The sequence below is a fragment of the Mobula birostris genome, chromosome 20 (assembly GCF_030028105.1).
Source record: "Mobula birostris isolate sMobBir1 chromosome 20, sMobBir1.hap1, whole genome shotgun sequence".
Lineage (NCBI taxonomy): Eukaryota > Metazoa > Chordata > Chondrichthyes > Myliobatiformes > Myliobatidae > Mobula > Mobula birostris.
The window spans coordinates 46,791,904-46,863,992 of record NC_092389.1 but is presented as its reverse complement, the minus strand read 5'-3'; the positions used below and the strand labels follow the sequence as shown (position 1 = coordinate 46,863,992).

The window sequence follows — 72,089 nt, the reverse complement described above, 5'->3', positions numbered from 1 at the left end:
CTGCAAATTTTTAAGCTCCCTAGCTGTGTGTGTGTGTGTGTGTGTGTGTGTGTGTGTGTGTGTGTGTGCGCGCGCACTTGCGTCTATATATATATATATATATATACACGCACAGTCAGACACACACACACACACACACACACACACACACACACACACACACACACACACACACACACACAGATCCTGGCTTTAATGCTGCGGTAATGAAGCAGCAGAAACAGTTTATGGTTGGGAGGGGTGACTGGTGTCCCCAATGATCTTCCTTTCTGCACCTGCTGCTGTAAATGTCCTCAATGGAGGGAAGTTCACATGCACAGATGTGCTGGGCTGTCCGTACCACTCTCTGCAGTGACCAGCGATCAAGGTTGGTTCAGTTCCCGTATGGCCAGTCAGGATGCTCTCAATGGTGCCCCTGCAGAAGGTCTTGAGGATTTGAGGACTCGTGCTGAACCTCTTCAGTCGCCTGAGGTGGAAGAGACGCTGTTGTGCTTTTTTTTGCCACACAGCCGGTGTGTACAATCCAGGTGAGATCTTCGGTGATGTGTATACCGAGGAACGTGAAAGTACTCACCCTCCCAACTGCAGTCCCAAATGGCCTGATGCTGTTCCTATGTCTGTGGTCTTGCATCATAAAGGTGTTTTTTCCCCCTATGAAGGAGATCTCAGACACTGTGGTTAAGTACATTTTGTTTCTCTCTTTGTTGCTCAGTCCGGACACCATGAACGAAGAGTCATTGACTGGCACCTCTTCACTGTACTCCAGCACTTTCGCCGAAGTAATCTCTGTCAACGTAGAGAAGCTGTACATGAGAGACGTTGCTGTAAAATGCAATTCCACCTTGACCCCAGGATCACACCCCATAAGAACGACTGGATTGGAATTTTCAAGGTAAGAATCCCCCCCTCACCCGGCAAATACAGAATAGTAATCGATTTAGAGATACAGCACGGGATAGGCCCTTCAAGCAGCCCCCACCGATTTTACACCCGACCTCTCAACACACACAAACTGCTGGAGGAACTGCAGCACATCAGGCAGCACCCATGGAAAGGTGTAAAACTGGTGATGCTTTGGGCGGAGAGTCGTCTTCAGGACTGAGAAGGAAGGGGGACGACGCCTGAATTAAATGGTGGGGGTGGGGTGGGAGGGAGGGGGGAGAGGCTAACTGGAAGGTGCTAGGTGAAGCCAGGTGGGTGGGAAAGGTCAAGGGGGCTGCAGAAGGAAGAGTCTGACTGGAGATGGAGAGTGGACCATTGGAGAAAGGGAAGGCGGGTGAGAAGAATTGGAAGGTCAGAGCTGGGAACGGGGGGCGTGGGGGGGGGGTAGAATTCGTTCACTGGAAGGAGAAATCGATGTTCATACCATCAGGTTGGAGGCTACCCAGACGGAATATGAGTGTTGGGGCTCCCCCACCCTGAGGGTGGCCTCATCTTGGCACGAGAGGAGGCCATGGATCGACATGTGGGAATGGGAATTAACTTATTAACCGACCCGTCTTTGTTCTGTGTGAGAGATCCGGCACACCAAGGGGAAACCCACGAGCACACAGGAAGACCACACAAACTTGCTGACTGAGGATACCGGATTTTAACACCAATCCCAATGCCCTGAGCTGTAATAGCCTCACACGAACCACTACACTACTGTGGAGTCCCACCCCTTACTACTGTCACATGTACTGAGGGACATGTGGGTGGCGGGGTGGAGATGAATCTCTACCAAAGGAGGTGTGAGACGCTGCTTCCCTCTGCTGGCCTGCTGGTCACCCTTGGGCAAGGTGCAGCACCTGCGTAGCCCCCACCCCCCGATCAGGGTCACGTGAACCCATGGGAGCAGGTGGTGGATGGTCGTATGAGCAGCCAGTGCAGATCACAAGTTCTGGTCATGTGACTACTGACGCCAGGCGGACAATCTCTGAATTCAGAGTATTGATAATGTGGCTGGGGTGAGGTCACCCGTCTTGTAAAGACACTGGCCAGAAGAAGGCAATGCCAAACCACTTCTGTAGAAAAATTTGCCAAGAACAATCATGGTCATGGAAAGAACAAAAACAACAGGAATTCTGCAGATGCTGGAAATTCAAGCAACACACATCAAAGTTAAAAACTGACCTGGAACCGGGTGGCACTTTATCCATCTGTCTGATGGGAGGGGAGAGGATGAAATAATCTAGATTGACTAGTTTTTCTTTTTTTTACAAATGCTGCTTAACTACAGTACAGTGCAAAAGTCTTAGGTGTGTGTGTATATATATATGTACACACACACACACACACACACATACATATGTATGTATACTGTATATAGGTAGGGTGCCTAAGACTTTTACACAGCACTGTATTTGTCAATGTGGTACGAAGAGTGAGTTTGTAAATCCGATGGGAGTAAAGGACGTTGGGAACGGTGAGGATGGAGCACTGCGGGAGGGGTGTGGGACAGGTGGCAGAGAAGGAGTGCCAGAGGCAGGTGCAAACACACCCAGCCCTGAGAGACCAGGCAGGGTCATCTGATTCCAAACAATCGGTTTATTGATCATTGCAGAATGTCCCTCTGGTGCTTCCTGCTCCCTCCCCTCTCCCTTTCCCTTTTCCCCACCATGATTCCCCTCTCCCTACCCCCTTCTTACTCTCAGTCCACAATAGACACCCACATCAGAATCAGGTTTATTGTCACACACATATGTGGTGAAATTTAATTCTTCATGGCAGCAGTACAGAATTGAGAGCTACAGAGCAGGAGTATGAAGGGATTTGGTATGTCAACAAATACACTCAAAAACTTCCCATGGAGAGCATTCTGACACTGTCAGGTATGGGGTGGGGGGAGGTGGGGACTACTGCTCAGGACTGAAAGAAGCTGCAGAGGGTGGTAAACCTAGTTGGCTCCATCTTGGGTACCAGTCTACAAAGTACCCAGGGCATCTTGAAGGAGCGGTGTCTCAGAAAGGCAGCGTCCATTATTAAGGACCTCCAGCACCCAGGGCATGCCCTTTTCTCACTGTTACCATCAGGTAGGAGGGACAGAAGCTTGAAGGCACACACTCAGCGATTCAGGAACAGCATCTTCCCCTCTGCCATCCGATTCCCAAATGGACATTGAACCCTTGGACACTACCTCGCTTTTTTAATATATACTATTCCTGCTTCTGCACAATTTTTAATATTCAACATGCGTATATTGTAATTGATTTACTTATTTATTTATTTTTACTTTTTTTCTTCTACATTACGTGTTGCATTGAACGGTGGCTGCTAATTTGACAAATTACACGACACATGCCGGTGATAATAAACCTGAGTCTGAGTGATACATAAATTTACTACAGTACTGTGTAAAAGTCTTGGGCACCCCATTATGTACCTGAGACTTTTGCACAGTGCTTTATGTCTTGTAGTTTTGTGAGCTGCCTGCACAGCTCTTTGGCTTTTAGCTATCTTTCCGTTTTGCCGCAGGTTGGACGGAGTACAGCTTGAGATTACCACACGTTTCTTTGGGCTCCTCTCCCGAAGGAGGCCAGTCAGGTGGAACGCCAGCAGTAACTAACGTTCGAAGGTAAGGGGAGTTTGAAAGCTTCCAAAGGACCCAGCTTGCTCGTAGAGTGTTGCCCAAAAGAGGGACCTTAGATGCTGCAAGTCGATTCAGTTCCTCAGTCAGGTTCCTGATTGATTCTTGGAACACAGGAGAAGTCCACGATTGATTAATGTCAAGTGTGAAGGAGAACAAAATAAATGTTTCTCCAGATCTGATACAGGACAAAAAAAAAAACAAGGTAATGAACACAATAGGATAAAGAACACTATAATTTAAAAAAGAGCAGAATAAATATAAAAACATAAGAAAGCTTATATACACAGATTGTTTGTATGTCCATAAGGTGACGCTGGGCACAGGAGTGTCTGTACAGAAGTTGACTCTGACCGGAAATGATTAAGTAGTGGTGGTGGGGGTGGATTAGTGGGTGGAGGTGCTGATCAGCCTTATTCCTTGGAAAAGTAGCTTCTTTTGAGTCTGGTGGTCCTGGCGTAGATGCTACGCAGTCTTCTCCCTGATGGGAGTGGAACAAACAGTCCATGAGCAGGACAGGTGGGGTCCTTCATGATAGTACTGGCCTTCCTCCAGCACCTTTCTGTGTATATGTCCTTGCTGGCGGTCGGCTGGTGCCAGTGACGCGTTGGTCAGTTTTGACCGCCCTTTGTCCGCCTCAGTGCAGTTTCGCTACCGGGCAGCGATACAGCTTGTTAGGATGCCCCCTACTGGGCATCTGTAGAATAACGTGAATATGGATGTGCATACTCCAGCTCTCTTCAGCCTCTTCAGAAAGTAGAGTCGTTGGTCGGCTTTCTCAACTGTGTAGGATGTGTTCTAGGTCCATTTGAGGTTGTGTAGGATGTGTTCTAGGTCCATGAGAGGTTGTGTAGGATGTGTTCTGGGTCCATGAGAGGTTGTGTAGGATGTGTTCTGGGTGCATGAGAGGTTGTGTAGGATGTGTTCTGGGTCCATGAGAGGTTGTGTAGGATCTGTTCTAGGTCCATGAGATCTTGTGTAGGATGTGTTCTAGGTCCATGAGAGGTTGTGTAGGATGTGTTCTAGGTCCATCTGAGGTTGTGTAGGATGTGTTCTAGGTCCATGAGAGGTTGTTTAGGATGTGTTCTAGGTCCATGAGAGGTTGTGTAGGATGTGTTCTAGGTGCACGAGAGCTTGTGTAGGATGTGTTCGAGTTGCACAAGAGGTTATGTTCTAGGTGCACGAGAGGTTGTGTAGGATGTGTTCTAGGTCTATGAGAGGTTGTGTAGAATGTGTTCTGGGTCCATGAGAGGTTGTGTAGGATGTGTTCTAGGTCCATGAGAGGTTGCATAGGATGTGTTCTGGGTCCATGAGAAGGTTGTGTAGGATGTGTTCTAGGTGCACGAGAGGTTGTGTAGGATGTGTTCTACGTCTATGAGAGGTTGTGTAGGATGTGTTTTGGGTCCATGAGAGGTTGTGTAGGATGTGTTCTGGGGTCCATGTGAGGTTGTGCAGGATGTGTTCTCGGTCCATCAGTGGTTGTGTAGGATGTGTTCTAGGTCCATGAGAGGTTGTTTAGGATGTGTTCTAGGTCCATAAGAGGTTGTGTAGGATGTGTTCTAGGACTATGAGAGGTAGCGTAGGATGTGTTCTGGGTCTATGAGAGGTTGCGTAGGATGTGTTCTAGGACCATGAGAGGTTGTGTAGGTTGTGTAGGATGTGTTCTGGATCCATGAGAGATTGTGTAGGTTGTGTTCTAGGTCCATGAGAGGTTGTGTAGGATGTGTTCTGGGTCCATGAGAGGTTGTGTAGGATGTGTTCTAGGTGCACGAGAGGTCGTGTAGGATGTGTTCTGGGTCCATGAGAGGTTGTGTAGGATGTGTTCTAGGTCCATGAGAGGTTGTGTAGGATGTGTTCTAGGTGCACGAGAGGTTGTGTAGGATGTGTTCTAGGTCTATGAGAGGTTGTGTAGGATGTGTTCTACGTGCACGAGAGGTTGTGTAGGATGTGTTCTAGGTGAACGAGAGGTTGTGTTCTAGGTGCACGAGAGATTGTGTAGGATGTGTTCTAGGTCTATGAGAGGTTGTGTAGAATGTGTTCTAGGTCCATGAAAGGTTGTGTAGGATGTGTTTTGGGTCCATGAGAGGTTGTGTAGGATGTGTTTTGGGGTCCATGTGAGGTTGTGTAAGATGTGTTCTAGGTCCATGACTACCAACTTTTAACCTACTTTAAGATCAATCTAACCCTTCTCTCCTACTCAACCCTCTATTTTTCCATCAGCATGTGTTCGTCTCAACATTTCTTGAATGCCCCTAATGTATCTGCCTTTAGCACCACCCATGACAGGGCGTTCCATGCACCGACTACTCTCTGCCTCTACCATTCCCTCTATACTTCCCTCCAATGGCCTTGAAATTATGCCTCTTGGAATTTGCCATTTCTGCCTGGGAAGAAAACTCTGGCTATCCAGTTGATCTGTGCTTCTTATAGTCTTATACACTTCCATCAAGTCACCCCTCATCCTCCTTCGCTCCAAAGAGAAAAGCCTCAGCTGGCAAAACCTACCTTCACCAGACATGTCCTCTAGTTCAGGCAGCATCCTGGTAAATCTCCTCTGCACCTCACCTAAAGCTTCCACATCCTTCCTGTAATGAGGTGACTGGAACTGAACACAATACTCCCCAAGTGTAGTCTAACTAGGGTTTTGTTAGAGCTGCAACATTACCTCGCGCCTCTTGAACTCAATCCCCTACCTAATGAAGGTGAGCACAACATATGCCTTCTTAACGACCTTAACAACTTACGTGGTAACTTCAAAAGATCTATGGACCTGGATCCCAAGAACCCTCTGTTTCTCCAAATTGCTCAGAATACTACCATTAACTTTGTAATCTGCCTTCAAATTCTCGGTTTTGGGCTTGCTGTTGATCAAGCTCTTGGGCTTCAACTTCACCCGTCCAAAATCAACCACTGTAGAAAGACTGTTTCTACTTACACTGGTTATATTTTCTTTGGATGAAATGGACACAGGCTGGGCTCGACTCTGAGGCTTTACTTTGATCTGCGTTGGTAGCTTGTTACTTGGCTGAAGTTGCCCTTCTTCCAGGTCCTGGTTTTGCAGCTGGGCCACATGCTGAGCCTGGGACACTGGTTGAAATTGGTCGTCCTGTTGGGCTTGGAGCTCTAGCTTGACCTGAGCCTCAGGGTTCAATTGATTATCGACCAGCACCTGAGATCCAAAGTTAGCCCCCTTCTGATTCTTTTGCTGGGTGTCCAGTAGAGATGGGTATTGTGATTCCTGCCCATTTTCATCCCGTGCTTCCTGCTGCTCCAGGTCTTTGGCCTCTTTCAGAGCTTGGGGCTCCAGTGGGACCAGATCTTGAACCTGCTGTTGATCCCCATCTTTGGCCTCTTGTTGATCCAGGATTTATGCCTGCTGTTGATCAAGGCCTTGGGCTTCTTGTTGATCAAGGCCTTGAACCTGCTGTTGATTAAGGCCTTGGGCCTGCTGTTGGAACTTTTGCACATTGGCCTCACTCACAGCATTTCCCTCTTGTGCTTCAGCAGGGATCTCCAATGGAACCTCTGTCTGCTCCTGCTTCTGGCCTGGTTCTTTCTGCTCTGCTTGGGATTGTTTCCGGAGCAGCGAGCAGTGTTCTGTGCCATCAGCCTTCTGTTCAGAAACCTGCTCTACGGCAACCAGCTCTGGCTCAACATCTGCTCTGCCTGGAGACAATTCACAGCTGTGGCCCCATTCTTCTCCACCCAGCCGCCTGCTCGCTGGCTTGGGCTGGAGACAATTTCTACCACTTGGCTGGTCTGAAGGAGACAGAAAGAAAAAAATTTGAAAACAGCTGGCATTTTAAAACACTCAGTAAAAAACAATCTTGGCAGTCAGTGTCAGATGAACTTCCTGACCTTGTGATGCTCAGAATACCATTCAGTTTCGCCTCAAAGACTCAGAGAGGCGTGCAGAAGAATCCATGGCAATGGCACCAGTGACAAGAACACTATGTAGTCAAAGGTTTATTTCCATGATATTATAGAATAACATGGCTCTAATAATGCCATTCCTGATACCGTAACAGGTCAGGGAGCAGCCCAGGGAGAGGGGACCATTTAATGCAGTGAGATGTGAGAAGCCCCAGTGCTACTCCCCTTTCAGACAGGTGATAAAGGCAGATTTATTACAGGCAATCAAATAATGGAGGGTGGGTCAAGAGAAACTGCTTTCAGCGGCAGGAGGGTCCATAACTGGAGGAAAGAGATTGAGGATAATTCTTAAGTTGCCATAAATCTCTTCACTTTGGTTCCAAAGATTCCAGTTCCTGGGTTTGGGCTCAGGCCTCTTGTTCAGTCTGGACTCAGCCTAGGCCTGGGTCAGAGGGGCAGTGAAGTAATTTCTTTTTAACATAGACAGTTGTGATTTAGAATTCACTGTAGCCTGGCCTGCTGAGTTCCTCCAGCATTTTGTGTGCGTTATTTTAGATATTTCCCTGAAGGGTAAACGCCACACGGGAGCTGGACTATAATGTGTGGTTAAAGGTGTAGTTGGGGGGTGGGGTGGAGATACATCTCTACCAAGGGAGGTGTAAGGTGCTCCTTCCCTCCACTAGTCTGCAGGTCACCCTTGGGCAAGGAATAGCACCTGCTTAGCACTCCCGATCAGGGTCACATCAAACCACGGAAGCAGGTGTTGGTTGGTTCTATGAACAGCCGGTGCATATCACAAGTCCTGGTTATACGACCACGGACGCCAGGCAGACAGTGTCTGAAGAGAATTCATAATGTCTAGGGTCACCCGTCTTGTAAAGACACTGCCCCAGAAGAGGTTTGCCATTGCCCACAGTGCCAAAGACCATGATTGCCCACATCATATGGCATGACACATAATGATGATGGTGAAAGGTGTAAGAAAGTAAAATATCCTTTAAACAGAGAGAGAGAGAGCGACATCACAGAATGTTACTGTACAGGGAGAGCTGGGGGGGTGGTCACAGAAAGTTAGCTGTGAGTAATGTAGATAACAACAAAGACAAATGAGATTCTACACACAAAATACTGGAGGAAATCAGCAAGTCAGTCAGCATCTATGGAAATGAATAAACAGTTGACATTTACGGGCCAAGACCCTACATCAGGACTGGAAAGGGAAGGGGGAAGAAACCAGAATAAAAAAGGTGGGGAGAAGGGAAGGAGGACACGCTGGAAGATTATGTGTGGAGCCAGGTGGGTGGGGGAGCGGGATGAAGTAAGAAGCTGGAAGGTGATAGGTGGAAAAGGTAAAAGGGCTGGAGAAGGAGGAATCTGATAGGAGAGGAGAGTGGACCACAGGAGAAAGGGAAGGAAGAAGGGTACCAGAGGAGGTGATAGGGAGATGTGGAGAAGAGGCCAGAATGGGGAATTGAAGAAGAGGGAAGCAGGAGGGACGAGGTTGTGTAGGATGTGTTCTGGGTCTATGAGAGGTTGTGTAGGATGTGTTCTAGGACCATGAGAGGTTGTGTAGGATGTGTTCTTGGTCCATGAGAGGTTGTGTAGGATGTGTTCTAGGTCCATGAGAGGTTGTGTAGGATGTGTTCTAGGACCATGAGAGGTTGTGCAGGATGTGTTCTGGGGTCCATGAGAGGTTGTGTAGGATGTGTTCTAGGACCATGAGAGGTTGTGTAGGATGTGTTCTAGGACCATGAGAAGGTTGTGTAGGATGTGTTCTAGGACCATGAGAGGTTGTGTAGGATGTGTTCTAGGACCATGAGAGGTTGTGTAGGATGTGTTCTAGGTCCATGAGAGGTTGTGTAGGATGTGTTTTGGGTCCATGAGAGGTTGTGTAGGATGTGTTCTGGGGTCCATGTGAGGTTGTGTAGAATGTGTTCTAGGTCCATGACTACCAACTTTTAACCTACTTTAAGATCAATCTAACCCTTCTCTCCTACTTAACCCTCTACTTTTCCTTCATCATGTGTTCGTCTCAACATTTCTTGAATGCCCCTAATGTATCTGCCTTTAGTACCACCCATGACAGGGTGTTCCATGCACCCACTACTCTCTGCCTCTACCATCCCCTCTATACTTCCCTCCAATGGCTTTGAAATTATGCCTCCTGGCATTTGCCACTTCTGCCTGGGAAGAAAACTCTGGCTATCCAGTTGATCTGTGCTTCTTATAGTCTTATACACTTCCATCAAGTCACCCCTCATCCTCCTTCGCTCCAAAGAGAAAAGCCTCAGCTGGCAAAACCTACCTTCACCAGACATGTCCTCTAGTTCAGGCAGCATCCTGGTAAATCTCCTCTGCACCTCACCTAAAGCTTCCACATCCTTCCTGTAATGAGGTGACTGGAACTGAACACAATGCTCCCCAAGTGTAGTCCAACTAGGGTTTTGTTAGAGCTGCAACATTACCTCGCGCGTCTTGAACTCAATCCCCTACCTAATGAAGGTGAGCACAACATATGCCTTCTTAACCACCTTAACAACTTACTTGGTAACTTCAAGAGATCTATGGACCTGGATCCCAAGAACCCTCTGTTTCTCCAAATTGCTCAGAATACTACCATTAACTTTGTAATCTGCTTTCAAATTCTCGGCTTTGGACTTGCTGTTGATCAAGCTCTTGGGCTTCAACTTCGCCCGTCCAAAATCAACCACTGTAGAAAGACTGTTTCTACTTACACTGGTTATATTTTCTTTGGATGAAATGGATACAGGCTGGGCTCGACTCTGAGGCTTTACTTTGATCTCCGTTGGTAGCTTGTTAATTGGCTGAAGTTGCCCTTCTTCCAGGTCCTGGTTTTGCAGCTGGGCCACATGCTGAGCCTGGGACACTGGTTGAAATTGGTCGTCCTGTTGGGCTTGGAGCTCTGGCTTGGCCTGAGCCTCAGGGTTCAATTGATTATCGACCAGCACCTGAGATCCAAAGTTAGCCCCCTTCTGATTCTTTTGCTGGGTCTCCAGTAGAGATGGGTATTGTGATTCCTGCCCATTTTCATCCCGTGCTTCCTGCTGCTCCAGGTCTTTGGCCTCTTTCAGAGCTTGGGGCTCCAGTGGGATCAGATCTTGAACCTGCTGCTGATCCCCATCTTTGGCCTCTTGTTGATCCAGGCTTTGGGCCTGCTGTTGATCAAGGCCTTGGGCTTCTTGTTGATCAAGGCCTTGAACCTGCTGTTGATTAAGGCCTTGGGCCTGCTGATGGAACTTTTGCACATTGGCCTCACTCACAGCATTTCCCTCTTGTGCTTCAGCAGGGATCTCCAATGGAACCTGTGCTCCTGCTTCTGGCCTGGTTCTTTCTGCTCTGCTTGGGATTGTGTCTGGAGCAGCGAGCAGTGTTCTGTGCCATCAGCCTTCTGTTCAGAAACCCGCTCTACGGCAACCAGCTCTGGCTCAACATCTGCTCTGCCTGGAGACAATTCACAGCTGTGGCCCCATTCTTCTCCACCCAGCCGCCTGCTCGCTGGCTTGGGCTGGAGACAATTTCTACCACTTGGCTGGTCTGAAGGAGACAGAAAGAAAAAAATTTGAAAACAGCTGGCATTTTAAAACACTCAGTAAAAAACAATCTTGGCAGCCAGTGTCAGGTGAACTTCCTGACCTTGTGACGCTCAGAATACCATTCAGTTTCGCCTCAAAGACTCAGAGAGGCGTGCAGAAGAATCCATGGCAATGGCACCAGTGACAAGAACACTATGTAGTCAAAGGTTTATTTCCATGATATTATAGAATAATATGGCTCTAATAATGCCATTCCTGATACCGGAACAGGTCAGTGAGCAGCTGGCCCAGGGAGAAGGGACCATTTAATGCGGTGAGATGTGAGAAGCCCCAGTGCTACTCCCCTTTCAGAGAGGTGATAAAGGCAGATTTATTACAGGCAATCAAATAATGGAGGGTGGGTCAAGAGAAACTGCTTTCAGCGGCAGGAGGGTCAATAACTGGAGGAAAGAGATTGAGGATAATTCTTAATTTGCCATAAATCTCTTCACTTTGGTTCCTGAGATTCCAGTTCCTGGGTTTCTGCTCAGGCCTCTTGTTCAGTCTGGACTCAGCCTAGGCCTGGGTCAGAGGGGCAGTGAAGTAATTTCTTTTTAACATAGACAGTTGTGATTTAGAATTCACTGTCGCCTGACCTGCTGGGTTCCTCCAGCACTTGGTGTGTGTGTTGTGGGTTGGAAGCTAAATATGCTTGACCCTGATGGACTGAGAGAGACACAACCTCCACCTACTGGCTGTTTATTAACACGTAAACCAGTAAGGGAAAAAAAAGAATTGAATCTGCCTGATGGGTCCATTTCTTGCCAGATGTCTTGCTATTTCTTCTTTAATGATAGCTTTCAAGCATCACGCTCAACCTGTGAAGTAACATTCTGGGAGTATTGCACAAGGACTCCCAAGTCCCTTGGCATCTCTGATTTTTTTTTTTTGGAAGTTCAAAAATTTGTTTTATTTAGCAAGGAGCCAAACCAATAACTAGAGATCAATACGCTTCACCTAGGTACATGTTCTTCAACTACGATTTCCTCTATTTATGCCTCTTCTTCCTCCCTTTGAAAGGTTCATACCTCTTCGGCTAATGAATTGTCGTCCTCGAGCTGCAATTCTCCCCATTTGTGGCTAAAGTCGTACTCTCCTCAAAGGTTTACAGACCTTTGCGAAGTGGCCCTTCTTTCCACAGCTGGAATAGGTAGCTTCTCGGGCCGGGCAGCGTTTCCGGGGGTGCTTCTCGAGTCTGCCGAAGTAGCACTTTGCGGACTCGCGACTGGTAGCAGCCGAGGTCGATTCGCCGGTGGGTTGCAGGGTCTGTGGCGCCCACGAGGCTGTCGGGGGATCGCACGTCTGGAGAACCTCAGAGTTGTGCAGTGCGGCCTCCAGCGTGTCGGCCAGTTTGATCGCCGAACTTAAGGTAAGATCGGCTTTTTCCAACAGCCGCTGGCGCACATACACTGACCTGGTCCCCATGGTGAAGGCGTCTCTCACTAGGAGCTCTGCATGCTGCGCCGCCGTCAGCTCCTGGCAATTGCAGGCTCGCATGAGTGTCAGTAGGGCCCAGACAAACTCAGCACTTGATTCCCCGGGCCGTTGTTGCCGTGTCGCTAAGCGATGTTGCACGTAGACGCTGTTTATCGGCCGCAAGTATTGTCCTTTGAGGGCGCTCATCGCGCCGTCGTAGCTCGGCTGGTCTCTGATCAGCGAATAGACCCGTGGACTGACCCTGGAGAGTAGAACTCTGCGCTTCGCTACGAGATCAGTCACTTTAATCTCCTCTAGATACGCTTCGAAGCGGGGCAGCCAGAGTTCGAAAGCGTTTCCAGCTTCAGGCGTTTGCGGATCGAGGTCTAACCTGTCGGGTCTCAGAGCGTGTTCCATGCTTTAAAATGTGCAGCGAATGAAATTGAAGCACCTTCAATAACTCCAAAAGGTTGAGGTTGGGTAAAATACTGCAAGGCTGTTATTCGCTGTACAACAATACGACCTCCATGGTGAGTGCCTGCCCCTGGACTGAGGGGGAGGGGCAAGACGAAATCACCTTTATTCAGGACCTGTGGGAGGAGCCACAGGGGTAGTCAGCAGAGGGCCGTGTCCACACAGTTAACCCAGTTACAACATGCATATGGTTTACCACAGGATCCAGCTGTCTCTGTGGCTCAGAAGTCTTAATCGGCACCTCTGATTTTTGAACCTTCTCCCCATTTAGATAATAGCCTGCACTGTTGCTCCTTTTACAAAAATGCATTATTATACATTTCCCAACACTGTACTCAATCTTCCACTTTTTTGCCCAGTCTTCCAATTTTTCTAAGTTCTGTTGCAATGGCATTGCTTCCTCAGCACTGCCTATCCCTCGACCTATCTTCGTATCATCCTGCAAACTTTGTCACAAAGCCATGAATTCCATTATCCAAGTCATTGGCAAACAGTGTGAAAAGTAGCGATCCTAACACTGACCCCTTTGGAATACCACTAGTCACTGGCAGCCAACCAGAAAAGGTCCTTTTTATTCCTGCTTGCTACCTTCTACCTGCCAGCAATTCCTCTATCCATGCCAGTATCTCTCCTATAACACCATAGGATTTTATCTTGTTAAGCAGCCTCGTGTGAGGCACGTTACAAAATGCCTTCTGAAAATCCACGTAAATGACATCCATTGCCTCTCCTTTGTCCACCCTGCTTGTTACTTCTTTGAAGAATTCCAACAGATTTGTCAGGCGAGATTTCCCTTTACAGAAATCATGCTTACTTTGAATTCTTTTATCATTAGTCTCCAAATAGTATCCCCAAACCTCAACCACTGAGGTTAAGCTAACTGGCCTATAATTTCCTTTCTTTTGACTTCCTCCGTTCTTAAAGAGTAGAGTGACATTAGCCATTTTCCAGGCTTCCTGGACCATGCCAGAATCAGGTAGTTCTTGAAAGATCATGACCAATGTATCCATTATCTCTTCAGCAACCTCTTCCAGGACTCTGGAATGTAGTCCACCTGATCCAGGTGACTTATCCATCTTAAGACCTTTCAGTTTGCGTAGCACTTTTTCCTGTTTAATAGCAATGACAGTCTCTCCTGCTCCCTGATACTCATGGACTTCTGGCACACTGCTAGTGTCTTCCACAGTAAAGACTGAAGCAAAGTACTTATTAAGTTCATCTGCCATTTCTTTGTCCCCCATTACTACCTGACCAGCATCACTTTCCAGTGGTGGCAATCAACTCTTGCCTCCTGTATAGGTAAGTGTGTGGGTCTGAAAATTGGTATGGCAAGGAAATGGTTAACAAGTAGGAATTTGTGGGTCTGTCCTGTTCTGAAAGTCTACCCGCGTGTTGTGCAAATTGACCCTTGATACGAAATAAGGGGAGAACAATGTGACTCTGGTTTGCCGGATAACATGGTCTGAAAGCAAGCTAAAAGTGCTGATTGTGTAAAAGTAATTAATCACCTTGTCTCTAAAGAATGTTTTTTTTTCCTTGTTTAGTTGTAAGCTTAATAGGCTGCAATATCCCTGGAGAGGCAAAGGCTGATTGTTGAAGGTCACCCGACCGAGAGGTTAGGGTCGTGTAAATGTCAGATTGGATGCTTGGCCCCTTCCAGCTGGATTGGGAGGTGGCGATAGTGCTATAAATGTGGGCAAGTTCTTTCTTGGGCAGACCACTCGCCTGGGTCCCAGCTTCGGGCCGAGCAGCTGAACCGGTGCCAAGGACCTCCACCCTAGCTAGTCCACGGTCAGTCACCTGCTTCAGGGACCACGCAGACGTTGCTAAGTATACTCGGCGGTGTCGACCACTAGGGGTTGTTTAAGTTAGCCCTTCCTATTAGTGGTGTAATTTCTCACAACTCTCTATTGTCGTCTCTGTATTAACAATAAAGTGAGTCTTGGAGGAACTACCGAGTCTGGGTCCATTTGTTCAAGCGAAACCAAATAGTTGCAGCATCCACCTGTCACAGTTATTCTTATTGGGTATCAGTTTTGTGAAACAATTGGTGTAGTTGGCAGGATTTGTGGATTGCTGCCAATGTTTCGCTGGAACAAGGAGGTTGCCCCGGAACAATATCGCATACCTGGGTGGACAGGCAATACTGATGGGTTTGCTGCACTTGCTAACACCCTTGCTAAATTGGGACTTCCCATAAATTGGGATGATCGCCTAGATAATCCTGGCAAGAAATTGGGAAGTAAGATGGCTAGATTGTTGTGAGAAATAAATTTTCCATCGAAATGAGGTTCTCATACTGATGGCTGTTGGCTGTTGGCTGCTGGCCACAGGCCACAGCCTTGCACCAACAGTTAGAAAGGACCCGTGAAGTGGAACAAGAAAAGGATAAATTGAGGGATTTAGATTAGATTAGATTCGATTATGAGGACGTGCGGTCCTCTTTTATTGTCATTTAGTAATGCATGCATTAAGAAATGATACAATTTTCCTCCAGAATGATATCACAGAAACACAAGACAAACTAAGACTGAAAAACTGACAAAAACCACATAATTATAACATATAGTTACATCAGTGCAAAGCAATACCATAATTTGATCGAGAACAGACCATGGACACGGTATAAAAAAGCCTCAAAGTCTCTCGAAAGTCCCATCATCTCACGCAGATGGTAGAAGGAAGAAAAACTCTCCCTGCCATGAGCTTCCAGCGCCGCAAACTTGCCGATGCAGCACCCTGGAAGCACCCGGCCGCAGCCGACTCTTGAGTCCGTCCGAAAACTTTGAGCCTCCGACACCGAGCACCGAGCACCATCTCTGCCGAGCGCTTCGACCCCAGCCCCAGCAATAGGCAAAGCCGAGGATTTGGGACCTTCCCCTCCGGAGATTCTCGATTGCACAGTAGCAGTGGCAGCGAAGTGGGCATTTCAGAAGCTTCTCTGGATGTTCCTCTGAGCTTCTCACGTCTGTCTCCATCAAATCAGGATTGTGCATGGTATGAAGTGAATGCTTGGAAGGAGAGGTGCTCAGTAATGACTGAGGTGGTGAGGACCAGTCAGAATAGGGCACAGGAAGCTGAGGAGAAGGGAATTAAGATGGCATGTAGGCTAGTGCAAATCAAACATCAGGAGGCGGCCCACTGCCAGAATTATACCCCCTGATCCCATGAAGATAAGATCGAAGTGGCAATCCAGGGGAGACCCAGACATCTGGGATGGGGATATATGGTATGATGATAATGATAATGGGTCCTTTGGTGAGGGGGAAACTGCTTTTGCCCCAGAACCATTGCAGGCTCGGCCTGCTGTGGTGACTTCTCAGAAAAATGTCCATGGGCAGCCAGGAGTACAGACTCTTGAGTACAAGAAGTATAATGATAAGGAGCTATCTGAGATGGCTGCTCGTTTTAAACGAAGGTCTGGTGAATCACTGACTGAATGGTTCCTCTGCTTGTGGGGTGATGGAGGTGCTAGTATAACCTTTTATCCTGAAGAACTAGCAAGGCTAGGGTCTTTAACCTCGAATTCTCGTATTAATATTGATATTCTTGTATTTGGAGTATTATGTGCAGTTTTGGTCACCAAATTACAGGAAGGATATTAATAAGGTTGAAAGAGTGCAGAGAAGTTTTACAAGGATGTTGCTGGGACTTGAGAAACTCAGTTACAGAGAAAGGTTGAATAGGTTAGGACTTTATTCCCAGGAGCTTAGAAGAATGAGGGGAGATTTGATAGAGGTTTATAAAATTATGACAGGTATAGATAGAGTGAATGCAAGCAGGCTTTTTCCACTGAGGCTGAGGGAGGAAAAAACCAGAGGACATGGGTTAAGGGTGAATGGGGAAAAGTTTAAAGGGAACATTAGAGGGGGCTTCTTCACACAGAGAGTGGTGGGAGTGTGGAATGAGCTGCCAGACGAGGTGATAAATGCGGGCTCACTTTTAACATTTAAAAACTTGGACAGATACATGGATGAGAGGTGTGTGGAAGGATATGGTCCGTGTGCAGGTCAGTGGGACGAGGCAGAAAAATGGTTCGGCACAGCCAAGAAGGGCCAAAAGGCCTGTTTCTGTGCAGTAATGTTCTATGGTTCTATGGTAATACTGAGTTACGCCAATTTCCCCACGCACATAGGTTCTTTTTTCAAGTGTTGGAGGCTGTTAAGAAGATATTCCTGCACCCTCTTGATTGGGATTCACTGGTTCAGGGGAACTGGGAGACTGCCGCTGAAGGCATTTACCGTTTAAGACAACAGGCCCTGGTCAACAGGATGTATGGGGACTGGGACGCATGGTGGTGACTGGGTCGGGGTCCCGACCAAGGTGTGGTCAGTCGCCTCTTTTATTCGGGGTGTGGTTCTCGCTATATTGGGGCCCTTAGTTCAGGAGGATGTGGAGGGCGTGACTAATGCCCTGGCGAACCTTTCAGACTTGCAGGTGGTTGAAACCTGAGTCCGTTCGACATGGCTAACGAATGCTGGAGGGGAAGGTACTAATGGTACCAATGGGACTAGGAAACCTGCCCTGAGGCGCAGGGAGATGTTCACTACCCTTTTGAAAGCAGGCGTCAGTAAGGAGAAGATTGACGGTGTCCCGACTAGTGTATTGTATGTTATGTATCATGAGCACATGGACCCTTGCATGGGAAGACGCCGGCTGCCCTTTCTGCTCCTCCTGCCTCCTCACTCTACCCATCGTAAACTGAATTGCAGGATGTAGTGAAAAAGGCCACACGGGAGGAGACAGGGAAATGGCGGCCTCCCAACCCCTCCCGGACCTAGGGGGGTGACCGGGTTCCCTCGACATATAAGATCACTTCGATGTGGACCCAGGGGTGGGGGGGACCTTATGTACCTATAGTGGTCCACTGGGCTAAGGGAAATGATCAACGGTTTGCTGTTCTGGTGGATACGGGAGCAGAACACACTGTGGTCCCGGCGATCCCGACAAGTGGAGGGGCCCCGAGTATAACATTGAAGGGATGTGGGCTGCCCTTACCAGGGCCCGGGAAGTAACAGTGCCTGTAACGATCGACAAAAACGTCCCGCGTTCTGTATCTGTCCTGATTGCTGTGACCACCGAGTGTATTTTAGGAATGAATGTGTTACGGGGAATGCAAGTGAAGACCTCGAAAGGGACCTTCAGGTTTGGGATTCGGAGCATGCGGGTGGTAGTCGGAAGGGCTAAGTGGGAGCCCCTGTTTATCCCTCCACCGATGCAGAAAGTGTCGGTTCCACAATACCGGATCCCGGGAGGTCACAAGGAAATAACTGATACTATTGCCTCCTTGGAGCAAGCTGGGGTTATTCAACTCGCCACGTCCCCGCACAACAGCCCGGTCTGGCCGGTAAAGAAACCAGACGGGTCCTGGCGAATGACTGCTGACTATCGACGATTGAATCGATACTCTTCCCCGTTGAGTTCTGCTGTACCTGACATAGTGACGCTGGTAGGTGATATTTCGGATGATGCAGATGGTCGATGGTACGCTGTTATTTATCTGGCCAGCACCTTCCTTTCGATCCCCTTGGAGGAGGAATCACAAGAGCAGTTCGCTTTCACCTGGAACAGTCGGCAATATACCTTTACCCGTTTGCCACAGGAAAATGTTCATAATCCTACCCTTATGCCACGGGATAGTGGCACGTGATTTGGAGACCTGCGCACTGCCCCCTGACGTCAGAATACACCACTATATCGAAGATGTTAAGTTACGGGGACCTGACGAGGAGAGTGTGGCAGAGGCGCCGGGGTCCCTGTTACAGTGTGTGTGAGAGAGGGGATGGGCTGTGAATGAAGATAAGGTTCAAGGCCCCAGTCAATCCGTGACGTTTCTGGGGAGCCACTGGCATGCTGGGGAGAGGATTATACCGGAGAAGGTACAAAATAAAATACAAGCCACAGCTACCCCCACTAATCAGCAAGAAGCCCTGCGCTTTGTGGGGGTATTGGGATATTGGAGAAGACACATTCCTCATTTGACGCTCCTACTGAAACCATTGTACGCAGTCACTCATAAGAAGAGCGAATTCACATGTGGAGATGAGGAACAGTACACCCCGTTTGAACGACAGCTCTTGGCTTGCTACTGGGCCCTGGTGGAAACGGAGTCCATCACGGGATCGGACCCCACGGTGTTGCGACCCGATTTGCCTGTTACGTCCTGGGTGCTCGCCCCAGATACGAAGGTGAGACAGGGGCGCGCATGGCAGACATCCATAGCGAGGTGGAAATGGTATAAACAGGACCGGGCCGTTAAATGATCCGAAGGACTCAACCGTCTTCATGAACAAGTAGCTAGGTTACCTATGACAGCGGGAACCGAGGAAGAGAAGGCGGCTCCCCCTCTCGAACCCTCCCCCATTCGATGGGGCCGGCCGTACGAGGAACTGACATCGGATGAAAAGGCTAGTGCCTGGTTTACGGATGGCTGGAGCCGTTGGGTGTCAGGGCGCCAACAGTGGAAGGCCGCTGCTCTGCGACCCTCGGACAGGACTCAGTTAACACAAGAAGGAGAGGGCGGATCAAGTCAGCTGGCAGAACTTGTAGCGGTTACCCTGTCCTTTTCACTCCCCACCAAGGAAATTCGACCAACGCGTGGGCAGTGGCCAATGGAATGGCTATCTGGATGGTGAGTTGGCAGATGCACCAGTGGACAGTTCATAATAAACCTATCTGGGGCAAGGAATATTGGCAACAGATTTGGCAGGAGGCGCAAAGGGGCGACATTTATGTGTATCATGTGAATGCTCACCAAAAGGACATTAGCCCTACGACGCTCCACAATAATCAAGTAGACGGATTGGTTGCGGTATCTGCTATTACAGTGCCTGTAGTTAGATGGGCCCACGAACAGTCCGGCCATCTCGGGGAGAAGGGGACGTGAGAGTGGGGATGATACCATGGGATATCTTTGACAGTGGATGACTGTCGGACTATTGTGTCAGAGTCCTATTTGCCAGCAAGTTTAGCCTCACTCTGCCCCACGTGAGCCTTTCACACACACTAAGAGAGGCTCTGTACCGGACAAAGTATGGCAGATTGATTACATTGGGTTCTTGCCCCACATAAGAATGATAAATCTGTGTTGACAATGGTGGACACCTATTCCGCATTCCTGCTGGCCAGACCCTTCCCCAGAGCCGGTCAGGAACCCACCATCTGAGGGGTAGAGAACCTGACGTCACCTTATGGCACAGCCGAGGAAATACAGTCAGATACTGTAATGGATCCCATTTTACAGGGCAACAGATCCAGGATCAGGTGAAAGATTAAGGTATTTATTGGGTCAACCATATTCCTTATTACCCCAGGCAGCTGGTTTGACTGACCGATTGAATGGACTTTTGAAGTAGCAGATTCGACTGATGACCCCCACCCACACTATGAAAGGATGGCATTCAGTACTGCAACAAGCAGTGAACGTTCTGCACAATCAACCACAAACGGGGGGTTCCCCTATTTCCCGTTTGATTCAGACTTACCCTGTGGCTTTAGAGGGGCTCCCACGAGTGAGATAAGTGAGGTAGCTAGTAAAGTATGGGTGACAGGGCCAAGAGGGGAACGACAGAAGGGGGAAGTAGTAGCCCCCGCACAGGGAAACACTCGGTGGGTCGCTATAGAAGGACAGGAAGAATTGCAAGGTTTAAATTCCGAACGCCTGACAGCTCGGAACTAGAACTAATGTTTTCTTGTGTATTACAGACCGATGGCTGGAGTGCTGCTCTGGTACATTGGTCTACTAGGGGCACTTCAGGGGAAGACCCTAGGGTCTGAGATTGGAACCCCTCCCCAGCCAATTGTAACAGAAAGCGGAACCTTACACGATCAATATAGGCCATCTCCCAGATCAATGAGTGATACAGATGCTCTTTCTGAGGCGCGGAGAAAACACCCTCGGTCCATGGGTCACAGTCCGGAGTCGCGGATTCCCTCTGCTGTTCCCCTCCGTCGAATAGTTTGGGAGGAGGAGGTCTGGACGGTGCGACCACATCGAAGGATGGAGGACTTTGATGATCGTACCGAGCATCGAAATATGTTTTTGAGACTGAGTTATGAATGTGCTGTACGATTGAAGATATCAAAGTGTTGGGTGTGTTCAATGGGTAATATGGATTAGTCGTTATAATAGTTACTGTGCATGTGGTTAAGTCAATGTGTGCTGCTGTAATTGCTTTCAGGCGTCTGTGATCCGCCATACCAGAGTCGGAGTGGAGTGTGCAGGTAAGTGTGTGGGTCTGAAAATTGGTACGGCAAGCAAATGGTTAACAAGTAGGAATTCGTGGGTCTGTCCTGTTTTGAAGGTCTACCGTGTGTTGGGCAAATAGACCATTGATACCAGATAAGGGGAGAACAATGTGACTCTGGTTTGCCGGATAACATGGCCTGAAAGCAAGCTAAAAGTGCTGATTGTGTAAAAGTAATTAATCACCTTGTCTCTACAGAATGTTTTTTTTTACCTTGTTTAGTTGTAAGCTTAATAGGCTGCAATGTCCCTGGGGAGGCGAAGGCTGATTGTTGAGGGTCACCCGACCGAGAGGTTAGGGTCGTGTAAATGTCAGATTGGATGCTTGGCCCCTTCCAGCTGGATTGGGAGGTGGAGATAGTGCTATAAATGTGGGCAAGTTCTTTCTTGGGCAGACCACTCGCCTGGGTCCCAGCTTCGGGCCGAGCAGCTGAACCGGTGGGAAGGACCTCCACCCTAGCCAGTCCACGGTCGATTGCCTGATTCAGGGACCACGCAGACGTTGCTAAGTATACTCGGCGGTGTCGACCACTAGGGGTTGTTTAAGTTAGCCCTTCCTATTAGTGGTGTAGGTGCTGTACAATATAAAGCATTTCTCGCAACTCTCTATTTTAAGTGTTTGTGCACGAAGAGATTGAACTTTGATAAGTGTGGCGCCTTTTATATGTTATTCTCTATTAATTATATAGTTGCGGTAATATCTATAAACTGTAAAACTTTTAATCATTTCTGGTGTATTGTCTGTTATTTGGGCGGGGTGGGGTACATCACACAGCATCCACACAAACTAATTACCCAGTTTGGCCGGGGCTGAGGTCTGTATCCCCTAGACGACAGCGAGCTGAGCGACCCTGAGGCTGGCCAGGGTGGCTACGTAACAATAAAGTGAGTCTTGGAGGAACTACTGTACCAAGTCTGGCTCCATTTGTTCAAGCGAAACCAAATAGTTACAGCACCTAGCATCTGCAGAATTCCTCGTGTTTACGTAGATGCAGCACCCACCCGTCATGGTTATTCTTATCCCCTGCTCTCACTGAGAAGACTTAAGTGTCTGAGATCTTCCTGCCCGGTACAACACAGGTTTGGTCCACAATCGCGCTGTTTCTGTTTCACCTTGGCAGTGCAGTCCGCTGTAGGCAGTTGTTCCCGCATGCCTCGGCTCCTCGGAACCAGATCCCCAACACCTTCCGGTGGTCGGAGCTGACCTGACGGCGAGGGGACACGGGACCGGTCACCCGTCTTTCGCCGAGCTCCCGATCACGGCCCAGCCACTGTAAAGTTTGATTAGTTGTGAGTGTCCGTTCCGACACGTGAAGACCGGGCCGAGGAACAGAATCCGGCCAGTGATGATGAAGAATGACTCTGTTCACCGACACAGAATAGCAGCAAACCGGAGGAAGAGTAGTAGGAGCAGAACATGGATCACCGTTCCACCAGGGGATCACCTGCCCCAAACGCGCGAGCACTTGTACTTCCATGGATCCCAACATCACGTGCCGGACGAAAAACCGGATTGGATCCCCAAACAGCTCATCCATTCTGTCCCTCACACATCCCCTACCCTTCTAAAGTAAATACGACCAGCTACATTTGTAACCAAAATCACAGTGCAGGAACATTCCTTCTCCCAGCAGCAGAAATTGCATTTCCCTTTAACACGAACGAACTACAAAAGGAATTATATTCGTTTTCTTTTGCGCAAGGCATTGTGGTATGTAAATAAGGGGGCGTGGCGTGATCAAGCACAGGCTGAACTTCCTGGTTTTCTTTCCGGTGTGTTGTCTGTTCCGGAGAACAAAACCTGAGTCAGACCGAGATGGGAAATGGTGGCAACACTCAGACCATAAAATGCGGAAGGCAACTGGCCCCTCGTGCCTGACCTCCTTCAATAAACTCTTGGCTACTCTGACCTGACCTCAGCTCCTCTTTCCTTCCTGCTGGGTATAACCCTTCATTCTCCTACAGACCATAAATCCACTTCCCTCACCCTGGGATGCAGAGAGAGTTCACCTGCTTTGTGCAGTTCCACCAGACTCTAACCCACCGCTACCTTGTACTGCAGGACTCGGGCAATCCGTTCAGATTTCAGGACGCCGTCTTCGACGAGTTCAGAGTTCGAGGCCTCGTGCTCGGTGATCAGCAGGTCCTTGGGGGTCGAGGATTAGGATCGAGTCAGAAGTCCGGAAGCTGGTCGGAGGCCCGAGTCTGAATATATCGCTGAGATCACCAGGGAAGTGGAAGCCCTATATCTGCGAGCCCGAATCCGAGACTCAGTCTGCTGGAAGATAGCTTGTCATGATGTATGTGTGAGGGAGGGAGGTTGGGGCTTGTTTTTCTGTTGCTGTTTTGTTGCTTGTTGTGTTCCGTGTTGTTCGGCCGAGCATTGTGGGTTTGATATGTTGTCGTTGGCATGTGTGGCGACACTTGCAGGCTGCCCCCAGCACATCCTTAGTTGTTGCTTGTGAATGCAAACGGCACGTTTCACTGTATGCTTTCATGTACATGTGATAAATAAACTTGTATCTTGAACCTTCAGCCACTGCATTCTTCCAGCATTTTGTACTTTGTCCAGATTCCAGCACCTGCAGTCTGGTTTGCCTTTGTGAGAGGGCGTAGTAGTGGACTAATCTGGCAAATGGAAATGATAGATGAGAGGGCATTTTTCAGCAACAATGATAAATCTGTAAAGAACGGCAAAAACAATCTAGAGCGTAAGATGTACTCTGGTTTACGACTGGTTTTATCCACCTAGGATACGAGTTACTTGAAGAAGGTGTGCGAGTGATTGAAGGAGCAGCGAGAATGAGTATAAACCAATAAAAGAAGCAATTCCCAAAACAAAATCCAGGGAGGTTGAGTAGCGTACAGAGTAGGCTGAACCGAAGAGAGGGCGGCTTACAATAAATACTGAGAGCTCCACAGAGGGAAGACTTGGTCCAACGAGAAACTGAAGACACTGCCACTGTGTGGAGGCAGGAGATGTGTACTGTTCTAAGTCAGGGCTCTCAACCTTTCTTATGCTATGGAAGCTTCCCATTGAGAGGTCCATGGACCCCAGGTTGGGAACTGCTGAAGACTTGACATCTACCTTTGCAGAAGTTAATGCTAATACCAACACCACCCTATCTCTATCTCCCACAATTTTATATACTTTAGTCATCTTCCCTCTTAGGTCCTAAATCCCCCACCACCAGGTTCAAGAACAACTACTCTCCTTAAAATATTCAGTTATCGACGCAACTGGTTAAAACCCTGGTCACTTCGATTTAGCAACACTGTGAGCACTTTGCTCTCAATCTGAGCTTTATTTTGTTCTGGTTGTGCTTCCTTGTAAAAAACTGTGTATGATTGATGTGAATACAGCTCATCTGATGCCCCGTGTCTGTGATGCTGCAGCAAGCGTTTCATTGCGCCTGTGTTCATACATGTACTTGTGTGTGTGAGACAGTGAGCTCGACTTTGACTTTGATGCTCTATCTGAATGTTCTGGGCATACGCAGGATGTTCTGCTGTGGTGGAGTGCAGCCCTGTCCTCTCGTTCCAGGTGGAGGAAGTACTGAGTAGGGGCCCCGTTGAGCAGAGATCCATTCGGCAATGGTTGGCCAGAATGTGTTTGCAGTCCTGAGAAGAGGAAGGTAATGTTCCAGCTGGGATGTAGCCTGAATGGTGGTGAAGCAGCTGATCTTTGTGCCTCTTCAACACTCTTACTCAAGAATTGATTTTTTTTTAATTGACTCTCGTCTTATTTCTTCAGTAGTTAAATGTGAATATGACTCTATAACCATTTCGGACCATGCTCCACTTAAGCTTTCTATTAAATTATTGGCCAATGCTCATAACAATAGACAATGGCGTTTGAATTCGCTGTTGCTTCAGGACTTAGATTTTGTTAACTTCATGAACGAACAGATTGATTTTCTTTTTCACAATTGTTACGTAACCGGCAACAATGAATATTAATCGAGACTGGTTTTATAAAAACAACCAAACATTTATTAAACACATATGAACGATAAGGGGCAAAAAACACAAAAGAAAACTTTAACCGGAGGTTAACAGGTATGCAGTTGTTCACCAACTCGCCACTCGGCTCTGGTTCTTAAGGCGTTAAATGCGGAAACAGTTCTTAAAGCGATAACTTCGAAAGTCCAACACGTTTACACATTCAATTGGGAGCGACTTCTCTGCAGAAGGATTTCTTCACCGACGCACCTTTACTGCCGGTTCTGTCACTGGATTCCCGATGCCGGAAATAAACAGTTTAAATCAACTGACTTTAAATTTCTTTCAGAGAGAGAGAGAGAGCGAGAGAGCCTTTGTGCATGAACTCATTGCGCTATTGCAAGAGTTATCTCAATGCAGGTTCTCTCCAACAAAGACTCAGTAAGGTCGATCCTTTATTAAACTGCCAACCGATGCCGACTTCTCTCGATCCCTCACTTCGATGAATTCTTCACTCTCCCTTCAAAAGTCAACGAGACTTGGAAGAGCAAATCTGCAGAGAGATAGCAGGCAACTGCAGGAAACATAAAGTTGTGGTGGTAGGGGATTTTAATTTTCCATACATTGATTGGGACTCCCATACTGTTAGGGGTCTAGATGGTTTAGAGTTTGTAAAATGTGTTCAGGAAAGTTTTCTAAATCAATATATAGAGGGACCAACTAGAGAGGATGCAATATTGGATCTCCTGTTAGGAAATGAGTTAGGACAAGTGACAGAAGTCTGTGTAGAGGAGCACTTTGGTTCCAGTGATCATAACACCATTAGTTTCAATTTGATCATGGACAAGGATAGATCTGGTCCTAGGGTTGAGGTTCTGAACTGGAAGAAGGCCAAATTTGAAGAAATGAGAAAGGATCTAAAAAGCGTGGATTGGGACAGGTTGTTCTCTGGCAAGGATGTGATCGGTAAGTGGGAAGCCTTCAAAGGGGAAATTTTGAGAGTGCAGAGTTTGTATGTTCCTGTCAGGATTAAAGGCAAGGTGAATAGGAATAAGGAACCTTGGTTCTCAAGGGATATTGCAACTCTGATAAAGAAGAAGAGGGAGTTGTATGAAATGTATAGGAAACAGGGGGTAAATCAGGTGCTTGAGGAGTATAAGAAGTGCAAGAAAATACTTAAGAAAGAAATCAGGAGGGCTAAAAGAAGACATGAGGTTGCCTTGGCAGTCAAAGTGAAGGATAATCCAAAGAGCTTTTACAGGTATATTAAGAGCAAAAAGATTGTAAGGGATAAAATTGGTCCTCTTGAAGATCAGAGTGGTTGGCCATGTGCGGAACCAAAGGAAATGGGGGAGATCTTAAATAGGTATAGGAAGCTGGCATGAAATCTATGGAATTGAGGGAATCAAGTAGTGAGACCATGGAAACTGTACAGATTGAAAAGGAGGAGGTGCTTGCTGTCTTGAGGAAAATTAAAGTGGATAAATCCCCGGGACCTGACAGGGTGTTCCCTCGGACCTTGAAGGAGACTAGTGTTGAAATTGCAGGGGCCCTGGCAGAAATATTTAAAATGTCGCTGTCTACGGGTGAGGTGCCGGAGGATTGGAGAGCGGCTCATGTTGTTCCGTTGTTTAAAAAAGGATCGAAAAGTAATCCGGGAAATTATCGGCCAGTAAGTTTAACGTCAGTAGTAGGTAAGTTATTGGAGGGAGTACTAAGAGACAGAATCTACAAGCATTTGGATAGACAGGGACTTATTAGGGAGAGTCAACATGGCTTTGTGCGTGGTAGGTCATGTTTGACCAATCTATTGGAGTTTTTCGAGTAGGTTACCAGGAAAGTGGATGAAGGGAAGGCAGTGGATATTGTCTACATGGACTTCAGTAAGGCCTTTGACAAGGTCCCGCATGGGAGATTAGTTAGGAAAATTCAGTCGCTAGGTATACATGGAGAGGTGGTAAATTGGATTAGACATTGGCTCAGTGGAAGAAGCCAAAGAGTGGTAGTGGAGAATTGCTTCTCCGAGTGGAGGCCTGTGACTAGTGGTGTGCCACAGGGATCAGTGCTGGGTCCATTGTTATTTGTCATCTATATCAATGATCTGGATGATAATGTGGTAAATTGGATCAGCAAATTTGCTGATGATACAAAGATTGGAGATGTAGTAGACACTGAGGAAGGTTTTCAGAGCCTGCAGAGGGACTTGGACCAGCTGGAAAAATGGGCTGAAAAATGGCAGATGGAGTTTAATACTGGCAAGTGTGAGGTATTGCACGTTGGAAGGACAAACCAACGTAGAACATACAGGGTTAATGGTAAGGCACTGAGGAGTGCAGTGGAACAGAGGGATCTGGGAATACAGATACAAAATTCCCTAAAAGTGTCGTCACAGGTAGATAGGGTCGTAAAGAGAGCTTTTGCTACATTGGCCTTTATTAATCAAAGTATTGAGTATAAGAGCTGTAATGTTATGATGGGGTTGTATAAGGCATTGGTGAGGCCGAATCTGGAGTATTGTATTCAGTTTTGGTCACCAAATTACAGGAAGGATATTAATAAGGTTGAAAGAATGCAGAGAAGGTTTACAAGGATGTTGCCGGGATTTGAGAAACTCAGTTACAGAGAAAGGTTGAATAGGTTAGGACTTTATTCCCTGGAGCGTAGAAGAATGAGGGGAGATTTGATAGAGGTATATAAAATTATGATGGGTACAGATAGAGTGAATGCAAGCAGGCTTTTTCCACTGAGGCAAGGGGAGAAAAAAACCAGAGGACATGGGTTAAGGGTGAGGGGGGAAAAGTTTAAGGGGAACATTAGCCGGGGCTTCTTCACACAGAGAGTGGCGGGAGCATGGAATGAGCTGCCAGACGAGGTGGTAAATGCGGGTTCTTTTTTAACATTCAAGAATAAATTGGACAGATACATGGATGGGAGGTGTATGGAAGGATATGGTCCGTGTGCAGGTCAGTGGGACTAGGCAGAAAATGGTTCGGCACAGCCAAGAAGGGCCAAAAGGCCTGTTTCTGTGCTGTAGTTTCTATGGTTCTATGGTTCTAAAACTGTCGGAATTGAGTAAATTGGCGCTTCCAGCCAAAACTTCCCAGTCCCAAATACCATATCTTGTAAGAGAACGCACCTTCCGTTTTAAAAATGAAAATGTGTCACAAAAACAAACGCAACAGAAACGGAGACACAACACGTTCAATCTGGAAATCTACGAACTCAGAAATCCCACTGCGTCACCTGAGTGGACCCTTATATAGTCACGGTGGGGTGGGGGGGGAGGACATGTCATCACGTGACCTCACATCGGCGGGAAAATCACATCAGGTGACCTCCGAAAGACCATTACAGCATTCTCACAAAAAAAAAACAGATCTCCTTCAGCATGTAACACAATTAACAGTACAGAGGATATATCCATGAACACCCTTTGGGATTCCTTCAAAGCTTATATTCGTGGCCAGATTATTTCGTACTCTGCTGCTTTAAGGAAAAGGTTGAAGAAGGAAGAGCTTGCTCTTGTGGACAAGACTGAGGAAATAGATAAGAAATATGCTACAGCTCCTTCTGAGAAGCTGTATAAACAAAGAACTGAACTTCAAATGGAACACAGTTTATTACTTTCATCCTCTATTGCAAACCAATTAATGAAGACAAGACGTGAATTTTATATACATAGTGACAAAGTTGGTAAACTGTTGGCTGGTCAGTTGAAGACTAACTCTATTAAACTTCAAATTAATCAGATTTATAATCAAAAAGATCAACTGACATTTGGTCAATCCTTCTTTGATTTTTATTCTTCTTTATATCAATCAGAATCTCCACGAGATTCTAAACATATGTTTGACTTTTTAGATAACCTAGAATTCCCTAAGATATCACACGATATATGCTCTATGTTGGAAACTTCCTTCACTACTGATGAGATTAAGAATGTTATTTTTTCGATGAACTCGGGGAAAGCTCCTGGCCTTGATGGGTTCACCGTGGAATTTTTTAAATCGTTTGCACCCTCATTAGTCCCCTGGTTATCCAGGGTTCTGGAGGCCTCATTAAAACTTGCTACACTACCAGAATCCTTTTATAGAGCATCGATCTCTTTAATGTTAAAGAAGGATAAAGACCCCGCTCAATGCGCATCTTATAGACCAATATCCTTGTTAAACGTTGACACCAAGATTTTTTCTAAATTATTAGCAAATAGACTAGAAAAAACACTTCTTTATATTATTTCGGAAGATCAAACAGGTTTTTATTAAGAATCGCTATTCTTTTTATAATATTCGTACACTTTTAAAAATTGTCTATACCCCGTCACAAACCGATCCTGAATGCATTTCCCTAGACGCTGAAAAAGCCTTTGACAGAGTTGAATGGCCCTACTTATTTCAGCTGCTTGAAATCTTTAACTTCAGCCCGAAATTTATATCCTGGATTAAATTGTTATACCATTCTCCTATGGCGTCAGTTCGTACTAATACTCAAAACTCACCTCTTTTTCCTCTATTTCGAAGTACCAGACAAGGGTGTCCTGTTAGCCCTTTATTATTTGATATAACATGAGAACCACTAGCAATTGGTATTCGAGAATCTCCTAACATTATTGCTATAACTCGCGGGTTAAAGTCTCATAAAGTATGACCTTACGCTGATGACTTACTCTTATATATTTCCAATCCTCAAAAATCTATCCCAGCAGCTCTAGATTTATTGTCCAATTTAGTCCTTTTTCAGGATACAAATTAAATCTTAATAAGAGTGAACTTTTCCCTATTAATAAGCAAGTTCCCTTATATCAGAACCTGCCGTTTAGATTGGTTAATAATCATTTTCCATATCTTGGGATTAAAATTACCTGTAAACATAAGGATTTATTTAAGGCTAAATATTTACCCTTAATTGACCATATCACAGAACATTCCTTTAAATGGTCTCCACTTTACTGTATTCAACTTTGACTGGTCGTATTAATGCTATTATTTCTGCCAAAATTTGTATATATATTTCAGGCATTACCAATTTTTGTTCCAAGATCCTTTTTTGATAAAGTAGACTCTAAAATCTCTTCATTTATTTGGCAAAATAAAAAACCGAGATTGGGTAGAATACATCGACAGAAAGATAAGAGAGATGGAGGCTTGGCGTTACCTAACCTTAGATTTTATTACTGGGCAATTAATATTCGACACATGAAATTTGGGTTACTTGACCAAGATACACTATCCATTCCTAAATGGGTAGTATTGGAATTACATTCTGTTCAAGGCTATGCACTTGGCTCTATATTAGGATCTCCTCTTCCCTCCCATTTGAAACGGTATAAGCAGGTTTGCAACCTGATAGTTAAACATACTTTACGTATCTGGTTTCAATTACCTTGTTATTCTACAATTAACATACGTTGTGTGTATTGTTTTCTTTTGTATTAATATTACTTTTATATTTATATCCTAACAATGTATTGGTTGCTGTATGTTTTACTCTTTGTGTACTAATTCAATAAGAAGATTTAAAAAGAAAGAAAGATCTTTGTGCCTCTTCCTCATCCCGGGCCTTTCCGATGTTATCATCTCTCCCGGCCACCTGTACGTAGGAGCCCGCCCGTTTCGGTCACGCCCTGTACAGGTGGTCCCCTGCCCGCAGAGGTGGCAGGACTTGGCCTCCGTGCAGTCCCTGGCGAGGTGTCCCTCCACCTTGCAGTTTCTGCACAGAACAGCCTTACACTGGGCTGCGATGTGCCCTGCCCTACCGCAGTTCCGGCACAGCTTGGGTTGCCTGGCGTAAACCAGGAAGCCCCGGTTCCCTGCGATTGCGAACGCTGAGGATGGGTGGATGACACAGCCGCTGGTGTCCACCCTCAGCTTCACCCTGACCTGCCTTTTACTTGTCCAGACTCCCAGACTGTCGCTGACGTTCTCACACTTGCCCACGCTCTCCACATATCACGCTGGGAATGTGAGGATGCCAACGACCGGTACATAGGGGTTGAACATTTGTACCATAACCGTTCTCTCTTGCTGCGTTACGTCGGCGAGGAGGGGCTGCGCCTTTAGTAGTGACAGCGGTGCCTCGCTCCCCTTCTCACTGAAGCAGTCACGTAACTTCTGCCACCCTGGGGCAAGCCCGAAGGTGACATCGTAGTAACCGGCGAAATCCTGGACGCAGTGAAGATCGAACATCTTGCAGCCACGGCAATCCGGTAGCACCTTGCGAATGAAGGTCTCCTACTGAAACCGTTGCCTTCTTTCAAGTCTGACCGTCTCCTTGACCCCAGCCCCACAAATCGAAGCGCTGGTCTCTCCAGCCATCCTTCCCTCCATCGCCGCTGCACAGGGGGAAAGGGCCAGATTTCGGAGCCAATGCCCTCCACACTCCACCCCGTGTCAGCCCGAGGCCGCTCCCCTGCCAACGCTCCCTGTGTGCTGAAATGCAATGTAACAGGGAATCACTGTCTATCATCAGAGACACCCCCGCAGATTACATCTACACAGACCGATGTGACAGGGAACCAGTATCCATCATCACCAACCCCCACCACCCCCAGTCAGTTCCAACTTTACGCAACAGACTGTTCAATAAGATTGGGCCCTTGTTTTCTTTTTTCTCATTTCTTTACTAACCATATAGCCTTGGTGGAAAAAGATCTTGGTGATTGTAGGGATGACTTGCAGTGGACTGAAAAGCTTGAGAGTGTAGATATTAAGAAAGAGGATGTGCTGGAGCTTCAGGAAAGCATCGAGTTGAATAAGTCACCGGGACCAGACGGGATGTACCCCAGGCTACTGTGGGAAGCAAGGGTGGAGATTGCTGAACCTCTGGTAATGATCTTTGCATCATCAATGAGGACAGGAGAGGCGCTGGAGGATTGGAGAGTTGCGGATGTTGTTCTGTTATTCAAGAAAGGGAGTAGAAATATATTCGGAAATTATAGGCCAGTGAGTCTTACTTCAGTTATTGGCAAGTTGATGGAGAAGATCCTGAGAGGCAGGATTTGTGAACATTTGGAGAGGCATAATATGATTAGGAATAGTCAGCATGGCTTTGTCGAAGGCAGGTCATGCCTTACGAGCCTGATTGAATTTTTTGAGGATGTGACTAAGTACATTGAAGAAGGTAGAGCCATAGTTGTAGTGTATATGGATTTTAGCAAGCCATGCAAGGCTTATTGAGAAAGTAAGGAGGCATGGGATCCAAGGGGACGTTGCTTTGTGTATCCAGAACTGGCTTGCCCACAGAAGGCAAAGTGTGGTTGTAGACGGGTCATATTCTGCATGGAGGCCAGTGACCAGTGGTGTGCCTCAGGGATCTGTTCTGGGACCCCTACTCTTTGTGAATTTTATAAATGAGCTGGATGAGGAAGTGGAGGGATGGGTTAGGAAATTTGCTGATGACACAAAGGTTGGGTGTGTTGTGGATAATGTGGAGGGCTGTCAGAAGTTACAATAGAACATTGATAGGATGCAAAACTAGGCTGAGAAATGGCAGATGGAGTTCAATCCAGATAAGTGTGAGGTGGTTCATTTTGGTAGGTCAAATATGATGGCAGAAGATAGCACTAATGGTAAGACTCTTGGCGGTGTGGAGGATCAGAGGGGTCTTGGGGTCTGAGTCCATAGGACACTCAAAGCTGCTACACAGGTTGACTCTGTGGTTAAGAAGGCCTGCAATGCGTTGGCCTTCATCAATCGTGGGATTGAGTTTAAGAGCCGAGAGGTAATGTTGCAGCTCCTTAGGACCCTGGTCAGACCCCACTTGGAGTAAGTACTGTGCTCACTTCTGGTCGCCTCACTGTAGGAAGGATGTGGAAACCATGGACAGGGTGCAGAGGTGATTTACAAGGATGTTGCCTGGATTGGAGGGCATGCCTTGTGAGAATAGATTGAGTGAACTCAGCCTTTTCTCCTTGGAGCGACGGAGAATGAGAGGTGGCTGATAGAGGTGTACAAGATAATCAGAAGCATTGATTGTGTGGATAGTCAGAGGCTTTTCCCCAGGGCTGAGTTGGCCAGCACGAGAGGGTAAGTTTTAAGGTGCTTGGAAGCAGGTACAGAGGAGATGTCAGGGGTAAGTTTTTCTACGCAGAGTGGTGAGTGCATGGAATGGGCTGCCGGCAGAGGTGGTGGAGGCGGAAACAAAACGGTCTTTTAAGAGATTCCTGGATAGGTACATGGAGCTTAGAAAAATAGAGGGCTATGGGTAACCCTGTGTAATTTCTAAGGTAGGGACATGTCCAGCACAGCTTTGTGGGCCAAAGGGCCTGTATTGTGCTGTAGATTTTCTTTGTTTCTAAGTGTCAATATTCCCACCGCTGTCTCTCCCTCCCTCAACCATACAGGTAAAATATCATCAACACGTTATCTACGGGGGAGGCAAAAGGACTGATGCAACATGACAGTGGTTTACAAGCTTTAAGTATATTTAATACGTTTTGGAAAGAGATACATTTACAAAAAGCAGGAGGTTAAGGACTAAAATTTTCACTCAGTAGATCAGTAAGATATAAAATGATTCCTTCTCAAATTTAAGCAGCGTTGTATCATGTCCAAGACGGAAGAGTCTGGAGCGCAAGTGGACAGGGGCATCAGTGCACTGTAGAGGCGTTGCATCGCCTAGGAACGGCTGAAGCGGTTTTCTGCAGATCATTGCCAACGTGGACTGTTACCACCTGCAAGATGAAAAGTGAAAATTTACTTTGAACTTGGAACTTTGAAAAATTTTCTATCGAAGTATGTACAGTATTGTGCCAAATTCTTAGGGGCAGACACACACACACAAACATATATACAAATAGCGTGCCAAAGACTTTTGGACAGCACTGTAGTAATTTTATGCATTACACTATACTGCTGCTGCAAAAAAATACAGATTTCATTATGTATGTGAGTGATGATCAATCTGATTCTGATGTGGGTCTCTATTGTGGACTGGGAGAGGGGGGGATCATGGTTGGGAATAGGGGAAGGGAGAGGCAGTGAGTGGGAAGCACCAGAGAGACATCTGTAATGATCAATAAACCAATTGTTTGGAATCAAATGGCCTTGCCTGGTGTCTCAGGGCTGGGTGTGTCTGCAACCACACCATCCAAGTGCACTGGCACTCCTCCTCTGCCACCTGACCCACACCCCTCCCGCGGTGCACCACCCTCGACATTCCCAACATTCTTTGCTCCTGCCAGATTTACAAACTCGATCTCCGCTCCATGTTGACAACTACAGGGCCGTGTGCAGAAGTCTCAGGCACCCTAGCTAGATAGATATGTAACGCTCGGCTCGATCAACTCACGTCCGTCTAGGGGAACTGCCGGAGGCCCTACCAAACTGTGTACTCACGTTTGCATAGGTGCTATGTAATGCACCCCGATACAAGCCCACACTGTAAAATATCAGTCAATACACAATGTACAGTTAAGTTACACTTTATAACTCTTTTTGGTGGTGTGGTTAGTGGACACAAAAAAAAACAAAGGTGCCACTCAGTAAATTTGTCAGATTTGTGCACCAAATTGAGTCGTTGGAGCTCACACCTCCCCGATCCGTCCACGAACGACCTCCGAACCTCCAACAACCTCCGAACTGTCGAATTCCGGTATCCGCCGACCGCTCCTGCACTTGTCTGTCCTCTTCACTCGCCTTGAGCAGGTATTCAAATTGGCTGTGACATATATGTGAATAGGGCTTCTTATAATGTCAGGCACTAAACCAAGATAAAAGAAATACATGAATTCCCGAGCTCCACAGAAATACAGTGATAGTTACGACATTAACAAGATTATAGCCTATCACTACATTTCAATGTATAACTGGTACAATAAAACATATAATACTTAATTTAATAATATGACAAAGTATTGCATGGTTGTACACACTAATTATCATAAAATATAATTATCAAGCAAGTAAAGTAACATTGTTTGCTCAGAAGCCTCACTGTTAGTGAGAAAAATTTACTTTTGTATTCGTGACCACCACAGATGTCGCCTTACTTATACAACTGAGTCAAAGCAGACAGCAGGGCCTGTAGTGTTGAGCAGTGTTCCTAAGCAGGTATAAAAATAACAGAAATAAAGCAAATAAGTTTTTTACACCTTCAGCCACCTATATTGGAATCAAGTATGAAATAAGAACATCTGATGAACTATTGGTAAAGCCACGAATATTGGTGAATATTAGTATCAAAAGCGGTAGGTTGGCAACTCTGCCTCATACCGTTTCTCTTGCAGAAATGGTTGGACAGGAAGTGTACCTGCGTGTGTGGATACTCACAATATCCTCACACACCGGGTATTACATGGTTAGACCAATACAGATCCTGTTTAGTCTTTAAATATATGAAAAGTGAAAGAAGCTTGAATCTTTACAGAAATTATAATCACATCTATACGAATAGAAAATATCATATTTTGGAAGTGAGAAATGTTAACCGGAGGAGAGCAACCATTTGGGAGGGTTGGAAATGTATTTCATCTCGTTCATTGCTCACTAAATTACTCTTTTTCCTATCAACACAAAGAGAAAAGGAGCCTCTTTCCAATCAAATATAGCGGCCGCTGTTAAGTTCCCCGCTTGCATATTTTGACATTTTTTACAGAGGTGCCGGAGTGGCACTCCAGTGAGATCCGGCAGCACTGCACCCCTGGTTGAGGGGTAATAACTGTCCCTGAACCTGGTGGTGTGGGTCCTGAGGCTCCTGTACCTCCTTCCTGATGGTCGAGGGGTAATAACTGTCCCTGAACCTGGTGGTGTGGATGTGTTCTAGGACTACGAGAGGTTATGTAGGATGTGTTCTGGTGTCCATGAGAGGCTGTGCAAGATGTGTTCTCGGTCCATCAGAGGTTGTGTAGGATGTGTTCTGGGACCATGAGAGGTTCTGTAGGATGTGTTCTAGGTCCATGAGAGGTTGTGTGGGATGTGTTCTGGATCCATGACAGATTGTGTAGGATGTGTTCTAGGTCCATGAGAGGTTGTGTAGGATGTGTTCTGGGGTCCATGAGAGGTTGTGTAGGATGTGTTCTGGATCCATGAGAGATTGTGTAGGATGTGTTCTGGGTCCATGAGAGGTTGTGTAGGATGTGTTCTGGGGTCCATGAGAGGTTGTGTAGGATGTGTTCTGGATCCATGAGAGATTGTGTAGGGTGTGTTCTAGGTCCATGAGAGGTTGTGTAGGATGTGTTCTGGGGTCCATGAGAGGTTGTGTAGGATGTGTTCTGGATCCATGAGAGATTGTGTAGGATGTGTTCTAGGTCCATGAGAGGTTGTGTCGGATGTGTTCTGGGACTATGAGAGGTTGTGTAGGTTGTGTTCTGGGGTCCATGAGAGGTTGTGTAGGATGTGTTCTGGATCCATGAGAGATTGTGTAGGATGTGTTCTAGGTCCATGAGAGGTTGTGTCGGATGTGTTCTAGGTCCATGAGCGGTTGTGTAGGTTGTGTTCTAGGTCCATGAGAGGTTGTGTAGGATGTGTTCTGGGTCCATGAGCGGTTGTGTAGGATGTGTTCTAGGTCCATGAGAGGTTGTGTAGGATGTGTTCTGGGGTCCATGAGAGGTTGTGTAGGATGTGTTCTGGATCCATGAGAGATTGTGTAGGATGTGTTCTAGGTCCATGAGAGGTTGTGTAGGATGTGTTCTGGGGTCCATGAGAGGTTGTGTAGGATGTGTTCTGGATCCATGAGAGATTGTGTAGGATGTGTTCTAGGTCCATGAGAGGTTGTGTCGGATGTGTTCTGGGACCATGAGAGGTTGTGTAGGTTGTGTTCTGGGGTCCATGAGAGGTTGTGTAGGATGTGTTCTGGATCCATGAGAGATTGTGTAGGATGTGTTCTAGGTCCATGAGAGGTTGCGTAGGATGTGTTCTGGGTCCATGAGAGGTTGTGTAGGATGTGTTCTGGGGTCCATGAGAGGTTGTGTAGGATGTGTTCTGGATCCATGAGAGATTGTCTAGGATGTGTTCTAGGTCCATGAGAGGTTGTGTAGGATGTGTTCTGGGGTCCATGAGAGGTTGTGTAGGATGTGTTCTGGATCCATGAGAGATTGTGTGGGATGTGTTCTAGGTCCATGAGAGGTTGTGTCGGATGTGTTCTAGGTCCATGAGCGGTTGTGTAGGTTGTGTTCTAGGTCCATGAGAGGTTGTGTAGGATGTGTTCTGGGTCCATGAGAGGTTGTGTAGGATGTGTTCTGGGTCCATGAGAGGTTGTGTAGGATGTGTTCTGGATCCATGAGAGGTTGCGTAGGATGTGTTCTGGGGTCCATGAGAGGTTGTGTAGGATGTGTTCTGGATCCATGAGAGATTGTGTAGGATGTGTTCTAGGTCCATGAGAGGTTGTGTCGGATGTGTTCTAGGTCCATGAGCGGTTGTGTAGGTTGTGTTCTAGGTCCATGAGAGGTTGTGTAGGATGTGTTCTGGGTCCATGAGAGGTTGTGTAGGATGTGTTCTGGGGTCCATGAGAGGTTGTGTAGGATGTGTTCTGGATCCATGAGAGATTGTGTAGGATGTGTTCTAGGTCCATGAGAGGTTGTGTAGGATGTGTTCTGGGGTCCATGAGAGGTTGTGTAGGATGTGTTCTGGATCCATGAGAGATTGTGTAGGATGTGTTCTAGGTCCATGAGAGGTTGTGTCGGATGTGTTCTGGGACTATGAGAGGTTGTGTAGGTTGTGTTCTGGGGTCCATGAGAGGTTGTGTAGGATGTGTTCTGGATCCATGAGAGATTGTGTAGGATGTGTTCTAGGTCCATGAGAGGTTGTGTCGGATGTGTTCTAGGTCCATGAGCGGTTGTGTAGGTTGTGTTCTAGGTCCATGAGAGGTTGTGTAGGATGTGTTCTGGGTCCATGAGAGGTTGTGTAGGATGTGTTCTGGATCCATGAGAGGTTGTGTAGGATGTGTTCTGGATCCATGAGAGATTGTGTAGGATGTGTTCTAGGTCCATGAGCGGTTGTGTAGGTTGTGTTCTGGGGTCCATGAGAGGTTGTGTAGGATGTGTTCTAGGTCCATGAGAGGTTGTGTAGGATGTGTTCTGGGGTCCATGAGAGGTTGTGTCGGATGTGTTCCAGGTCCATGAGCGGTTGTGTAGGTTGTGTTCTAGGTCCATGAGAGGTTGTGTAGGATGTGTTCTGGGTCCATGAGAGGTTGTGTAGGATGTGTTCTGGGTCCATGAGAGGTTGTGTAGGATGTGTTCTGGATCCATGAGAGATTGTGTTGGATGTGTTCTAGGTCCATGAGAGGTTGTGTAGGATGTGTTCTGGGGTCCATGAGAGGTTGTGTAGGATGTGTTCTGGATCCATGAGAGATTGTGTAGGATGTGTTCTAGGTACATGAGAGGTTGTGTCGGATGTGTTCTGGGACTATGAGAGGTTGTGTAGGTTGTGTTCTGGGGTCCATGAGAGGTTGTGTAGGATGTGTTCTGGATCCATGAGAGATTGTGTAGGATGTGTTCTAGGTCCATGAGAGGTTGTGTCGGATGTGTTCTAGGTCCATGAGCGGTTGTGTAGGTTGTGTTCTAGGTCCATGAGAGGTTGTGTAGGATGTGTTCTGGGTCCATGAGAGGTTGTGTAGGATGTGTTCTGGGTCCATGAGAGGTTGTGTAGGATGTGTTCTGGATCCATGAGAGGTTGCGTAGGATGTGTTCTAGGTCCATGAGAGGTTGCACAGGATGTGTTCTGGGTCCATGAGAGGCTGTGCAAGATGTGTTCTAGGTCCATGAGAGGTTGTGTAGGATGTGTTCTGGGGTCCATGAGAGGTTGTGTAGGATGTGTTCTGGATCCATGAGAGATCGTGTAGGATGTGTTCTAGGTCCATGAGAGGTTGTGTCGGATGTGTTCTAGGTCCATGAGCGGTTGTGTAGGTTGTGTTCTAGGTCCATGAGAGGTTGTGTAGGATGTGTTCTGGGTCCATGAGAGGTTGTGTAGGATGTGTTCTGGATCCATGAGAGATTGCGTTGGATGTGTTCTAGGTCCATGAGAGGTTGTGTAGGATGTGTTCTGGGGTCCATGAGAGGTTGTGTAGGATGTGTTCTGGATCCATGAGAGATTGTGTAGGATGTGTTCTAGGTCCATGAGAGGTTGTGTCGGATGTGTTCTGGGACTATGAGAGGTTGTGTAGGTTGTGTTCTGGGGTCCATGAGAGGTTGTGTAGGATGTGTTCTGGATCCATGAGAGATTGTGTAGGATGTGTTCTAGGTCCATGAGAGGTTGTGTCGGATGTGTTCTAGGTCCATGAGCGGTTGTGTAGGTTGTGTTCTAGGTCCATGAGAGGTTGTGTAGGATGTGTTCTGGGTCCATGAGAGGTTGTGTAGGATGTGTTCTGGGTCCATGAGAGGTTGTGTAGGATGTGTTCTGGATCCATGAGAGGTTGCGTAGGATGTGTTCTAGGTCCATGAGAGGTTGCACAGGATGTGTTCTGGGTCCATGAGAGGCTGTGCAAGATGTGTTCTAGGTCCATGAGAGGTTGTGTAGGATGTGTTCTGGGGTCCATGAGAGGTTGTGTAGGATGTGTTCTGGATCCATGAGAGATGGTGTAGGATGTGTTCAAGGTCCATGAGAGGTTGTGTCGGATATGTTCTGGGACTATGAGAGGTTGTGTAGGTTGTGTTCTAGGTCCATGAGAGGTTGTGTAGGATGTGTTCTGGGGTCCATGAGAGGTTGTGTAGGATGTGTTCTGGATCCATGAGAGATTGTGTAGGATGTGTTCTAGGTCCATGAGAGGTTGTGTCGGATGTGTTCTAGGTCCATGAGCGGTTGTGTAGGTTGTGTTCTAGGTCCATGAGAGGTTGTGTAGGATGTGTTCTGGATCCATGGGAGATTGTGTAGGATGTGTTCTAGGTCCATGAGAGGTTGTGTCGGATGTGTTCTAGGTCCATGAGCGGTTGTGTAGGTTGTGTTCTAGGTCCATGAGAGGTTGTGTAGGATGTGTTCTGGGTCCATGAGACGTTGTGTAGGATGTGTTCTGGGTCCATGAGAGGTTGTGTAGGATGTGTTCTGGATCCATGAGAGGTTGCGTAGGATGTGTTCTAGGTCCATGAGAGGTTGCACAGGATGTGTTCTGGGTCCATGAGAGGCTGTGCAAGATGTGTTCTAGGTCCATGACAGGTTGTGTAGGATGTGTTCTGGGGTCCATGAGAGGTTGTGTAGGATGTGTTCTGGATCCATGAGAGATGGTGTAGGATGTGTTCTAGGTCCATGAGAGGTTGTGTCTGATGTGTTCTGGGACTATGAGAGGTTGTGTAGGTTGTGTTCTAGGTCCATGAGAGGTTGTGTAGGATGTGTTCTGGGGTCCATGAGAGGTTGTGTAGGATGTGTTCTGGATCCATGAGAGATTGTGTAGGATGTGTTCTAGGTCCATGAGAGGTTGTGTCGGATGTGTTCTAGGTCCATGAGCGGTTGTGTAGGATGTGTTCTAGGTCCATGAGAGGTTGTGTAGGATGTGTTCTGGATCCATGAGAGATTGTGTAGGATGTGTTCTAGGTGCACGAGAGGTTGTGTAGGATGTGTTCTAGGTCTATGAGAGGTTGTGTAGGATGTGTTCTAGGTCCATGTGAGGTTGTGTAGGATGTGTTTTGGGTCCATGAGAGGTTGTGTAGGATGTGTTCTAGGTCCAGGAAAGGTTGTGTAGGATGTGTTCTAGGTGAACGAGAGGTTGTGTAGGATGTGTTCTGGATCCATGAGAGATTGTGTAGGATGTGTTCTAGGTCCATGAGAGGTTGTGTAGGATCTGTTCTAGGTCCATGAGAGGTTGTGTAGGATGTGTTCTGGGTCCATGAGAGGTTGTGTAGTATGTGTTCTGGGGTCTATGTGAGGTTGCGTAGGATGTGTTCTGGGTCCATGAGAGGTTGTGTAGGATGTGTTCTGGGGTCCATGAGAGGTTGTGTAGGATGTGTTCTGGATCCATGAGAGATTGTCTAGGATGTGTTCTAGGTCCATGAGAGGTTGTGTAGGATGTGTTCTGGGGTCCATGAGAGGTTGTGTAGGATGTGTTCTGGATCCATGAGAGATTGTGTGGGATGTGTTCTAGGTCCATGAGAGGTTGTGTCGGATGTGTTCTAGGTCCATGAGCGGTTGTGTAGGTTGTGTTCTAGGTCCATGAGAGGTTGTGTAGGATGTGTTCTGGGTCCATGAGAGGTTGTGTAGGATGTGTTCTGGGTCCATGAGAGGTTGTGTAGGATGTGTTCTGGATCCATGAGAGGTTGCGTAGGATGTGTTCTGGGGTCCATGAGAGGTTGTGTAGGATGTGTTCTGGATCCATGAGAGATTGTGTAGGATGTGTTCTAGGTCCATGAGAGGTTGTGTCGGATGTGTTCTAGGTCCATGAGCGGTTGTGTAGGTTGTGTTCTAGGTCCATGAGAGGTTGTGTAGGATGTGTTCTGGGTCCATGAGAGGTTGTGTAGGATGTGTTCTGGGGTCCATGAGAGGTTGTGTAGGATGTGTTCTGGATCCATGAGAGATTGTGTAGGATGTGTTCTAGGTCCATGAGAGGTTGTGTAGGATGTGTTCTGGGGTCCATGAGAGGTTGTGTAGGATGTGTTCTGGATCCATGAGAGATTGTGTAGGATGTGTTCTAGGTCCATGAGAGGTTGTGTCGGATGTGTTCTGGGACTATGAGAGGTTGTGTAGGTTGTGTTCTGGGGTCCATGAGAGGTTGTGTAGGATGTGTTCTGGATCCATGAGAGATTGTGTAGGATGTGTTCTAGGTCCATGAGAAGTTGTGTCGGATGTGTTCTAGGTCCATGAGCGGTTGTGTAGGTTGTGTTCTAGGTCCATGAGAGGTTGTGTAGGATGTGTTCTGGGTCCATGAGAGGTTGTGTAGGATGTGTTCTGGATCCATGAGAGGTTGTGTAGGATGTGTTCTGGATCCATGAGAGATTGTGTAGGATGTGTTCTAGGTCCATGAGCGGTTGTGTAGGTTGTGTTCTGGGGTCCATGAGAGGTTGTGTAGGATGTGTTCTAGGTCCATGAGAGGTTGTGTAGGATGTGTTCTGGGGTCCATGAGAGGTTGTGTCGGATGTGTTCTAGGTCCATGAGCGGTTGTGTAGGTTGTGTTCTAGGTCCATGAGAGGTTGTGTAGGATGTGTTCTGGGTCCATGAGAGGTTGTGTAGGATGTGTTCTGGGTCCATGAGAGGTTGTGTAGGATGTGTTCTGGATCCATGAGAGATTGTGTTGGATGTGTTCTAGGTCCATGAGAGGTTGTGTAGGATGTGTTCTGGGGTCCATGAGAGGTTGTGTAGGATGTGTTCTGGATCCATGAGAGATTGTGTAGGATGTGTTCTAGGTCCATGAGAGGTTGTGTCGGATGTGTTCTAGGTCCATGAGCGGTTGTGTAGGTTGTGTTCTAGGTCCATGAGAGGTTGTGTAGGATGTGTTCTGGGTCCATGAGAGGTTGTGTAGGATGTGTTCTGGGTCCATGAGAGGTTGTGTAGGATGTGTTCTGGATCCATGAGAGGTTGCGTAGGATGTGTTCTAGGTCCATGAGAGGTTGCACAGGATGTGTTCTGGGTCCATGAGAGGCTGTGCAAGATGTGTTCTAGGTCCATGAGAGGTTGTGTAGGATGTGTTCTGGGGTCCATGAGAGGTTGTGTAGGATGTGTTCTGGATCCATGAGAGATCGTGTAGGATGTGTTCTAGGTCCATGAGAGGTTGTGTCGGATGTGTTCTAGGTCCATGAGCGGTTGTGTAGGTTGTGTTCTAGGTCCATGAGAGGTTGTGTAGGATGTGTTCTGGGTCCATGAGAGGTTGTGTAGGATGTGTTCTGGATCCATGAGAGATTGCGTTGGATGTGTTCTAGGTCCATGAGAGGTTGTGTAGGATGTGTTCTGGGGTCCATGAGAGGTTGTGTAGGATGTGTTCTGGATCCATGAGAGATTGTGTAGGATGTGTTCTAGGTCCATGAGAGGTTGTGTCGGATGTGTTCTGGGACTATGAGAGGTTGTGTAGGTTGTGTTCTGGGGTCCATGAGAGGTTGTGTAGGATGTGTTCTGAATCCATGAGAGATTGTGTAGGATGTGTTCTAGGTCCATGAGAGGTTGTGTCGGATGTGTTCTAGGTCCATGAGCGGTTGTGTAGGTTGTGTTCTAGGTCCATGAGAGGTTGTGTAGGATGTGTTCTGGGTCCATGAGAGGTTGTGTACGATGTGTTCTGGGTCCATGAGAGGTTGTGTAGGATGTGTTCTGGATCCATGAGAGGTTGCGTAGGATGTGTTCTAGGTCCATGAGAGGTTGCACAGGATGTGTTCTGGGTCCATGAGAGGCTGTGCAAGATGTGTTCTAGGTCCATGAGAGGTTGTGTAGGATGTGTTCTGGGGTCCATGAGAGGTTGTGTAGGATGTGTTCTGGATCCATGAGAGATGGTGTAGGATGTGTTCAAGGTCCATGAGAGGTTGTGTCGGATATGTTCTGGGACTATGAGAGGTTGTGTAGGTTGTGTTCTAGGTCCATGAGAGGTTGTGTAGGATGTGTTCTGGGGTCCATGAGAGGTTGTGTAGGATGTGTTCTGGATCCATGAGAGATTGTGTAGGATGTGTTCTAGGTCCATGAGAGGTTGTGTCGGATGTGTTCTAGGTCCATGAGCGGTTGTGTAGGTTGTGTTCTAGGTCCATGAGAGGTTGTGTAGGATGTGTTCTGGGGTCCATGAGAGGTTGTGTAGGATGTGTTCTGGATCCATGAGAGATCGTGTAGGATGTGTTCTAGGTCCATGAGAGGTTGTGTCGGATGTGTTCTAGGTCCATGAGCGGTTGTGTAGGTTGTGTTCTAGGTCCATGAGAGGTTGTGTAGGATGTGTTCTGGGTCCATGAGAGGTTGTGTAGGATGTGTTCTGGATCCATGAGAGATTGCGTTGGATGTGTTCTAGGTCCATGAGAGGTTGTGTAGGATGTGTTCTGGGGTCCATGAGAGGTTGTGTAGGATGTGTTCTGGATCCATGAGAGATTGTGTAGGATGTGTTCTAGGTCCATGAGAGGTTGTGTCGGATGTGTTCTGGGACTATGAGAGGTTGTGTAGGTTGTGTTCTGGGGTCCATGAGAGGTTGTGTAGGATGTGTTCTGGATCCATGAGAGATTGTGTAGGATGTGTTCTAGGTCCATGAGAGGTTGTGTCGGATGTGTTCTAGGTCCATGAGCGGTTGTGTAGGTTGTGTTCTAGGTCCATGAGAGGTTGTGTAGGATGTGTTCTGGGTCCATGAGAGGTTGTGTAGGATGTGTTCTGGGTCCATGAGAGGTTGTGTAGGATGTGTTCTGGATCCATGAGAGGTTGCGTAGGATGTGTTCTAGGTCCATGAGAGGTTGCACAGGATGTGTTCTGGGTCCATGAGAGGCTGTGCAAGATGTGTTCTAGGTCCATGAGAGGTTGTGTAGGATGTGTTCTGGGGTCCATGAGAGGTTGTGTAGGATGTGTTCTGGATCCATGAGAGATGGTGTAGGATGTGTTCAAGGTCCATGAGAGGTTGTGTCGGATATGTTCTGGGACTATGAGAGGTTGTGTAGGTTGTGTTCTAGGTCCATGAGAGGTTGTGTAGGATGTGTTCTGGGGTCCATGAGAGGTTGTGTAGGATGTGTTCTGGATCCATGAGAGATTGTGTAGGATGTGTTCTAGGTCCATGAGAGGTTGTGTCGGATGTGTTCTAGGTCCATGAGCGGTTGTGTAGGTTGTGTTCTAGGTCCATGAGAGGTTGTGTAGGATGTGTTCTGGATCCATGGGAGATTGTGTAGGATGTGTTCTAGGTCCATGAGAGGTTGTGTCGGATGTGTTCTAGGTCCATGAGCGGTTGTGTAGGTTGTGTTCTAGGTCCATGAGAGGTTGTGTAGGATGTGTTCTGGGTCCATGAGACGTTGTGTAGGATGTGTTCTGGGTCCATGAGAGGTTGTGTAGGATGTGTTCTGGATCCATGAGAGGTTGCGTAGGATGTGTTCTAGGTCCATGAGAGGTTGCACAGGATGTGTTCTGGGTCCATGAGAGGCTGTGCAAGATGTGTTCTAGGTCCATGACAGGTTGTGTAGGATGTGTTCTGGGGTCCATGAGAGGTTGTGTAGGATGTGTTCTGGATCCATGAGAGATGGTGTAGGATGTGTTCTAGGTCCATGAGAGGTTGTGTCTGATGTGTTCTGGGACTATGAGAGGTTGTGTAGGTTGTGTTCTAGGTCCATGAGAGGTTGTGTAGGATGTGTTCTGGGGTCCATGAGAGGTTGTGTAGGATGTGTTCTGGATCCATGAGAGATTGTGTAGGATGTGTTCTAGGTCCATGAGAGGTTGTGTCGGATGTGTTCTAGGTCCATGAGCGGTTGTGTAGGATGTGTTCTAGGTCCATGAGAGGTTGTGTAGGATGTGTTCTGGATCCATGAGAGATTGTGTAGGATGTGTTCTAGGTGCACGAGAGGTTGTGTAGGATGTGTTCTAGGTCTATGAGAGGTTGTGTAGGATGTGTTCTAGGTCCATGTGAGGTTGTGTAGGATGTGTTTTGGGTCCATGAGAGGTTGTGTAGGATGTGTTCTAGGTCCAGGAAAGGTTGTGTAGGATGTGTTCTAGGTGAACGAGAGGTTGTGTAGGATGTGTTCTGGATCCATGAGAGATTGTGTAGGATGTGTTCTAGGTCCATGAGAGGTTGTGTAGGATCTGTTCTAGGTCCATGAGAGGTTGTGTAGGATGTGTTCTGGGTCCATGAGAGGTTGTGTAGTATGTGTTCTGGGGTCTATGTGAGGTTGCGTAGGATGTGTTCTGGGTCCATGAGAGGTTGTGTAGGATGTGTTCTGGGGTCCATGAGAGGTTGTGTAGGATGTGTTCTGGATCCATGAGAGATTGTCTAGGATGTGTTCTAGGTCCATGAGAGGTTGTGTAGGATGTGTTCTGGGGTCCATGAGAGGTTGTGTAGGATGTGTTCTGGATCCATGAGAGATTGTGTGGGATGTGTTCTAGGTCCATGAGAGGTTGTGTCGGATGTGTTCTAGGTCCATGAGCGGTTGTGTAGGTTGTGTTCTAGGTCCATGAGAGGTTGTGTAGGATGTGTTCTGGGTCCATGAGAGGTTGTGTAGGATGTGTTCTGGGTCCATGAGAGGTTGTGTAGGATGTGTTCTGGATCCATGAGAGGTTGCGTAGGATGTGTTCTGGGGTCCATGAGAGGTTGTGTAGGATGTGTTCTGGATCCATGAGAGATTGTGTAGGATGTGTTCTAGGTCCATGAGAGGTTGTGTCGGATGTGTTCTAGGTCCATGAGCGGTTGTGTAGGTTGTGTTCTAGGTCCATGAGAGGTTGTGTAGGATGTGTTCTGGGTCCATGAGAGGTTGTGTAGGATGTGTTCTGGGGTCCATGAGAGGTTGTGTAGGATGTGTTCTGGATCCATGAGAGATTGTGTAGGATGTGTTCTAGGTCCATGAGAGGTTGTGTAGGATGTGTTCTGGGGTCCATGAGAGGTTGTGTAGGATGTGTTCTGGATCCATGAGAGATTGTGTAGGATGTGTTCTAGGTCCATGAGAGGTTGTGTCGGATGTGTTCTGGGACTATGAGAGGTTGTGTAGGTTGTGTTCTGGGGTCCATGAGAGGTTGTGTAGGATGTGTTCTGGATCCATGAGAGATTGTGTAGGATGTGTTCTAGGTCCATGAGAAGTTGTGTCGGATGTGTTCTAGGTCCATGAGCGGTTGTGTAGGTTGTGTTCTAGGTCCATGAGAGGTTGTGTAGGATGTGTTCTGGGTCCATGAGAGGTTGTGTAGGATGTGTTCTGGATCCATGAGAGGTTGTGTAGGATGTGTTCTGGATCCATGAGAGATTGTGTAGGATGTGTTCTAGGTCCATGAGCGGTTGTGTAGGTTGTGTTCTGGGGTCCATGAGAGGTTGTGTAGGATGTGTTCTAGGTCCATGAGAGGTTGTGTAGGATGTGTTCTGGGGTCCATGAGAGGTTGTGTCGGATGTGTTCTAGGTCCATGAGCGGTTGTGTAGGTTGTGTTCTAGGTCCATGAGAGGTTGTGTAGGATGTGTTCTGGGTCCATGAGAGGTTGTGTAGGATGTGTTCTGGGTCCATGAGAGGTTGTGTAGGATGTGTTCTGGATCCATGAGAGATTGTGTTGGATGTGTTCTAGGTCCATGAGAGGTTGTGTAGGATGTGTTCTGGGGTCCATGAGAGGTTGTGTAGGATGTGTTCTGGATCCATGAGAGATTGTGTAGGATGTGTTCTAGGTCCATGAGAGGTTGTGTCGGATGTGTTCTAGGTCCATGAGCGGTTGTGTAGGTTGTGTTCTAGGTCCATGAGAGGTTGTGTAGGATGTGTTCTGGGTCCATGAGAGGTTGTGTAGGATGTGTTCTGGGTCCATGAGAGGTTGTGTAGGATGTGTTCTGGATCCATGAGAGGTTGCGTAGGATGTGTTCTAGGTCCATGAGAGGTTGCACAGGATGTGTTCTGGGTCCATGAGAGGCTGTGCAAGATGTGTTCTAGGTCCATGAGAGGTTGTGTAGGATGTGTTCTGGGGTCCATGAGAGGTTGTGTAGGATGTGTTCTGGATCCATGAGAGATCGTGTAGGATGTGTTCTAGGTCCATGAGAGGTTGTGTCGGATGTGTTCTAGGTCCATGAGCGGTTGTGTAGGTTGTGTTCTAGGTCCATGAGAGGTTGTGTAGGATGTGTTCTGGGTCCATGAGAGGTTGTGTAGGATGTGTTCTGGATCCATGAGAGATTGCGTTGGATGTGTTCTAGGTCCATGAGAGGTTGTGTAGGATGTGTTCTGGGGTCCATGAGAGGTTGTGTAGGATGTGTTCTGGATCCATGAGAGATTGTGTAGGATGTGTTCTAGGTCCATGAGAGGTTGTGTCGGATGTGTTCTGGGACTATGAGAGGTTGTGTAGGTTGTGTTCTGGGGTCCATGAGAGGTTGTGTAGGATGTGTTCTGAATCCATGAGAGATTGTGTAGGATGTGTTCTAGGTCCATGAGAGGTTGTGTCGGATGTGTTCTAGGTCCATGAGCGGTTGTGTAGGTTGTGTTCTAGGTCCATGAGAGGTTGTGTAGGATGTGTTCTGGGTCCATGAGAGGTTGTGTACGATGTGTTCTGGGTCCATGAGAGGTTGTGTAGGATGTGTTCTGGATCCATGAGAGGTTGCGTAGGATGTGTTCTAGGTCCATGAGAGGTTGCACAGGATGTGTTCTGGGTCCATGAGAGGCTGTGCAAGATGTGTTCTAGGTCCATGAGAGGTTGTGTAGGATGTGTTCTGGGGTCCATGAGAGGTTGTGTAGGATGTGTTCTGGATCCATGAGAGATGGTGTAGGATGTGTTCAAGGTCCATGAGAGGTTGTGTCGGATATGTTCTGGGACTATGAGAGGTTGTGTAGGTTGTGTTCTAGGTCCATGAGAGGTTGTGTAGGATGTGTTCTGGGGTCCATGAGAGGTTGTGTAGGATGTGTTCTGGATCCATGAGAGATTGTGTAGGATGTGTTCTAGGTCCATGAGAGGTTGTGTCGGATGTGTTCTAGGTCCATGAGCGGTTGTGTAGGTTGTGTTCTAGGTCCATGAGAGGTTGTGTAGGATGTGTTCTGGATCCATGGGAGATTGTGTAGGATGTGTTCTAGGTCCATGAGAGGTTGTGTCGGATGTGTTCTAGGTCCATGAGCGGTTGTGTAGGTTGTGTTCTAGGTCCATGAGAGGTTGTGTAGGATGTGTTCTGGGTCCATGAGACGTTGTGTAGGATGTGTTCTGGGTCCATGAGAGGTTGTGTAGGATGTGTTCTGGATCCATGAGAGGTTGCGTAGGATGTGTTCTAGGTCCATGAGAGGTTGCACAGGATGTGTTCTGGGTCCATGAGAGGCTGTGCAAGATGTGTTCTAGGTCCATGACAGGTTGTGTAGGATGTGTTCTGGGGTCCATGAGAGGTTGTGTAGGATGTGTTCTGGATCCATGAGAGATGGTGTAGGATGTGTTCTAGGTCCATGAGAGGTTGTGTCTGATGTGTTCTGGGACTATGAGAGGTTGTGTAGGTTGTGTTCTAGGTCCATGAGAGGTTGTGTAGGATGTGTTCTGGGGTCCATGAGAGGTTGTGTAGGATGTGTTCTGGATCCATGAGAGATTGTGTAGGATGTGTTCTAGGTCCATGAGAGGTTGTGTCGGATGTGTTCTAGGTCCATGAGCGGTTGTGTAGGATGTGTTCTAGGTCCATGAGAGGTTGTGTAGGATGTGTTCTGGATCCATGAGAGATTGTGTAGGATGTGTTCTAGGTGCACGAGAGGTTGTGTAGGATGTGTTCTAGGTCTATGAGAGGTTGTGTAGGATGTGTTCTAGGTCCATGTGAGGTTGTGTAGGATGTGTTTTGGGTCCATGAGAGGTTGTGTAGGATGTGTTCTAGGTCCAGGAAAGGTTGTGTAGGATGTGTTCTAGGTGAACGAGAGGTTGTGTAGGATGTGTTCTGGATCCATGAGAGATTGTGTAGGATGTGTTCTAGGTCCATGAGAGGTTGTGTAGGATCTGTTCTAGGTCCATGAGAGGTTGTGTAGGATGTGTTCTGGGTCCATGAGAGGTTGTGTAGGATGTGTTCTGGGGTCTATGTGAGGTTGTGTAGGATGTGTTCTAGGTCCATGAGAGGTTGTGTAGGATGTGTTCTAGGTGCACGAGAGGTTGTGTAGGATGTGTTCTAGGTCTATGAGAGGTTGTGTAGGATGTGTTCTAGGTCCATGAGAGGTTGTGTAGGATGTGTTCTAGGTCCATGAGAGGTTGTGTAGGAGGTGTTTTGGGTCCATGAGAGGTTGTGTAGGATGTGTTCTGGGGTCCATGTGAGGTTGTGTAGGATGTGTTCCAGGTCCATGACTACCAACTTTTAACCTACTTTAAGATCAATCTAACCCTTCTCTCCTTCTTAACCCTCTATTTTTCCATCATCATGTGTTCGTCTCAACATTTCTTGAATGCCCCTAATGTATCTGCCTTTAGCACCACCCATGACAGGGCGTTCCATGCACCCACTACTCTCTGCCTCTACCATCCCCTCTATACTTCCCTCCAATGGCCTGAAATTATGCCTCCTGGCATTTGCCATTTCTGCCTGGGAAGAAAACTCTGGCTATCCAGTTGATCTGTGCTTCTTATAGTCTTATACACTTCCATCAAGTCACCCCTCATCCTCCTTCGCTCCAAAGAGAAAAGCCTCAGCTGGCAAAACCTACCTTCACCAGACATGTCCTCTAGTTCAGGCAGCATCCTGGTAAATCTCCTCTGCACCTCACCTAAAGCTTCCACATCCTTCCTGTAATGAGGTGACTGGAACTGAACACAATACTCCCCAAGTGTAGTCTAACTAGGGTTTTGTTAGAGCTGCAACATTACCTCGCGCCTCTTGAACTCAATCCCCTACCTAATGAAGGTGAGCACAACATATGCCTTCTTAACCACCTTAACAACTTACGTGGTAACTTCAAGAGATCTATGGACCTGGATCCCAAGAACCCTCTGTTTCTCCACGCTGCTAAGAATATTGCTATTATCTTTGTAATCTGCCTTCAAATTCTAGGCCTTGGACCTGCTGTTGCTCAAGGCCTTGAGCTTCCTGTTGATAGAGGCTCCACGGCAACCAGCTCTGGCTCATCATCTGCTCTGACTGGAGACAATTCACAGCTGTGGCCCACATTCTTCCCCTCCCAGCTGCCTGCTCGCTGGCTTGGGCTGGAGACAATTCCTATCACTTGGCTGGTCTGAAGGAGACAGAAGAAAAAAAACTTTGAAAACAGCTGGCATTTTAAAACACTCAGTAAAAAACGATCTTGGCAGCCAGTGTCAGATGAACTTCCTGACCTTGTGACGCTCAGAATACCATTCAGTTTCGCCTCAGAGACTCAGAGAGGCGTGCAGAAGAATCCATGGCAATGGCACCAGTGACAAGAACACGATGTAGTCAAAGGTTTATTTTCATGATATTATAGAATAACATGACTCTAATAATGCCATCCCTGATACCGTAACAGGTCAGTGAGCAGCCCAGGGAGAGGGGACCATTTAATGCGGTGAGATGTGAGAAGCCCCAGTGCTACTCCCCTTTCAGACAGGTGATAAAGGCAGATTTATTACAGGCAATCAAATAATGGAGAGTGGGTCAAGAGAAACTGCTTTCAGCGGCAGGAGGGTCCATAACTGGAGGAAAGAGATTGAGGATAATTCTTAAATTGCCATAAATCTCTTCACTTTGGTTACTGAGATTCCAGTTCCTGGGTTTGGGCTCAGGCCTCTTGTTCAGTCTGGACTCAGCCTAGGCCTGGGTCAGAGGGGCAGTGAAGTAATTTCTTTTTAACATAGACAGTCGTGATTTAGAATTCACTGTCGCCTGGCCTGCTGAGTTCCTCCAGCATTTTGTGTGCATTATTTCAGATATTTCCCTGAAGGGTAAACGCCACAGGGGAGCTGGACTATAATGTGTGGTTAAAGGTGTAGTTGGGGGGTGGGGTGGAGATACATCTCTACCAAGGGAGGTGTAAGGTGCTCCTTCCCTCCACTAGTCTGCAGGTCACCCTTGGGCAAGGAATAGCACCTGCTTAGCACTCCCGATCAGGGTCACATCAAACCACGGAAGCAGGTGGTGGTTGGTTCTATGAACAGCCGGTGCATATCACAAGTCCTGGTTATACGACCACGGACGCCAGGCAGACAGTGTCTGAAGAGAATTCATAATGTCTAGGGTCACCCGTCTTGTAAAGACACTGCCCCAGAAGAGGTTTGCCATTGCCCACAGTGCCAAAGACCATGATTGCCCACATCATATGGCATGACACATAATGATGATGGTGAAAGGTGTAAGAAAGTAAAATATCCTTTAAACAGAGAGAGAGAGAGCGACATCACAGAATGTTACTGTACAGGGAGAGCTGGGGGGGGGGGTGGTCACAGAAAGCTAGCTGTGAGTAATGTAGATAACGACAACGACAAAGACAAATGAGATTCTACACACAAAATACTGGAGGAAATCAGCAAGTCAGTCAGCATCTATGGAAATGAATAAACAGTTGACATTTCCGGGACAAGGCCCTACATCAGGACTGGAAAGGGAAGGGGGAAGAAGCCAGAATAAATAAGGTGGGGAGAAGGGAAGGAGGACACACTGGAAGATTATGTGTGGAGCCAGGTGGGTGGGGGAGCGGGATGAAGTAAGAAGCTGGAAAGTGATAGGTGGAAAAGACCCAACTGTTAATGTCCTGGAGGGGCCACCATTGTCCAGAGTCTCAGCAGGACAGCCCACATAAATACTGTGGTACCAGAGCAGATTGGATGTTGAGGACTCAATGAAGACATCCCCATCTTAAGCCTCTTCCCTTCCTAATTCCCTTTCTCCCATGGTCCGCTCTCCTCTCCCATCAGATTCCTCCTTCTTCAGCCCTTTAACTCTTCCACCCCTCCCAGGGGTTCCCAACCTTTTACGTGCCATGGACCAGTACAATTAAGCAAGGGGTCTCAGAGTGAATGTAGCGAGGATGTTTCTCATGGTAGGGAGTCTAAGACCAGAGGACAGCCTCATAATAGCGAGGTGTCCTTTTAGAGATGAATAGGAAGATGAGAAGAAAGTTCTTTAGCCAGAGAGTGGTGAATCTGTGGTGTTTATTGCCACAGTCAGCTGTGAAGGCCGAGTATTTTTGTATATTTAAGGCAGAGGTTGGTCAGGGCATGAAGGGATAAAGGGAGAAGGCAGGAGATTGGCGCTGAGAGGGAAAATGGATCAGCCATGATGAAATGCAGAGCAGACTAATGGCCTAATTCTGCTCCCATATCTTGTGGCTTTATAATATTGGGAACCCCTGACCTAAACCCTTCCAGCTTCTAACTTTATCCATCTTCCCCCTTGCCTGGTCTCACCTATCACCTGCCAGCTTGTACTCCTTCCCTCCACGCTCCCACCACCTCCCAGTCTTATTCTGGCTTCTTCCCAGTTCCTTTCCAGTCCTGATGAGGGGGTCTGGGTTTGAAACATCGACTCTTTATTCCTCACCAGAGTTGCTGCCTGACCTGCTGAGTTCCTCCAGCACTTGGTGTGTGTGTTGTGGGTTGGAAGCTAAATATGCTTGACCCTGATGGACTGAGAGAGACACAACCTCCACCTACTGGCTGTTTATTAACTCGTAAACCAGTACAGGGAAAAAAAAGAATTGAATCTGCCTGATGGGTCCATTTCTTGCCAGATGTCTTGCTATTTCTTCTTTAATGATAGCTTTCAAGCATTTTCCCAACTACAGATGTTAAACTAACTGACCTGTAGTTACCTGCATTTGCCTACATTATTCTTTGAACAGTGGCGTGACATTCGCCATCTTCTGATCCACCAGAACCTGGAAGGGTCCAGAGAATTTTAGTAAATTATCACCAAAGCCTCCACTATAACTTCTGCCATCTCTTTCAGTACCCTGGGATGCATTCCATCAGGACCAGAGGACTTATGTATCTTCAGCCCCTCAAGTTTGCTCAGCACTACCTCTTTAATGATAGCTATTGTATCGAGGTCTTCACCTCCCATCACTTCCATAACATCTCTCTTTGGCATGTTACACATGTCCTTCACCGTGAAGACCAACACAAAATAGTCATTCAAAGCTTCTGCTAGTTCCTCGTTACCCAATATCAATTCCCACTTCTCATTCTCCCAGGAACCTACGTTCATTTTAGCCACACTCTTCCACTTTATATAATTATAAAAACTTTTACTATCCATTTTTATATTTTGTGATAGTTTATTTTCTTTCTTTATTCCCTTTCTTTATTACTTGCTTGATGGTTCTTTGTTGCTTTTTAAAGTTTTCCCAGTCTTCCAGTTTCCCACTACTCTTGGAGGCTTTCTGTTCACAAGCTTTTAGTTTGCCGCCTTCTTTAATTTCCATAGTTATCTCAGACTGGCTCTACCCAACCTTACTGTCCTTGCTTTTAACTGGAATATACTTTTATTGAGCACCGTGAAAAATCTCTTTGAAAGTCTTCCACTGCTCTTCAATAGTCCCACCATATAGCCTGTGTTCCCAGACTACACTACACTTGGTCATCCCATTATAGTCTCCATTGTTTAGACATAATACACTGGTTTTAGATCAAACTTTTGCACCCTCCATTTGTATGGGAAACTCAGTCATACTGTAATCACTCTTTCCAAGAGGATCCCTAACTACAAGATCACTAATTTTACCCTTCTCATTGCACAGGACCACAGTCCTCCTCAAGACTGTCTCGAGCAACTTGATTCACCCAATCTATGTGCAAGTTAGTCCCCCATGAGAACTGCTGTTCCATTCTTACATGCCTGAGATATTTCTGTTTATTGCCTGTGCCACTGTAATGTTATTATTCGGTGGCCAATCGACAACTCCCACCAGTGATTTTTAATACTAAGCCATTGTACCAATATTAACAATGCCCTCTCCCACCCCTTCAATGTTCCAACCTTATGCCCAGTAGGGACAACACACTCGGCTGTTCCAGAGGTAGCAGTACCGGGGGCAAGAATCACCCATGAGTCTAACAGTGAGGGGGGTGGGGTGCTCTTTGACATAGGAATGGAAGTGTACCTGACCTTGCACTCAACGTCAGTGAGACCAAAGAACTGATTACAGACCTCAAAGGGTATGACGAGGGATCACACGTCAATCCTCATAGAGGGATCAGAAGTGGAGAGGGTGAGCGATTTCAAGTTCCTGGGTGTCAACATCTCTAAGGATCTATCCTGGGCCCAATATATTGATGCAGTTACAAAGAAGGCACAACTTCGGCTATATATCATGAGGAGGCTGAGGTGATTTAGTATGTCTGCAAAGACACTGGAAAATCTCTACAGATGTACCATGGAGAGCATTCTAATGGGCTGCATGGCCATCTGATATGGAGGTGAGGTGGGCACTGCACAGGACCGAAAGGAGCTACAGAAAGTTGTGAACTCAGTCAGCTCCATCATGAGCACTCACCTCCCCAGCATCCAGGACATCTTCAAGGAGCGATGCCTCAAAAAGACGGCATCCATCATTAAGGACCCCCGTCGCCCAGAGCATGCCCTCTTCTCATTTCAACCGTCAGGGAGGAGGTACAGGAACCTGAAGACACAAACTCAACGATTCAGGAACAGCTCCTTCCCCTCAGCCATCAGGTTTCTGAATGGACAATGAAACCATGAACACGAGCTCACTACTTTTCTCCCCCTCTTTTTGCACTACTTAATTAATTTAACTATTATCTACATACTGCCATTGCCTTTTGGTGCCACAGTAAGAGCCTTAATTGAGTGCCAGTCTAGTTGGATTTTCTCAACCATTTATGCCCAGAAAGTGCTGGCCCTCCGCTTTTCAATACATAACTGCTGTGTTTGGCCTCCATATGTCACATTCCCTTTCGTAAGACCATAAGACAAAGGAGCAGAATTAGGTCATTCAGCCCATCGAGTCCACTCCACCATTTCATCATGGCTGATCTCGGATGCCATTCAACCCCATACACCTGCCCTCTCACTATATCCCCTGATTCCCTGACCAATCAGGAATCTATCAACTTCCGCTTTAAATATACCCACAGACTTGGCCTCCACCACAGTCTGTGGCAGCGCATTCCACAGATTCACACTTTGGCTAGAAAAAATTCCTCTTTACTTCTGATCTAAAAGGTTGCCTGTCAATTTTAATGCCATGCCCTGTACCTCTGTATACTTCTATTAGAGGAAACATCTTCTCCACATCCACCCTATCTAGTCCTTTCAACATTCAGTAGGTTTCAATGAGATCCCCACGCATTCTTCTAAATTCCAGTGAGCACAGGCCCAAAGCTGCCAAACACTCCTCATATGTTAACTCCTTCATTCCCAGACTCATCCTCATGAACCTCCTCTGGACTCTCTCCAGTGACAATATGTCCTTACTGAGATAAGGGGCCCAAAACTGTTGACAACACCCCAGCTGCAGCCTGACTAGTGTCTTATAAAGCTTCAGCATTACCTCCTTGTTTTTATATTTTGTTCCCCTTGAAATAAATGCCAACATTGCGTTTGCCTTCTTTACCTCACGCTCAACCTGTGAAGTAACATTCTGGGAGTATTGCACAACAACTCCCAAGTCCCTTGGCACCTCTGATTTTTTTTTTTTTTGCAAGTTCAAAAATTTGTTTTATTTAGCAAGCAGCCAAACCAATGACTAGAGATCAATACGCTTCACCTAGGTACCTGTTCTTCAGCTACGATTTCCTCTGTTTATGCCTCTTCTTCCTCCCTTTGAAATGTTTATACCTCTTCGGCTAATGATTTGTTGCCCTTGAGCTGCAATTCTCCCCATCTGTGAATAAAGCTGTACTCTTCACAAAGGTTTAGGTTGTGTGATGGCAGCATCAGCTGAACTAGGAGGATCCTGGCTAGTGGATGGAATATCGGCTTCGTCTGAAGGCTGGGCAGATTCTTCCTCCTGAGGTCTTTCAATTTCTAACACAACGGCTGAACTAAGCCCTTCTTGATCTGCTCCTTCTGTCACAATGGGGGTGCTGGGAACAGACCCAGATGCAAGACACAGACACTGGAGTATAAGGAACAGGACTTGACTAGAGTAGGGACGTGACACGATTCAGGCAAGGAGCAGGGACAAGAATGCAGAGTTGGGCTAGGGAAAGCGGGACTAGGACTAGGAACCATGGACTAGGCTTGGACTCCGAGCCCGAGACTGGACAAGGACCCAGAACCTGGGTCTTGCCTCGGGCTCGGACCCCGGAACCGGGCAAGGACATGACATGGCTTGAGGCTGGGGACTTGGGTCTTGAGCTTGGCTGCGGGATCCTCGAGGCTTGGGGTCCTGGGTCATCATCACCACCTCCAGATTCAACTGTGCTGGACAGATTGCTGGTGCATGTTGCAACCATAGGAACAGACTGGGAGGCATGCTCAGTTATATCTGTTTGTGGTCCCTCACTGAAAACAGTCACTGGTGCATGAACTTGCAGCGGTGTGCTCGGTACACTGCAGCCTCCAGATTCATCTTCGTGAACAGCAGCAAGGTAAATTGGTGTTTCATACATTGCTAAACCTCCTTGTGAGGCCAATTGCCCCAGATCAGACTGACTTCAACCAGTTTGATTCCTATCTTCGGGTGGTCCAAACCTAAATTGAGGTACTCCTGCAACCTGGGGAGAATGAATGGCTTCTGCAAACCCATCTGATCGGTGGGGCACAACAAGTACTGGGCACCATTCTGTCATCTTCATCAACAAAATGTCAGGGGGACGTCACGTGATGACGTGGGATTGAGACCTGTAAATCCAGCTCTCCTGTAAAAAAGCAGCAAAGTACTGTTTAAACAAAGAAGAGTTAATAAATAGTTTTTAAGAACTACTTATAAACTAGTCAAGACTATTTTACGATATGCCTCGTAAACAGCAACAGAGGAAAACTGCGGTTTTGAAGTCCCCGCGAGATGGGAAGGAAAAAGGGCCTATTACAGCGATGGAACCTCGGGCTCAGGTTGGATCTCCTTCGGAGGAGACACATTTTATCTCTGGCGTTGAAGAACAGGGGGCAATGGCGGCAGCAGCCGTCCCTGGGAAGACGAAGCGGGAATTGCGCATGCGTAAAGAAGTAGGCAAAACCACAACATGACCAAAATCCGCGATCAATTTTAATAAATTGTTTGAGATTTCAAGGCAAAGAAAGGAATCTACAGGTGGCTGCCCAAGCTGCCAAGAATAGAAAAGGGCCATTGAAGGGAACAAAATTTTTTTCTACCCTGACATAAGTTATGAAGAGAAGGAAGAAGTTCAACCCAGTGAAAAAAGTCCTATGCGATCATGGTTATCAATTTATACTGTGCTATCCTGCAACCTTGAAGATTTTTTTGCCTGGCGGAGAAAGAAGATTTTTTGATGATTACCGGAAAGCGGAGGAGTTTGTGCCAGAATCTTTGAATATTCACCAGACACAAGAAGAAATCTAGGGGAGTGAGATGGATTAAAGATGAAGGCTGGGACAGGGAATACACTTGGTGGATTTTTAAAGGTGGAAAAATATATAAATGTATTATTAAATATGTGATAGAGGGGAAGAAATGTAAAAGTTTGAGGAATATTAGTTGGGAATAGTGACATTAAATTTCTTTTAATATATTTATAATTTTTTTTGTTACAGGGAGCTGGAAGAAATACTGACCAATCGCTACGGGATTCATGTGTGCAATCGTGGCGACAGCCATGACCCGCAAAATGGAGGGGGTTTTTTTCACTCACAACATTAGTAGGGGGGCATTTTGTTATTTTTCTTTTTATATCATATCTATCCTTTATTTCTTTTTGCCTGGATGATGGGGGGGGGGGGGAACACAGCAACATGGTGAAGTTTAAAGAGATTCCCCAAGAAACTATGAGAGTTGAGGTGTTAAGTAATGTTTTAGATTGGAGTAATTTGGTTAGGAATAATGACTAACTTATTGAATTTTTTGAGTTTTAAGGTTAATGGGCTTAACGGACCGGTGAAAAGAAACAGAATTTTAACACACATTAAGAAAATGAAGGTAGATATAGCCTTCTTGCAGGAAGCACACTCAACAGAAACAGAACATCAGAAATTAAAGAGAGACTGGGTGGGAAGTGTTGTTGCAGCTTCATTTAGTTCAAAAGTGAGGGGAGTAGCAATATTGATCAATAAAACGTTACCAATTAGAATACAAAATGTAATAACTGATTCTGCGGGGAGATATATGATTATACACTGCCAACTTTTTTCCAAATTATGGACCCTCATCAATATTTATGCACCAAATGAAAATGATGCAAAATTTATACAAGAAGCTTTTTTGAATTTAGCTGACGCACATGATAAAATATTAATAGGTGGAGACTAACTTTTACCTAGACCCAGTCTTAGATAGATCAACCAAGGCTGTTACAAAATCGAAAGTAGTAAAACTAACTTTATCATCGGTAAAAGATTTAAATTTGCTTGATATATGGAGAAAAATTAACCCCAAAGAAAGAGACTATTTGTTCTATTCTAACAGACATAAAACTTACTGAAGGATAGATCTTTTTCTATTATGAATGAATATTCAAGACAGAGTGAAAAATATGGAATATAAAGTGAGAATATTGTCAGATCGCTCTCCTTAGATCCCCTCCAGTTTGCCTACCAGCCCCGACTAAGAGTTGAGGATGCCATCTTCTACCTGCTGAACCGTGTCTACGCCCACCTGGACAAGTCAGTGAGCACTGTGAGGGTCATGTTTTTTGACTTCTCCAGTGCGTTCAACACCATCCGCCCTGCTCTGCTGGGGGAGAAGCTGACAGCGATGCAGGTGGATGCTTCCCTGGTGTCATGGATTCTTGATTACCTGACTGGCAGACCACAGTACGTGTGCTTGCAACACAGTGTGTCCGACAGAGTGATCAGCAGCACTGGGGCTCCACAGGGGACTGTCTTGTCTCCCTTTCTCTTCACCATTTACACCTCGGACTTCAACTACTGCACAGAGTCTTCTCATCTTCAGAAGTTTTCTGATTACTCTGCCATAGCTGGATGCATCAGCAAGGGAGGTGAGGCTGAGTACTGGGCTACTGTAGGAAACTTTGTCACATGGTGTCAGCAGAATTATCTGCAGCTTAATGTGAAAAAGACTACGGAGCTGGTGGTAGACCTGAGGAGAGCTAAGGTACCGGTGACCCCTGTTTCCATCCAGGGGGTCAGTGTGGACATGGTGGAGGATTAGAAATAGCTGGGGATACATATTGACAAATAAACTGGACTGGTCAAAGAACACTGTGGCTGTCTACAAGAAGGGTCAGAGCCGTCTCTATTTCCTGAGGAGACTGAGGTCCTTTAACGTCTGTCGGACGATGCTGAGGATGTTCTACAAGTCTGTGGTGGCCAGTGCTATCATGTTTGCTGTTGTGTGCTGGGGCAGCAGGCTGAGAGTAGCAGACACCAACAGAATCAACAAACTTATTCATAAGGCCAGTGATGTTGTGGGGATGGAAATGGACTCTCTGACGGTGGTGTCTGAAAAGAGGATGCTGTCTAAGTTGCATGCCATCTTGGTCAATGTCTCCCATCCACCACATAATGTACTGGGTGGGCACAGGAGTACATTCAGCCAGAGACTCATTCCACCGAGATGCAGCACAGAGCGTCATAGGAAGTCATTCCTGCCTGTGGCCATCAAACTTTTCAACTCCTCCCTTGGAGGGTCAGACATCCTGAGCCGATAGGCTGGTCCTGGACTTATTTCATAATTTACTGGCATAATTTACAGAGTACTATTTAACTATTTATGGTTCTATTACTATTTATTATTTATGGTGCAACTGTAACAAAAACCAAGTTCCCCCTGGGATCAATAAAGTATGACTATGGCTTTATTAATGACAATAATAATGACGGAAAAGGAAGAAGCAACTTATAGATGGAGATTTAATTCAATATTATTAAAATGTCAAGATTTTTGTGATTTTATGAAAAAACAGATCCAATTTTTTTTTTGGATACAAACTGTCATTCAGTTGATGATAAATTTGTATTATGGGATGCGACGAAAGCATATTTGAGGGGTCAGATAATAAGTTATACGTCTAAAATTAAGAAGGAATATATGGTAAAATTAGATCAATTGGAAAAAGAGATTACAAAATTAGAAAAAGAATCTCAAAGACATATGATAGAAGAAAATCCAAGACAACTTGTCAATAAGAAGTTACAATATAATACACGCTTCAGGCACATCGAACAGAAAAAGAAATCATGAGAACTAAGCAAAGGTATTATGAGTTAGGTGAGAGATCACACAGAATTCTTGCTTGGCAGTTGAAAACAGAACAGGCTTCCAAAACGATAAATGCAATTAGAACAAGTGCAAATAAAATTACAAAACTATAAACCTTTAGAAATTAATGAAACCTTCAAAAGTTTCTACTCTGAATTATATCAATCGGAATCACAAAACGATGTTAATGAGATAGAAAGATCTTTATCACAAATAACTCGTCCAAAATTCAATTTGGAAGAACAGAAAGGATTAGATATGCCTTTTACCTTAAAAGAGGTTGAAGAAGCTTTAGGATCACTTCAAAGTAATAAATCTCCAGGAGAGGATGGTTTTCCGCCTGAATTTTATAAAAAGTTTAAAGATTTATTAATTTCTCCTTTTATGGAGTTAATACGTCAAGTGGAAAAAATACATAAACTCCCAGAATCTTTCTCAACAGTGATTGTAATAGTATTGCAAAAAAAGGTAGAGATCCTTTCAAACCAGCATCATATAGGCCTATTTCTTTGTTGAACACGGATTATAAAATAATAGCAAAAATTTTATCTAATTGATTATCTAAATATTTATCAAAATTAATACATATGGATCAAACAGGAGTTATTAAAATAGACAATTGGCAGATAATGTAACTCGGCTACTTAGTATAATTCATTTGGCACAAAAAAGGGCAGAAATAAGTATGGTAGTAGCCTTGGATGCAGAAAAAGCACTTGATAGATTGGAATGGGATTTTTTATTTAAAGTATTAGAAAAATATGGGTTAGGAGTACCTTTTATAAACTGGATTAAAACCTTAAACACTAATCTTAACGCTAAAGTAGTGACAAATAGTCAAATTTCAACACCATTCCAGTTAAAAAGGTCAACTAGACAATGTTGTCCATTATCACCTGCTTTACTTGTATTGGCAAGAGAACCATTAGCAGAACTAATTAGAATTGATTCAGATATTAAGGGTTTTAGAGTTAATCAGGAGGAATATAAGATTAATTTATTTGCTGATGATGTTTTGATTTATTTAACAAACCCACTGCATTTGTTACGTAAACTACCTTCTGGACTGGAAGAAGATGGGAAAGTATCAGAGTGTAATTGGGATAAAAGTGAAATCTTACCTCTTACTCAAGGAGATTATAGAAACATAGAAAATAGGTGCAGGAGTAGGCCATTCGGCCCTTCAAGCCTGCACCGCCATTTATTATGATCATGGCTGATCATCCAACTCAGAACCCCGCTCCAGCCTTCCCTCCATACCCCCTGACCCCCGTAGCCACAAGGGCCATATCTAACTCCCTCTTAAATATAGCCAATGAACTGGCCTCAACTGCTTCCTGTGGCAGAGAATTCCACAGATTCACCACTCTCTGTGTGAAGAAGTTTTTCCTAATCTCGGTCCTAAAAGGCTTCCCCTCTAACCTCAAACTGTGGCCCCTCGTTCTGGACTTCCCCAACATCAGGAACAATCTTCCTGCATCTAGCCTGTCCAATCCCTTTAGGATCTTATACGTTTCAATCAGATCCCCCCTCAATCTTCTAAATTCCAACGAGTACAAGCCCAGTTCATCCAGTCTTTCTTCATATGAAAGTCCTGCCATCCCAGGAATCAATCTGGTGAACCTTCTTTGTACTCTCTCTATGGCAAGGATGTCTTTCCTCAGATTAGGGGACCAAAACTGCACACAATACTCCAGGTGTGGTCTCACCAAGGCCTTGTACAACTGCAGTAGTACCTCCCTGCTCCTGTACTCGAATCCTCTCGCTATAAATGCCAGCATACCATTCGCCTTTTTCACCGCCTGGTGTACCTGCATGCCCACTTTCAATGACTGGTGTATAATGACACCCAGGTCTCGTTGCACCTCCCCTTTTCCTAATCTGCCACCATTCAGATAATAATCTGTTTTCCTATTTTTGCCACCAAAGTGGATAAGTGGATAACTTCACATTTAATTCCACCATATTATGGTCACTCTTACCCAAGGGGCCTCTCACGACAAGGTTGCTAATTAACCCGTCCTCATTGCTCAAAACCCAGTCCAGAATAGCCTGCTCTCTAGTTGGTTCCTCGACATGTTGGTTCAAAAAAGTCAATGTCGATTAGCTACCCAATTTAGATGGCCGATAAATGGTATAACGTATTTAGGAATAAGACTTCATAATGATATAAAGAATTTATATAAATTGAATTATTTACCACTATTGAAAAAAATTCAAGAAGATGGATGATATTATCAATAACATTAGTGGGTAGAGTCAATGCTGCAAAAATGAATATATTTCCTAGATCATAGTATTTATTTCAAACACTACCAATACAACTGCCACAGAATTTTTTCAAGAGTTAAATAAATGTGTGAGGAAATTTCTTTGGAAAGGTAAGATGTCCAAGAAATAGTGGATGCATTAGTGATAATTTTTCAAAACTCGTTAGATTCTGGACTAGTTCCTGAGGATTAGAGGGTGGCTAATGTAACCCCACTTTTTAAAAAAAGGAGGGAGAGAGAAACCAGGGAATTATAGGCCGGTTAGCCTAACGTCGGTGGTGGGGAAACTGCTGGAGTCAGTTATCAAAGATGTGATAACATCACATTTGGAAAGCGGTGAAATCATCGGACAAAGTCAGCATGGATTTGTGCAGGGAAAATCATGTCTGACAAATCTCATAGAATTTTTTGTGGATGTAACTAGTAGAGTGGATAGGGGAGAACCAGTGGATGTGGTATATTTGGATTTTCAAAAGGCTTTTGACAAGGTCCCACACAGGAGATTAGTGTGCAAACTTAAAGCACATGGTATTGGGGGTAAGGTATTGATGTGGATGGAGAATTGGTTAGCAGACAGGAAGCAAAGAGTGGGAATAAACGGGACCTTTTCAGAATGGCAGGCGGTGACTAGTGGGGTACCGCAAGGCTCAGTGCTGGGACCCCAGTTGTTTACAATATATATTCATGACTTGGATGAGGGAATTAAATGCAGCATCTCAAGTTTGCGGATGACACGAAGCTGGGTGGCAGTGTTAGCTGTGAGGAGGATGCTAAGAGGATGCAGAGTGACTTGGATAGGTTGGGTGAGTGGGCAAATTCATGGCAGATGCAATTTAATGTGGATAAATGTGAAGTTATCCACTTTGGTAGCAAAAATAGGAAAACAGATTATTATCTGAATGGTGGCCGATTAGGAAAAGGGGAGGTGCAACGAGACCTGGGTGTCATTATACACCAGTCATTGAAAGTGGGCATGCAGGTACAGCAGGCGGTGAAAAAGGCGAATGGTATGCTGGCATTTATAGCGAGAGGATTTGAGTACAGGAGCAGGGAGGTACTATTGCAGTTGTACAAGGCCTTGGTGAGACCACACCTGGAGTATTGTGTGCAGTTTTGGTCCCCTAATCTGAGGAATGACATCCTTGCCATAGAGGGAGTACAAAGAAGGTTCACCAGATTGATTCCTGGGATGGCAGGACTTTCATATGAAGAAAGACTGGATGAACTGGGCTTGTACTCGTTGGAATTTAGAAGATTGAGGGGGGATCTGATTGAAACGTATAAAATCCTAAAGGGATTGGACAGGCTAGATGCAGGAAGATTGTTCCCGATGTTGGGGAAGTCCAGAACAAGGGGTCACAGTTTGAGGATAAAGGGGAAGCCTTTTAGGACCGAGATTAAGAAAAACTTCTTCACTCAGAGAGTGGTGAATCTGTGGAATTCTCTGCCACAGGAAGCAGTTGAGGCCAGTACATTGGCTATATTTAAGAGGGAGTTAGATATGGCCCTTGTGGCTACGGGGATCAGGGGGTATGGAGGGAAGGCTGGGGCGGGGTTTTGAGTTGGATGATCAGCCATGATCATAATAAATGGCGGTGCAGGCTCGAAGGGCCGAATGGCCTACTCCTGCACCTATTTTCTATGTTTCTATGTCAAGAATATCATTGGAAAAATTGACATGGAAATTTGAGTTAGGAGGGTTACAACTTCCAAATTTTAAGAATTATTACAAAGCAAATCAACTTAGATTTATTGCATCTTTCTTTGACGAACAAAAACCGGCATGGATTAGAATAGAATTAGATAAGATAGGAGAAAATATACCCGAAGATTTTATATAGAAATGGGAATCTAAATGGCTACGGGAAAAGAAAAAATCTCCTATATTAAAACATTTGATTGATCTATGGAATAAGATAAATGTTGATGATGAAATGAAGAAATCTTTACCAGCAAGAAGACCTTTGATCCAAAACGGACTTATTCCTTTTACAATGGATAATCAACTTTTATATAATTGGTACCAAAAAAGGCATTAGATGTATTGGAGACTGTTATGAAGGAGGTATATTGATGTCATTTGAACAATTAAAGAATAAATATAAAATATCAAATAACACGCTCTTTTGTTATCTTCAATTAACATAGAAACATAGAAAATAGGTGCAGGAGTAGGCCATTCGGCCCTTCAAGCCTGCACCGCCATTTATTATGATCATGGCTGATCATCCAACTCAGAACCCCGCCCCAGCCTTCCCTCCATAGCCCCGATCCCCGTAGCCACAAGGGCCATATCTAACTCCCTCTTAAATATAGCCAATGAACTGGCCTCAACTGTTTCCCGTGGCAGAGAATTCCACAGATTCACCACTCTCTGTGTGAAGAAGTTTTTCCTAATCTCGATCCTAAAAGGCTTCCCCTTTATCCTCAAACTGTGACCCCTCGTTCTGGACTTCCCCAACATCGGGAACAATCTTCCTGCATCTAGCCTGTCCGATCCCTTTAGGATTTTATGCGTTTCAATCAGATCTCCCCTCAATCTTTTAAATTCCAGCGAGTACAAACCCAGTTCATCCAGTCTTTCTTCATATGAAAGTCCTGCCATCCCAGGAATCAATCTGGTGAACCTTCTTTGTACTCTCTCTATGGCAAGGATGTCTTTCCTCAGATTAGGGGACCAAAACTGCACACAATACTCCTGGTGTGGTCTCACCAAGGCCTTGTACAACTGCAGTAGTACCTCCCTGCTCCTGTACTCGAATCCTCTCGCTATAAATGCCAGCAAACCATTCGCCTTTTTCACCGCCTGCTGTACCTGCATGCCCACTTTCAATGACTGGTGTATAATGACACCCAGGTCTCGTTGCACCTCCCCTTTTCCTAATCGGCCACCATTCAGATAATAATCTGTTTTCCTATTTTTGCCACCAAAGTGGATAACTTCACATTTATCCACATTAAATTGCATCTGCCATGAATTTGCCCACTCACCCAACCTATCCAAGTCACCCTGCATCCTCTTAGCATCCTCCTCACAGCTAACACTGCCACCCAGCTTCGTGTCATCCGCAAACTTGGAGATGCTGCATTTAATTCCCTCATCCAAGTCATTAATATATATTGTAAACAATTGGGGTCCCAGCACTGAGCCTTGCGGTACCCTACTAGTCACCGCCTGCCATTCTGAAAAGGTCCCGTTTATTCCCACTCTTTGCTTCCTGTCTGCTAACCAATTCTCCATCCACATCAATACCTTACCCCCAATACCATGTGCTTTAAGTTTGCACACTAATCTACTGTGTGGGACCTTGTCAAAAGCCTTTTGACAATCCAAATATACCACATCCACTGGTTCTCCCCTATCCACTCTACTAGTTACATCCACAAAAAATTCTATGAGATTCGTCAGACACGATTTTCCCTTCACAAATCCATGCTGACTTTGTCCGATGATTTCACCGCTTTCCAAATGTGATGTTATCACATCTTTGATAACTGACTCCAGCAGTTTCCCCACCACCGACGTTAGGCTAACCGGTCTATAGTTCCCCGGTTTCTCTCTCCCTCCTTTTTTAAAAAGTGGGGTTACATTAGCCACCCTCCAATCCTCAGGAACCAGTCCAGAATCTAACGAGTTTTGAAAAATTATCACTAATGCATCTACTATTTCTTGGGCTACTTCCTTAAGCACTCTGGGATGCAGACCATCTGGCCCTGGGGATTTATCTGCCTTCAATCCCTTCAATTTACCTAACACCACTTCCCTACTAACATGTATGTCGCTCAGTTCCTCCATCTCACTGGACCCTCTGTCCCCTACTATTTCTGGAAGATTATTTATGTCCTCCTTAGTGAAGACAGAACCAAAGTAATTATTCAATTGGTCTGCCATGTCCTTGCTCCCCATAATCAATTCACCTGTTTCTGTCTTTAGGGGACCTACATTTGTCTTTACCAGTCTTTTCCTTTTCACGTATCTATAAAAGCTTTTACAGTCAGTTTTATGTTCCCTGCCAGTTTTCTCTCATAATCTTTTTTCCCCTCCCTAAATAAGCCCTTTGTCCTCCTCTGCTGAACTCTGAACTTCTCCCAGTCCTCAGGTGAGCCACTTTCTCTGGTTAATTTGTATGCTTCTTCTTTGGAATTGATACTATCCCTAATTTCTCTTGTCAGCCACGGGTGCACTACCTTCCTTGATTTATTCTTTTGCCAAACTGGGATGAACAATTGTTGTAGTTCATCCATGCAACCTTTAAATGCTTGCCATTGCATATCCAGCGTCAATCCTTTAAGTGTCATTTGCCAGTCTATCTTAGCTAATTCACGTCTCATACCTTCAAAGTTACCCCTCTTTAAGTTCAGAACCTTTGTTTCTGAATTAACGATGTCACTCTCCATCTTAATGAAGAATTCCACCATATTATGGTCACTCTTACCCAAGGGGCCTCTCACGACAAAATTGCGAATTAACCCTTCCTCATTGCTCAAAACCCAGTCCAGAATAACCTGCTCTCTAGTTGGTTCCTCGACATGTTGGTTCAAAAAACCATCCCGCATACATTCCAAGAAATCCTCTTCCTCAGCACCTTTACCAATTTGGTTCACCCAATCTACATGTAGATTGAAGTCACCCATTATAACTGCTGTTCCTTTATTGCACACATTTCTAATTTCCTGTTTCATACCATCTCCGACCTCACTACTACTGTTAGGTGGCCTGTACACAACTCCCACCAGCGTCTTCTGCCCCTTAGGGTTACGCAGCTCTACCCATATCGATTCCACATCTTCCCGGCTTATGTCCTTCCTTTCTATTGCGTTAATCTCTTCTTTAACCAGCAACGCCACCCCACCTCTCCTTCCTTCATGTCTATCCCTCCTGAATATTGAATATCCTTGAACGTTGAGCTCCCATCCTTGGTCACCCTGGAGCCATGTCTCTGTGATCCCAACTATATCATAATCATTAATAGCAATCTGCACTTTCAATTCATCCACCTTATTACGAATGCTCCTTGCATTGACACACAAAGCCTTCAGGCGCTCTTTTACAACTCTCTTAGACCTTATACAATTATGTTGAAAAGTGGCCCTTTTTAATGCTTGCCCTGGATTTGTCGGCCTGCCACTTTTACTTTTCTCCTTAGTACTTTTTGCTTCTACCCTCACTTTACACCCCTCTGTCTCTCTGCACTTGTTCCCATCCCCCTGTTGTGAACTAACTTCCTCACGCCTTGCCTCTTTAATTTGATTCCCACCCCCCAACCATTCTAGTTTAAAGTCACCTCAGTAGCCCTCGCTAATCTCCCTGCCAGGATATTGGTCCCCCTAGGAGTCAAGTGTAACCCGTCCTTTTTGTACAGGTCACGCCTGTGCCAAAAGAGATCCCAATGATCCAAAAACTTGAATCCCTGCCCCCTGCTCCAATCCCTCAGCCACGCATTTATCCGCCACCTCATCGCATTCCTACTCTCACTGTCGCGTGGCACAGGCAGTAATCCCGAGATTACTACCTTTGCAGTCCTTTTTCTCAACTCCCTTCCTAGCTCCCTATATTCTCCTTTCAGGACCTCATCCCTTTTCCTACCTATGTCATTGGTACCTATATGTACCACGACCTCTGGCTCCTCACCCTCCCACTTCAGGATATCTTGGACACGATCAGAAGTATCCCGGACCCTGGCACCAGGGAGGCAAACTACCATCCGGGTCTCTGGACTGCATCCACAGAATCGCCTATCTGACCCCCTTACTATCGAGTCCCCTATCACAACTGCCCTCCTCTTCATTGCCCTACCCTTCTGAGCTACAGGGCCAGACTCTGTGCCGGAGGCACGGCCACTGTCGCTTCCCCCGGGTAAGCTGTCCCCACCAACAGTACTCAAACAGGAGTACCTATTGTTAAGGGGCACAGCCACCGGTGTACTCCCTATTACCTGACTCTTCCCCTTCCCCCTCCTAACCGTGACCCACTTGTCTGCCTCCCGTGGCCCCGGCGTGACCACCTGCCTGCAACTCCTCTCTATCAACTCCTCACTCTCCCTGACCAGACGAAGGTCATCCAGCTGCAGCTCCAGTTCCGTAACGCGGTCCCTTAGGAGCTGCATCTCGATGCACTTGGTGCAGATGTAGACGTCCGGGAGGCTTGGAGACTCCAGAGTCTCCCACATCCGACACCGAGAACAGCAAACTGCCCTCACACTCATACTGCCCCTCTCCTCAAATAACAACAGAAAATGAATGCCAAACCTTCCTCGCCTCGCCCGTTTCCGCCTAAGCCCGTTGTGCCGAAGCCCTTAAGTCTTCACTCTGCTCCCTGCTCACTCCGCCGCCTGCAAACTACGCTGCCCGCTCTATGAGGCTCTGTTCCTTTTAAATCTGCCGCGCTGCACAGCCCGACGTCACACGCCTGCGCAGTCCCGCCTCTCACAACGCCGTTGGAGAAAAAAAAAATAATGAAAATTTCAAAAATGTCTTTCTCGGCACTCCCACTCAGACTCTCAGACTCCTTCTTCGAATCAAACCCGAAGCAGGATTTCTGCCCTTTTAAATCTGCCGCGCTGCACTGCCCGACGTCTCTTAATTAAGGGCTTATTTAAGAGACCAACTGGGTCAAATAATGTTTTTGCCGAAACCTAATGAAATTGAAATTTTAATTCAAAAAGGAAAAATTTTAAAAATTATTTCTTTTATGTATAATCTGATTCAAAAACAGACACTTAAACAAGGAATTCACAAGTCAAGACAAAAGTGGGAAATGGATTTGAGTATTAATATTGATGAAACAAATTGGTCAAGACTGTCTTGACAGTATGACAAATACAATAAATGTTCGACTCAGATTAGTAGAATATAATTTTTTACACCAATTATATATTATACGGCAAAGAATAAATAGATTAACTTCAAACTTACCTGATCAATGTTCTCGGTGTAATCAAGAAATTGGTACTTTTTTTACATTCTACTTGGTCCTGTTCCAATATTCAACCTTTTTGGATAAATTTAAGAGATTTATTGGAACAAATTACTGGAACTCAACTTCCACATGACCCGATATTATTTTTATTAGGTGACATTGAAGGGATAAAATTGAAACTTAAATAGAATAAATACCAGAAAGAATTTATAAAAATTGCACTGGCAGTAGCCAAGAAGGCTATAGCAGTCACTTGGAAATCGGATTCGTATTTAAGTATGGATCGTTGGAATAATGATATTTTTAGCTGTATTCCACTTGAAAAAATTACTTATAATTTAAGAGATAAATATGATACATTTTTGAATATTTGGCGTCTTTTTTTGTTACGAAAGATAGGTTGGCATATCTAGGTGCTCCAATGATAAAGATGTTGGGCCTTTGGGGAAAGTAACAAATAAATATATTAAATTTATTTTGAATCCCATGGAGCATGTGGAGACCTATCAATATCCAGGCAGTCTTTCTTTCTTTCTTTTTTTTTCTTTTTCTTTTCTTTCTTTTAGGTGGGGGTATATATCGGGGGGGAAGGGTTAAGGGAGGGGGAGAGCGTAGATATTATTATTTCATGTAATCATGTTTGAAAACTCAATAAAAATTATATATAAAAAATGTTGCTGCACACCTCCAATGCCTGGAGTAAGCTGAATTCCCCCTCGACTTGATGAAGGTCGCCTCGCTGGTGGAAATCTCTGCGCAGGTGGTCCCAGTTCTGGGGCTGGAGGTTGTATTGTAAGTCTTGGTGGAAGAGGATGTGCTGGTCTCCTTGGTGAGCATCGAGCTCGTGAAGCTGGTCTTTCAGCAACTGCCTGTTGCTGTCTTGGAGTTTCTGGTGTGCAGGATTCCGTGGTGGTGACACAACCTTCACCTCCAGAATTATCCTCTGAAACTTGAGAACTTTCTTTTTTAGCTTGTTCATCTGTACTAGGATCTGTCCCATCAGCAGCCTCAACATTGCCATCATCATAATTATCTTCTCCCTCAGGACTACCCTCATTACTATCTACACCATCACCATCCTCAATACCAGTATCATCATCATTGTCCTCTTCATTGTCTGGATCTTCATTACTCTCAATAATAATGTATTCAGTTGGTGTTTGAGAACTTCGTGAATACTGAGTACTTAGCTGATGTTCTAATGGTTGAGGGTCTAAATCCAAAGGGTGAGATGCCTCTTCATTATCTTCCATTAGTTGACAGGTGGGTATTCTTCAATAACCACCTGGGTGATAGAGTCCTGTGAATCCGGGTTCTCAGATTGGATCTGCATTTCGTCGTCTGCATCTGTGTTTTCTTCCATCTCCTGTACATGCTCTTCTGATCGCTGGGTGAGTTTCAATTTCTTTGACTGATGTTCTGAAGACTCATCCTGACCATGAGCTGTATTATCAGCACTGGTCTCTTCGTCATCTTCACGTTGACGTTTAGGCATAGGAGTGGAGCCTGAAACTGTTCAAATACAGCAGTGGAAGTGGATGGTCGTTCCATTGGGGAGTTCTGCACAACATCATAAGGTATGAGATGTGAATTAGCTAAGATAGACTGGCAAATGACACTTAAAGGGTTGACGGTGGATATGCAATGGCAAGCATTTAAAGATCGCATGAATGAACTACAACAATTGTTCATCCCAGTTTGGCAAAAGAATAAATCAAGGAAGGTAGTTCACCCGTGGCTGACAAGGGAAATTAGGGATAGTATCAATTCCAAAGAAGAAGCATACAAATTAGCCAGAAAAAGTGGCTCACCTGAGGACTGGGAGAAGTTCAGAGCTCAGCAGAGGAGGACAAAGGGCTTAATTAGGAAGGGGAAAAAAGATTATGAGAGAAAACTGGCAGGGAACATAAAAACGGACTGTAAAAGCTTTTATAGATATGTGAAAAGAAAAAGATTGGTTAAGACAAATGTAGGTCCCCTACAGACAGAAACAGGTGAATTGATTTTGGGGAGCAAGGACATGGCAGACCAATTGAATAATTACTTTGGTTCTGTCTTCACTAAGGAGGACATAAATAATCTTCCAGAAATAGTAGGGGACAGAGGGTCCAGTGA

The 72,089-nt window shown here is 46.0% G+C and overlaps 2 long non-coding RNA genes across 2 annotated transcripts; both read right to left on the bottom strand.

The window, feature by feature from the left end:
* Positions 1–33,534: 33,534 nt before the first annotated feature.
* LOC140212688 (uncharacterized) lies at positions 33,535–50,523 on the bottom strand. Its single transcript, XR_011889772.1, has 3 exons — positions 50,462–50,523; positions 34,641–34,810; positions 33,535–33,782 (listed from the first exon to the last, which is right to left on the bottom strand). It is a non-coding gene; the product is annotated as an uncharacterized lncRNA (long non-coding RNA).
* Positions 50,524–56,227: 5,704 nt separating this feature from the next.
* LOC140212687 (uncharacterized) lies at positions 56,228–71,084 on the bottom strand. The gene is made up of 4 exons (XR_011889771.1): positions 70,660–71,084; positions 69,971–70,046; positions 61,055–61,125; positions 56,228–57,309 (listed from the first exon to the last, which is right to left on the bottom strand). It is a non-coding gene; the product is annotated as an uncharacterized lncRNA (long non-coding RNA).
* Between the last annotated feature and the right edge of the window lie 1,005 nt (positions 71,085–72,089).